The 72089-nt window shown below is 49.3% G+C and overlaps 1 protein-coding gene across 1 annotated transcript; it reads left to right on the top strand.

Annotated features, from left to right (window-relative positions):
* Positions 1–35254: 35254 nt before the first annotated feature.
* Positions 35255–53064, top strand: LOC106995683 (SH3 domain and tetratricopeptide repeat-containing protein 1-like). The gene is given in 11 exon segments (XM_077996071.1): positions 35255–35493; positions 36853–37411; positions 37413–37731; positions 37734–38529; positions 42193–42373; positions 43548–43678; positions 43681–43697; positions 47759–47878; positions 48579–48735; positions 49699–49895; positions 52668–53064. Coding segments are annotated over 11 exon segments (2880 nt in total). The 5' UTR covers positions 35255–35348; the 3' UTR covers positions 52926–53064.
* The last annotated feature ends 19025 nt before the right edge of the window (positions 53065–72089 follow it).

Genomic DNA, 72089 nt, shown 5'->3' with positions numbered 1-72089 from the left:
TACTAATTGCTAAGTTACTCTGTTCAATATGTGTTTACTGAACTCCCCCATGTGCCAAGCATTGTTCTGAATACCTTATATGCACTAATTCGCTTAATTTTTAGAGCAGCTCTATTATTGTGGCCCTTTTACAGTGAGGAACCTGAACCACAGAGAGGCTGGGGACGTTGTCTAACATCACACAGCCAGTGCTGTTGGAATTCAGGTTTGAACCCAGACAGCTGGCTTCAGATCTCTTAGCTGGTATCATAGATGGCACACCCAAACCTTAGGGCCGCCTCCCAAGCCTTGCCTCTGATATGAGCTTGCCTGAGCTCTGCGAGAGCCGTGTATGTGAGGTTTCTTTCCTCTTTAAGAACACAAGTCTTGAAATTGTCCCAGACCCTGGTAGGACCTCTTGAGGACCAAAAACAGGGATTCTTCAAGCCTGCCCCAAGGGCCAGATCTCTGATTTAGCTACTTGGAAGGTAGACGTGGAAGAGAGTAATTTTGCCAGAACAAAGTCAGGATGGCTGGGCTGACTCGGCCAGATGCAGTGGCTCATGCCTGTAATCCCAGCACTTTGAGAGGCCGAGGCAGGTGGATCACCTGAGGTCGGGAGGTCGAGAGCAGCCTGACCAACAAGTTGAAACTCCGTCTCTACTAAAAATATGAAAATTAGCTAGGCGTGGTGGTGCGTGCCTGTAATCCCAGGTACTTGGGAGGCTGAGGCAGGAGAATTGCTTGAACCCGGTTGGTAGAGGTGGCAGAGAGCTAATATTACGCCACTGCACTCCAGCTTGTGTGACAGAGTGAGACTCCATCTCAAAAAAAAAAAAAAAAAAAAAAAAGAAGAAGAAGAAGAATGGGGAAGGGGAATGGCTGGGCTGACTCATAGGGAAGAGGCCCTACAGCAGCCGTAGGACCTTGGCCACTTGGGTGGAAAAGAAGGAAGGAAGAGCTTCACCCATGGCGGTGACCTAGACTGCAGAAACCACACTAAACATCCACATCCTGGAGCCTGGCCACCCCATTTGCTTCTCTTCTCCTTGGGTAGAGGGTGTGGGGAGCTTTCTACCCTGGAGGCTGAGCAGCGCGGCTTCTAACCAGGGTAGGCGTTGGTCTGTCCCTGGGAATACAGACAGCATTCTCATAAGCAGCCCAAATACTCCTGAACAGCTTTTTGTAGGGTGAGGCTGGGCGGGGCAGAGGGTGATTTTGACTCATAGGTACCTTTTCCACTTTCACTGCTGATAACTGTGTTACAGATTAAAGTTTTGTTTTTGATACTGAAGAGGGCTTAAGAGAGTGAGCTATTATGGCACATCTAAGTCTGCTAAAATAGAACCACGGGGTAGAGTAGGAAAATCTCTTCTAAATTATGGATGATATATGGTGAACGTTAGAAGCCATGTGTACCTAAGTTGAAAAATCAAAACATGTCTTGTATTTGGGTGACCCCGGTAAGTCTGGATGCCACTGCGCCTTGTGTGAACACAGGATGCTGAGGTGTAGGGATCAACAGGCTTTTTCTGGACGTCTTGCGCTTCTCCCTTGGGGTAAAGTGGGGTGGCAGTAGGAGCGCACAGCTGTTGGGCCCCTGATATTTGTCAGCTGGTTTACATGTGTGATTCCGTTTAATGCAATCTTGGAGGGAAAACTATTTTATTGAAGAAGAAGATAGAGGCTTAGAGAAGTTAAGAAAATTGTTCAAGGTCACGTCATTTGTTTTGTTTTGTTTTGAGACAGAGTTTTGCTCTTATTGCGCAGGCTGGAGTGCAATGGCGTGATCTCGGCTCACCACAACCTCTGCTTCCCAGGTTCAAGTGATTCTCCTGCCTCAGCCTCCAGAGTATCTGGGATGTCAGGCATGTGCCACCACGCCAGGCTGATTTTGTATTTTTTTTTTTTTTTTTTGAGACGGAGTCTTGCTCTGTGGCCCAGGCTGGAGTGCAGTGGCCAGATCTCAGCTCACTGCAAGCTCTGCCTCCCGGATTCACGCCATTCTCCTGCCTCAGCCTCCCGAGTAGCTGGGACTACAGGCGCCCGCCACCTCGCCCAGCTAGTTTTTTGTATTTTTTAGTAGAGACGGGGTTTCACCGTGTTAGCCAGGATGGTCTCGATCTCCTGACCTCGTGATCCACCTGTTTCGGCCTCCCAAAGTGCTGGGATTACAGGCTTGAGCCACCGCGCCCTGCCTGATTTTGTATTTTTAGTAGGGATGGGGTTTTTCCATGTTGGTTAGGCTGGCCTTGAACTCCCATCCTTGGGTGATCCATCCAACTTGGCCTCCTCAAGTGTTGGGATTACAGGTGTGAGCCACCACGCCTGGCCAAGGCCATGTAATTTCTTAAGTGGAAAGATGAAGTATTTGATGAACTCAGAAGTTTGACTTCAAGGCCCTTGATCTTTCCATAACACGTGGTTCCTTCCCTGGTTTGTGGGGAGTGACTGAAGAACTCAAGGAAGCTGTGTTTTGTGGAAAGAGGACCTGAGGGGTGTATGGTCTTTCCAGGCTTGGAATCTGCCATGCTGGGCTTCTGAATTGTATAGCTTGGCCATATAGCGAGAAGCCCCTCATTTAAGACTTATTCTTTGGGGGAAATAAAGGAAGGCCACCCGCATGAGACAGGCAGAGGCGACTTTCTCAGAGCTGCTGTGGCAAGGGAGTGGGCACCGTCACTTGCGTGTGGCAGAGACTGACATGCAAGTGAGTGGCGGATGAGGAGTGGGGAAACTTCAGGATGGAAAAGAACGGCTCCCATTGGAGGCTGTTGTGGGGGCTGGAGGCAGCTGTGCAGAAGTGGGGTGTCCTATATGATTGGTTAGGGGCATATTTGGCTTTCTCTGGCTTATCCTAACTGGAAACAGGGGCCAAAATTAGGGTGGCTGTCAGTTTTGAGTCAAGTCCTGGCCACGTGGGACAGAGTTGTGGTTTAGTTTCTGGGTTGTGGAGAGAGAGCAGTCTGGCTTCCTGTCTGATGTGCTAGCCTGGCTGGCCTCCTGGCTGTTGACTGTAGATAGGGGATTGGTTTCCTGGGTGGGCAGCTACAGGTTGTGGTCTGAGTTCTGTCTTTATACATATGATCAGGCATGGTCTGTTTGTATATTCAGTCCCGCATTCTTCTTGTCAGTAAAAATATCAAATGACAAATTGGATACATTGGGAAGTTTTTAGATGTCTGTGTCCCCTGGAGGAAGTTTTCACGTTCACATTTAATCAGAATGAATATAAACAATTGGGCCATTGATCTTGAAGATTTTAAATAGGAAATCCTCAACAATACTACCTCGGCGCCATTGCCTCTCTGTCCACCGTTAGGGAATGTGTTTTCATCCACCGCCGGCTCATCGTCCACCAGTTTTGTGGTTGATCCAGTTCTCTATACGTCTTGTCTTGTGTGCATCTCATTGTTTGCTAGTGTTAGCTTTCCCCTTCGTCAGTGTAGTTTATTTGTGTAGCATCTGTTGGTAGGAAGTTATTTGTGGAATTTGTGAAGGGAAGGGACCTTGGAGGTCTGCTAGGTCAGCCCAGTGATTTTCAAGATAAACGGAAATACAGGGAAATGTTCCATCTTTTTTGGTGGCAAAACCAGGAATAGAAAGCAGTGTCCTTTGTGCCACAATGTCATTGGAAGACAGCTCAATGCGGGCCTAAAATGCAGAGTAACTAACTTTCATTTATCTCTGCTTCTGACTCTTGTTATCAGGTATTTTGAATTGACCTTAATGTATTAGCAGAAATATGAAAAGTCCTGACTTGCTTACGTATAAGGTACTTTGTCGCCTACTCATTTGGTTGTTTTTTTCAACAGGATTGAAAAGACATTGTTCTAAACTGAATGTTTATGTCTCCCCCAGATTCTTGTACTGGAGCCCTAACTGCCTGTGTGATGGTATTAGGGGTTAGGACCTTTGGGAAGTCATTAGGGTTAGATGAGATCATGAGCGTGGGCCCTGGTCTGACAGGATTAGTGCCCTTAGAAGAAGAGAAACCAGGCCGGGTGTGGTGGCTCACACCTGTAATCCCAGCACTTTGGGAGGCCAAGGTGGGCAGATCACGAGGTCAGGAGATTGAGACCATCCTGAAACCCTGTTTCTACTAAAAATACAAAAATTAGTTGGGTGTGGTGGCACGTGCCTGTAATCCCAGCTACTCGGGCGGCTGAGGCAGGAGAGTTGCTTGAACCAGAGAGTCAGGTTGCAGTGAGCTGAGATTGTGCCACTGCACTCCAGCCTGGTGACAGAGCGAGACTCTGTCTCAAAAAAAAAAAAAAAAAAAAAAAAGAGAAAGCAGAGAGCTCCCACTGCCCTGGTGTGAGGAAACAAGAAGAAAGGTGGCTGTCTGCAAGCCAGGAAGAGGTTTCTGTCCCGGAACTGAGTTGGCCAACACTTTGATCTTGGACTTCCAGCCTCCAGAGCTGTGAGAAATAAACTAATGTTTAAACCACACAGCCTATGGTGTTTTTTCTGGTATTTGCCTACGGTATTATGGCCATCTGATTTGACTGATACAGAGATGGTTCCAGAATACTGTAGCCTGTATCTAAGTTGGTGATACCATGAAAATAAATGTAGTAGTTCATTCCTTTATATAAAGATAGCGCTGTGATCCCAGGGCCTTTGCTCATGTCTTAGTTGAGCCTTGTTTTCTTATAATAGCTTCCTAATTTCTCTTTTCCCCCTCTAATTTATATTATATATCTTGATTAAATCATATATGGTATGAGTTTATACTTTATGTCTATACAAACTTTTAGTGATTTTATTTCATTTGATTTGATTTTTGAGACATGCCCTTGCTCTGTTGCTCAGGCTGGAATGTAGGCATGCCATGACAGCTCACTGTAACCCTAAATTCCTGGGCTCAAGTGATCCTCCCGCCTCAGCCTCCTGAGTAGCTGGGACTACAGGTGTGCTATCCTGCCTAGCTAATTTTTAAAGTTTTTGTAAGAACAGAGTCTTGCTGTGTTGTCCAGAGTGGTTTCAGACTCCTGGCCTCAAGCAGTCCTCTCGCCTCAGCCTCTGAAAGGACTGGATTACAGGCATGAGCCGCCACACCCGGCCCAGTGATTTTTCATTGTTAAGATCAAGGACGGGTTCCCTGGCTTGGCATTCAAGGCTCATGATCAGGGCGTGATATGCAAGTTTGGGTTTCAGTGTTTCCATTCCCGCCATCAGCCTTGCACTCCAGCTTGTTGCCTAAGCCCTGTTCTGAGGCCCAGCCTGAGAGCTGCACTTAGAATTTATACCTTCTCATCTCTTCATCGTCTTCGCCTATGTTCTTATCTCCATCTGGGACATCATCTCCACACTTCTGCCTCTTTAAATCTTCTCCATCCTTCAAGACTTGAAATACTCACTTCCTTTACATGATCCCCACTCTGACATCCAAGCTAGAATTAATCTTTCTTCCTTTGAACTCTGATAGTGCTTAATGTTTTTCATCCTTTAATTATACAGCAGTCCTATGTGTTAGATATTATTATTCTCCCAGTTTTTCATAGTTACTTTGAAAATATTTGCTGTAGTCATATATTTTGAATATGTAATATGACTGACATTCAAAAGGTCCTGGAGAGTGAAAGGCAGTCCTACTCCCATCACTGCCCTGTGACCACTGTTGCCAGTTTTTGTTTGTTTGTTTGTTTGTTTTTCCAAGGCAGTCTTGCTCTGTCACCAGGGTGGCGTGATGTCAGCTCACTGCAACCTTCGCCTCCCGGGTTCAAGCGGTTCTCCTGCCTCAACCTCCTGAGTAGCTGGGACTACAGGTGTGCGCCACCACGCCCAGATAAGTTTTGTATTTTTAGTAGAGACGGGGTTTCACCATGTTGGCCAGGATGGTCTGGATATCTTGGCCTCGTGATCCAGCTGTCTCAGCTTCTCAAAGTGCTAGGATTACACACGTGAGCCACTGCGCCCAGCCTATGTGTCTTGTTTTTAAAAACACAGATGTTGGCATAAGATAAACACGGTTGTCCACCGGTAAGTATTTAGGTTGTTCCCAACCGTTTCGATTAATCAATGCTGAGTTGTGCATAATTCTTGCATATTTGCGTAAATATGTTCATAGGATGCATTACTAGAAATGCAATTGTGGGATCCAGGGTTCTGCACATTTTAAATATTGATGGGTGTTGCCGGATTCCATTCCGTTAGGTCCATACCGTTATCTCACTGTCAATGTGTAAGGGTGCCTATTTCTATTTCCTTGCCAACAGTTTCTTCTCAGCTGTTTTCTTTGACATCACACACACACAAATAGCCTCCTTGTTCCAAAAACATGGACATTTTACGTTTCTACTTAAAGTGTGCGCACACTGACTGAAGCTCTGTGTTGCAGTGATGTGTGCTGCTAGGACTGTGGCTCTGTTTCGAATAAGCTACGCAGGCTATGGCTTTCCAGTCAGGTGTTTTTTGTTTTGTTCATGCTGTTGCTGCTGTTGGGCTGTGTGAATTTCCCTCCACTGACCAGCCAGATTTCCTTTCCGGTGGATGGGCTTAGTGTCTCATCTGACGGACCTGTTTCCTGGTGATCTGGGCCGAGTGTCTCCATGAGAAGTTGCACTCATCTTCTCCAGTAGTGCATCTTTTCACAGCAAGCAAAACATTTTCACCACGTTTCCAGTGGGACAGGCACTAGCTCTTTTCTGCGCATCAGGAGACCTGGCTTTGTTCTGGTTCAAACAACAGCTGGTGAGTTACCAAAGACAAGTCGCATCTGGCCCCTGGTCCTTTGCTTTATAAGTAGAATCACAGTCCGAGTGGGCATCACTGCCCTGGTCTCTATGCGGTGCTGAGTGTTGTGGGGATGATGGCTAAGTGTCAGGGTGCATTTCCACCACTAGGGGATTACAGGCCAGCCAAAGACACAGGAGGAAAGCTAACAGCCCCGGGCAAGTACACACAACCAGGTACATTTTACCTTCTGTTTCCACCTTTTTCATGCTCCTACTTGTTTCTCCAGAAAAAAATGCAATAAATTCCTTTCAAAAACTTTACAAAAGCCATAGATGCTTATTGAAAATAGTTCAAATGATATGGAAGGCAGAAAGATACTGAGTGATTTTCTGTTGTGTGTTTGGATGAATGTGTCTTTGGGGTAGTCACTATTAACACGGGGTGTATTTCCTTCTAGATCTTTTCCAGTGTACCTACAAATATATATGTACACATTGTAAAAAACAAAATAGTACCTGATCAACATTGAGTCCCCCTACTCCCACTGCGCAGTCTACATGGACATCCTTTCATGGTGATACGGTGAGGCCTGATCGACTCCTTTTGTTCGCTGGAGTGGCAGGTTATAATAGCTAGAGGTAACTCACCTTCAGTGGGCATTTACCACGTGACAGAGTCTGTGCTCCAGACAGGCTACATGAAGTGGGTCTTAAGGCTTTTTATAAGAATGCTATGGGTGAACACAATATTTGTTAATATTTTGCAAATGATAGAATTGCAGTAGAGAGAAGCAAAGCTGCTTGCTCAAACTCATGGCACGATTCCTGAGAGAGAGAGAGAACACTTTTAAAACAGTTGTTGTTATAATCAGGTGATTTACGATCATTCCAAGAAATAGTGCATTCAGTGAATACATTTCAGGGTCTGGTACAGTCTGGGAGCTGTTACTGAAAATGCTCTGCGCTAGAGGTAAGGGAGTGGTCCATTGTCCCTGGGCTCCTAGTGCAAGGAGGGAGGTCCCGGGGAGAGGGGGCATGGAGAGGAGGTCTCTGAACAAACCTTGCAACATCCATTTCTGCTGAGTCTGGTCCGAGGTCTGGTTCTTGACATGTACACTTTTCAGAGATACTTGGTTTTGGTTTTTATCATGGCTCAGCTGAGCAGCCATGGTTTCAAACTGCCTGGAGATGTGGTCTGACAGGCCAGTGCTATGCCCATCCCTCCCGCTCCTGCAGGAGGGGAGTCATCCTGGGACTAGAGGGCTTCGCCTGTAATCAGCTCTCTCATAATAAGTGGATTTGATGCTGGTTTCGCTAGGTCAGGAAATTTCCCACTTGGAAGGAAAACTGATACTTGCTTTTGGGTTTCGCTGAGCAGCCACAGGGTTTAGAGCAGGGACTGGAAGTTTGTTGAGACACACGTGAGTGCACTCAAATATCTTCCATGAAACGTGGAAATAAAGACAGTGTTCCAGAGAGGTCCCTGGCTTTGGGATATAAATATTTCTGTAACAGAATGGCACTGGCTGTCTGCTGTATTTTTTTCTCTGCTACTTTGGCAAGTTTTATTTGGGTGTGTGTCTCCTGTACAGAAGGTACGACATCAGTTTTTGCCACCAAGTATTTACAGCCGTTGGTGCCTCCATGTGGGTCACTTTTGTGCTGTGATTTCCTTCGGGAAAATTGTAGGTCTCCTACCCAAAGCACATTGCCCATTTCAAGGTGCTCCTGGTTTCTGAACACCTGTGGCAGTGCCTTCCATGTGGGTGAAGCCAGCCGAGAAAGTACCCCTCCCCAGGAGGTGGGGACTGGTGATTTCCTGAGTGAGGAGGCCAGGGATGAGCCCTGGACTAGAACTTGTGATCGACTGCTTTTCCTTCCTCTCCTCTCCCTCCTATTTTGCCACCACCCCCACTTTTTAAAAATTTCTTATTAAAAATTAAGCAAGTATTTTGGTTTCCTTTATTCGCTATTCTTTGCTAATCGTATGCAGAGTGAGCCTGGGACAGTGGAAAGGAAAGTTGTACTTAGCTTCAGATGATCCTACCAGCCCCGCATTGAGGGGCTCCTGCCAGGTGGCATTGTCAAGTGGCGTTGTGGAGGTTCTCATTTCAGTCCTCAGCGTTAACCAGCAGAGGCAGGTGGTACTTATTCCTGGTTAATGTTGAGGAGGTTGAGCTCAAAGTGGCTAAGGGAACTTCCCAAAGTCACATAGGAAGTAGCAGAGTAGAACCAAACACAGATTGTCTCTGAATCAGGCAGGTCGTCAGATTCCAAAATGGGCTCTTAATTTTTGGAGGTCAAAAAGCTGAACAGACACAGGTATTTCTCTTCTTCTTCTTCTTTCTTTCTTTCTTTCTTTCTTTCTTTTTCTTTCTTTCTTTCTTTCTTTCCTTCTTCTTTCCTTCTTCTTTCCTTCTTCTTTCCTTCTTCTTTCCTTCTTCTTTCCTTCTTCTTTCCTTCTTCCTTCTTTCCTTCTTCCTTCTTCCTTCTTCCTTCTTTCTTCTTTCTTTTCTTCCTCTTCTTTTCTTCCTCTTCTTTTCTTCCTCTTCTTTTCTTCCTCTTCTTTTCTTCCTGTTCTTTTCTTCCTCTTCTTCTTCTTCTCCTCCTCCTCCTCCTCCTCCTCCTTCTCCTCCTCCTCCTCCTCCTCCTCCTCCTCCTTCTCCTCCTCCTCCTCCTCCTCCTCCTCCTTCTCCTCCTCCTCCTCCTCCTCCTCCTCCTTCTCCTCCTCCTCCTCCTCCTCCTCCTCCTTCTCCTCCTCCTCCTCCTCTTCCTCCTTCTCCTCCTCCTCCTCCTCCTCCTTCTCCTCCTCCTCCTTCTCCTCCTCCTCCTTCTCCTCCTCCTCCTTCTCCTCCTCCTTCTCCTCCTCCTCCTTCTCCTCCTCCTCCTTCTCCTCCTCCTCCTTCTCCTCCTCCTTCTTTTCTTCTTCTTTTCTTCTTCTTCTTCCCCCTCCTCCTCTTCCCCCTCCTCCTCTTCCCCCTCCTCCTCTTCCCCCTCCTCCTCTTCCTCTTCCTTTTTTGAGCTAGGGTTTCGCTATGCTGCCTAGGCTGGTCTGGGCTCAAGCTGTCCTCCTGCCTTAGCGTTCTGAGTGCTGGGCTTACAGGTTTGTGTCACCACACCCAATAAAACAGACATTTCTTTAAAGAAGATGTACAAATGGCCAAAAAATATGTGAAAAAAAATGCTCAGTATCACTTATAATCAGAGAAATGCAAATCAAAACCACAGTGAGGTATCATCTCACCTGTTAGGACGGATATTATCAAAAAGACAAAAAATAACAAGTGCTGGTGAGGCTATGGAGACAAGGGAGCTCTTACACACTGTAGTGGGGTGTACACTAGAGCAGCTGGCTGGGCGCGGGGCGCACGCTGACATCGCAGCACTTTGGGAGGCCGAGGCGGGCAGATCACCTGAGGTCAGGAGTTTGAAACCAGCCTGGCCAACATGGTGAAACCCCGTCTCTACTAAAAACACAAAAATTGGCTGGGAGCGGTGGATCACACCTGTAATCCCAGCACCGTTGGGCGGCTGAGGTGGGCGGGTCACTTGAGCCCAGGATTTCAAGACCAGCCTGGCCAACGTGGTGAAACCCCATCTCTACTAAAAAATACAAAAATTTGCCGGGTGCTGTGGTGAGTGCCCGTAATCCCAGCTACTCTGGAAGCCGAGGCATGAGAACCCTGGAACCCGGGAGGCGGATGCTACAGTGAGCAAGCCGAGATTACACCATAGTACTCCAGCCTGGGCAACAGTGAGACTCTGTCTATAAGAGAAAAAAGAAAAAGAGTAAGAGTAAGCTAGGGCACCCACTATGGCAAACAGTATGGAGGGTCCCCAGAAAACTGCAAATGAAACTACAGACTGATCCAGCAGTCCCACTACAGTGTAGATACCGAAAGAAAAGGAAATCAGTGTCGGAGGGGCATCCGCACCTCTATGTTTCCTACAGCACTGTTCACCATAGTCAAGATATGGAATCAACCTCGGTGTCCAACAGCAGATGATGGATAGAGAAAATGTGGTCTTTATACACAGTGGAGTACTATTCAGCCATAACAAGGGAAGAAGTCCTGTTATTCTCAGCAACGTGGATGGAACTGGAAGATATTATGTGAAATAAGCCAGGGACAGAAAGTTACACACCACATGTTCTCTTATGTGGAAGGTAAAAAGGAGTGGATCTCATGGAAGTTGAAAGTAGACAGAGGATCCTAGAGCGTGAGAAGGGTGGGGGAAGAGGGAGATAGGGAGAAATTTGTTAAAGGATACAAAATTATACTTGGATAAGAATAAATTCTAGTGTTCTATAACATAGGATGACTATAGTTAACAAGAATATATAGTTTCAGGCTGGGAGCGGTGGCTCATGCCTGTAATCCTAGCACTTTGGGAGGCTGAGGTGGGTGGATCACCTGAGGTCAGGAGTTTGAGACCAGCCTGGCCAACGTGGTGAAACCCCGTCTCTACTAAAAATACAAAAATTAGCCGGGCATGGTGCTGGGTGCCTGTAACCCTAGCTATAAGGGAGGTCGAGGCAGGAGAATAGCTTCAACCTGGGAAGCAGATGTTGCAGTGAGCCGAGATGGCACCACTGCACTCCAGCCTGGGCAACAGAACATGACTTTGTCTCAAAAAAATATATATTTATAGAATATATAGTTCCAGATAATTAGAGGAAGGATATTGAACGTTACCAACACAAAGAAATGATAAATGTTTGAGATGGTGGATATGCTAATTATGCTGATCACATACATTACATGTATTATAACATCACTATGTGTACTCCATACATATGTACAATACACAATTATGTATCAATTAAAAAAGAAAAAGCTGAACTTAGATTGGAATGGTTATGAAGTAGCTAGCTTTTTCATATTTTTGATATAGATCCTAGGCATTTATTTTAAGTAAACTACCCTTGGCTTCAGGAAATGTGTAGTATTTGAATTTTAGCCTTGCATTTTATAATACAGAGAAGTAAAACAGTAGGGCTTGCTTTAGATACAGTCACAGGGGTTTGCAGTGATGACTTTTTTATGTAATAAGGGGGAAATATCCTTTTGTAGGCATACATGCTCATTTTTCTCCCTCTTACACATTTTTAGTTGTTGTCCAGGTATTATGATACTTATGTAAACAGTATGTGATATCTTAGGTAGGAATCAGAATTTTAAGGTAAGAGTACTTAGAGTTATGTATTTTTCAATCTTTCAAACTGGATATTTTACATGTCCATTATATAACTGAAATTAAATTTTCAAAAAGACAATGCCTGTCTTTAATATGGGTGATGCTCTAGCATTTTTTTTTTTTTTTGCCTTTTTTTTTTTTTTTTTTTGGAACAGCATCTCACTTTCTCCCAGGCTGGAGTGTGGTGGTGTGATCATGGCTCACTGCAGCCTCAGCCCCATAGGCTTGAGAGATCCTCCCACCTCAGCCTCCCAAGTAGCTGGGACCACAGGTGTGCAACACCATGCCCAGCTAATGTTTAAAATTTTTTGCAGTGATAGGGCCTCCCTCTGTTGCTCAGGCTGGTCTGGAATTCCTGGGTTCAAGTGTATCTCCTGTTTCATCCTCCCAAAGTGCTGTGATTACAGGCATGTGCCACTGCCTGGTCCCATATAAGTGGGATGATGACTTGAGCCTAGGAGTTCCACACCAGCCTGGGTAACATGGCACAAGACCCTGTCTCTATAAAAACTAACAAAATTAACTGGGCATGGTGGCACCTGTCTGTGGTCCCAGCTACTCTAGGAGGCAGAGGCAGGAGGATAACTTGAGCCCAGGAGTCGAGGCTGGAGGATAACTTGAGCCCAGGAGTCGAGGCTGCAGTGAGCTCTGATCTTGTCATTGCATTCCAGCCTGGGTGACAGAGTGAGACCTTGTCTCTTAAAAAAAGTTACTGGCTACCTGATTATTCCTAGGAAAAAAACCTGAACTCTGATCTAAACCTCATACCTCATACAAAAATTAACTCAAAATGGATCATGGACTAAAATGTAAAATGCAAAATGAAGATGAAAAGAGGAGCTAGAGACTGGGAGAAACTATTTGCAAACCACATGTCTGATATAGGACTCATGTCTATAATATATAAAGAACTATCCAAATTCAGCTGTGAAACCAAATCATCTACTTTGAAAATGAATAAAACACCTGAAGAGACATTTCAGATAACACATAAGCACATGAAAAGATGTTCAACATCATGAGCCATCAGAAAAATGCACACTAAAGCCACGTCACTACACACCTATCAGAATGCCTAAAATAAAAAGTAGTAACAAGAGCAATGCTGGTGAGGATGCGGGGAAACGGAATCACTCACACTTGGCTGGTGGGAATGGAAGATGGTACAGCCATTCTGGAAAACAGCTTGACAGTTTCTTAAAAAACTCAATGTGCAATTGCTGTAGGAGGCAGCACTCACATTCATGGGCAGTTATCCCAGAGAAATGAAGACTTATGTTCACACAAAAGCCTATATGTATCTGTTTATAGCAGCATTATTTATAGAGGCTAGAAACTGGAAACAGCCCAGAGACTGCTCAGCAGGTGAATGGTTAAACAAACTGGTGAACCTAGGCCCCAGATACCACTCTGCAGTAGTTAATGACATCCTTGTTCATCAGCCTTTCAAACTAGAAACCACCATCATGCTTAATCCCCTTTTATCCATCCTGGGTCTGAGTGGGTTTCATTTTGCATTTCTTTCCAGTGCATTTTGCCTCTGTCCTTTCTGGTTGCGCCTCAAGCCTCATTTGAACTGTTGTAAGAGCCACCGAATTGTTTCTCTGCCTCATCATGGAATCCTTTCTTCACTTCATGCCCCGCATTGCCATTGGAACAATCTTTCCAAAACATGAACAAACTAACTTAAAAGAAATATCCCAGGTAGCCTTCCAAATAAGTATAAGCTTTCTGTTAGAAGTTTGACTTCTTGTCTATAGGGAACCTCAGGACTGTAGAGAGATGGATTTGCTGTCTGCATTTTAAGATCAGGCAGAAATCCCTGGAGGCGCCCATGTGGAATAGTGGCACAAATACTGGTTCTAGAATCAGAAGCCCTCATCTCCTGGTTCTAACACTAGCTGGATGTTCTTGGGAAAGTTTTGGTTTCAAACCTCAGTATGAGGAAGCATCCTCAAGGGATCACACAAGGCTGCTGGGAGGAGCGGATGAGGGGCATGGTGAACATGCTGTGTAATCCGTTGAAGCACGTCGTATGTGTGAGAAGTGGAGCTGTGTGGATAGCTGTTCTGGAATCAGTGTATGAAAACGATGGAAAGTACATTCGTAGTTCTGCCTGATGATACCACTGGGCACCTGGGTTGTACACGCCTGCAACATGGGTGAGGCCCGGGTCAGTACAGCTCACAGTTTGGTTTTCATTCAGTTTGAAAGACCCGAGAGGACCCTTCCCCCTCCAGCTGTAGGAAGGAGGCGGCTGTCTCCTGCTTATATTTGTTGGGATTGTCTGTGGCTCCTTAGGGACAGGAATGCAGGAGTGGGGGAAGAAAGCCGGCCTGACTGCTCGCTAGTCAGCCTTCCCCCAGGGAGGAGTGGAGGGGTCATTTCGTGGTAACTTGCCAAGTCTTTCTTAACCCATCTGCTCTTAGAAATGACCAGCATGACAAGTAAAAGACCCATTAGAGACAGATGGGCTGTGTGTCCCGTGCGTTTATGGGTTTGTGGCCTCAGAGCTGCCCGAACTCGATAGCTTTCTGGGGAATGCTGGGTCAGCCAAGGGGCTGAAAATAGTGAGAGGAAGAAAATTCACCCTCGTTGCTCTGGTCTGGGAGTGATGACTGAGTAGAGCGGCATGGAGGGCCCAGCCGTGGGGTCCCTCTCAAGCACGCCCTCACCACAGTGGGAATGCGGGTCTCAACCTCCCTAGGCCTCCGTGATTTTCGTCTGTCACATACTCACCTCCAGCAGGGATGTCTATGGTGATGAGATGAGGGAGCATCATAGCACATGTGGCACTTGGTAGGCTTGTGGTGAGTGGACGCTGGCGTCAGTGGAACAGGAGACTGGGCACTGCGTGTGGATGCACTCACGTGCTCATGGCATGGGTGGACAGAGGAGAGAGGGACGCTCTGCAGTTCTTCTTTTGGTCTGTCACCCCGCTGTTGTGAGCAGAATCCGTGAGTGTATTCTGTTGCCCCAGTCAACTTGGTAGGCCGATTGCTCAATTTTCTGCTTCCACTTTTGATTTCTTAAGAATGGGAAAACGAATACTTCAGTACTGTTCTGGTTGATGCCATACATTCCTTGATATCACCTTAATGCTTTTTAATTTCTATGTATTTTGGATGTTGGAGTTTGCCTGACATCTGTGTTTTTATGCCTCATCCTCTCGCATAACTGTTGGCCACACCAGAACCAGAGAGAAGTGACCAGACTGATTGGTAGCAGGGCTAGGACTGGAATTCCCCAGGCTTTTGACGCCCAGCAGGCTCTGTTTTCTGTATTGCACTGCTCTTCTCTATTTCGACCCCTGTTAAGACAGTGGGTGTGAAATGTAGCTGGGCGCTTTTGGGGGTGTGTTAGTGAAAGGACACAAAGATAGATGTGTACCCGCCCCCCACCCGCTACACCCTTGTTCTGCTCTCTAATCTTTGCACATACCAGAGATTTCGTAAGTTCTGTGAGTACCTGGTTTTCTGCACGTACCAGAGATTTTGTTTTGCACATACCAGAGATTTTGTAAGTTCTGAGGCAAGGTCACAAGACGTGTTTAAGTAAGATAAACTCTTGCTGCCATAAACCTGCTCTCCCGCCTCAAAGTTTGAACCAAAATATCAGAAATGGCAGGAACCAATCATAGTTAGCCAAACCGCCTTGTTCAAACACTAGCCAATCATATATCTGATTTGTATAATAACTCTATGCCCACTTTTCTTAGACTATCTAACATTGTTCGGAGCTGAGTGGGGGAGCTCTCCTGCCCGTCTCGTTTCACGAGCGAGGGAGAGTTCCAGGTTCGAACCTGTAATAAAGATCCTTGCTGCTTAGCTTTGACTCTGGACTCTGGTGGTCTTCTTCGGGGAATAAACGGTCTGGGCATAACAAATGGGGGCTCGTCCGGGATTTCCCCCAAGCCCACCAGACCCCCAAGTCAACGGATCTTAATCTGTAGGTAAGCCGGCTTTGTCACTGTCTCTGTCTTTGTCTCTGTCTGTCTCCCTGAAATTTCGCGAAATCCGTAATCTGTAATCTGTATTGGTCTGTTCTGTAAGTGGCACGGTCTTGGCGGACGCGCTAGAAGACAGCCACTCGGGACTGGTGGGAGACGTTCCCCAGTGCCCATCTGGGGGCCTCCATCCTTGGTTGCCCCGTCTGACTCAGGTCGGAAGTCCGACACGCGCTCGCGAATGCTCATCGTTATTACTGTCTGTCCATTATTGTTAAGTGTTAAGTGTAAGCCCAAAACGAAACATAAAACCTTTTCTTCCCCTTCCAGGACCGGACCTGTCGGATACTCCCCTCTGCTTCACACTCATTTTCGTCCCCCCTTCTCTTTGTAGGAGCAGTCCAAAGATGGGCAACAACCAGAGCACGCCGCTCTCACTCCTTGTTACCAATTTTAAGGATGTGAAGGCTCGGGGGCGTAACTTAAGCGTAGAACTAAAGAAGGGAAAGCTAGTTACTTTCTGCCGTTCGGAGTGGCCCTCTTTCGGCGTAGGGTGGCCCTCCGAAGGAACTTTCTGTCTCTCTATTATTACTAAGGTAAAAACTAAGATTTTCCTGCCAGGGCAGTCAGGACATCCTGATGAAATTCCTTATATTCTAGTGTGGCAGGATCTTGTGGAAAACCCACCACCCTGGATAACTCCATTCATCCCTGAGCCCTGCAAAGTCCTAGTAACGCGACCTACAAGACAAAAGACTCCCTCTGCTCCCTCGGCCCCTGTGCTGCTGGACAGCCAGGACCCCCTAACGTTAGAACCCACATTTCCCCCACCATATCCGCACCTTATCCCGCAGGACCCAGTCCCCCAGGGTGGTGCTTCCGTAGAGGGAAACCGAGAAGCCGAAGGAGCTGAGAGCGAAAGTAACCTGGGGGGGCGAGCTGGCCGAACACGAGGCCGCGTACAGCGGGACCAAGCTTCCCGACTCCCTGACTCCACTGTAGCCCTGCCTCTCAGAGAAATAGGATCACTCGATGATACCGGGCTCTCCCGTCTCATGTATTGGCCTTTTTCCACCAGTGATTTATACAATTGGAAGTCCCAAAATGCTCGGTTCTCAGATAATCCCAAAGATCTAACCTCGTTGTTAGACAGTGTCATGTTTACTCACCAGCCGACCTGGGATGACTGTCAACAGCTCCTCCGAATCCTGTTCACAACGGAGGAGCGGGAAAGAATCCAAGTTGAGGCCAGAAAACTGGTTCCAGGAGATGACGGCCAGCCAACTGCAAATCCTGACCTCATTAATGCGGCTTTCCCTTTGACCCGGCCCAGATGGGACTACAACACGGCAGAAGGTAGGGGACGACTGCTCATTTATCGCCAGACTCTAATGGCGGGTCTCCGGGCTGCAGCTCGCAAGCCCACCAATTTGGCTAAAGTATATTCTGTATTACAAGGTAAGACAGAAAGCCCCGCTGTGTATTTAGAGAGATTAATGGAAGCCTTCAGACAGTTTACCCCTATGGACCCGGAAGCACCGGAAAATCAGGCAGCGGTAGTAATGTCCTTTGTAAACCAGGCAACACCAGATATTAAAAGAAAACTCCAGAAATTAGAAGGTTTAGAGGGAAAGCAGATTCAGGACCTCCTTCAGATGGCCCAGCGAGTTTATAATAATAGGGATACTCCAGAAGAAAAACAGTTCAAGACAACCAAAGAAATGACCAAAGTCTTAGTAGCAGCTTTCCCTCAGGCAGGAAATGGCCAAAACAGAAAGCAGAAAAAGCAAGGCCCTAGGCAAGGATTAGAAAAAGATCAGTGTGCTTATTGCAAGGAACGTGGCCACTGGATTAAGGACTGCCCAAAGAAACGGAGACCAGCTAACCCTACCTCCGTACTCGTTACCCAGGACTCTGACTAGGGAGGACGGGGTTCGGACCCCCTCCCCGAACCCAGGGTAACTTTGCAAGTGGAGGGGTCCCCGTTCGCTTCTTGGTCGATACTGGGGCGGAACGCTCAGTCCTAACCAAACCAATTGGAAAAATGTCTAAGAAAACATCCTGGGTGCACGGGGCCACAGGCATCAAAAAATACCCCTGGACAACCCAGAGGACTGTAGAATTAGGAACGGGAAAAGTCTCCCATTCCTTCCTAGTCATCCCAGAGAGCCCCTGCCCTCTACTAGGGAGGGACTTGCTGACAAAGATGGGGGCCCAAATCCACTTTGAGCCAGAAGGGCCCAAGATAACTGATTCCCAAAACAGGCCAATATCTATCCTGACTGTCACCTTAGAAGATGAGTACCGACTCCATCAAGAGCAAAAGCCCCCCGATCAGGGAATTGACTCTTGGCTCCAGCGTTTCCCTGAAGCGTGGGCAGAAACTGGGGGCTTGGGTCTAGCTAAACATCGACCTGCCATATTTGTGGAAGTTAAGCCAGGGACGGACCCGGTTCGGGTTCGGCAATATCCTATGCCCCTGGAGGCAAGAGAAGGAATTACGCCCCATATCCGCCGACTCCTAGACCAGGGAGTCCTACGGGCTTGCCACTCATCCTGGAATACTCCACTGTTACCTGTTCGTAAACCCAACAGTACGGACTACAGGCCAGTACAGGATTTAAGAGAAGTTAATAAAAGGGTCATGGACATACATCCCACTGTGCCCAATCCATACACCCTTCTGAGTGCCTTACATCCCAAAAAACAGTGGTATGCCGTTCTTGATCTAAAAGACGCTTTCTTCAGCCTTCCTCTGGCTCCCAAAAGTCAAGAACTCTTTGCATTTCAATGGACGGATCCTGAGAGGGGCATCAACGGTCAGCTAACATGGACCAGACTGCCACAAGGGTTCAAGAACTCGCCAACCCTGTTCGATGAAGCCCTTCATGAAGATCTGGGTGAGTACCGGCGGCAACACCCTGAAATAACTCTTTTGCAATATGTTGATGATCTCTTAATAGCGGCCAGGTCCCCGGAAACTTGTGTTCAAGGGACTGAGGACCTCCTGAAGACTCTGGGGGAGCTAGGCTACCGAGCCTCAGCAACAAAGGCTCAGATCTGCAAGTCGGAGGTAACTTATCTGGGGTACCTATTAAAAGGGGGGCAACGCTGGCTAACCAAAGCCCGAAAGGAAACAGTCCTACGCATCCCTAGACCCCAGTCAACACGGCAAGTGAGAGAATTCCTGGGGTCGGCAGGGTTCTGTAGGTTATGGATACCCGGATTTGCTGGGTTAGCCAAGCCCCTATACCAGGCAACAAAGGAACGGCAGCCCTTCAATTGGACGGAAGAGGCTGAGCTGGCCTTTCAGCAAATCAAAACTGCCTTGTTATCAGCCCCCGCGCTAGGGCTCCCTGATGTCTCCAAGCCCCTCCACTTATACGTGGATGAAAGTAAGGGTGTTGCAAAAGCCGTGTTAACACAGTACCTAGGCCCTTGGCAGAGGCCAGTTGCCTATTTGTCAAAAAAATTAGATTCAGTGGCTGCTGGCTGGCCACCCTGCCTCCGGATAATCGCGGCGACCGCCCTAATGGTCCGAGACGCTGATAAACTTATCATGGGGCAAGAGTTGCGCGTTATAACCCCGCATGCCATTGAAGGCGTCCTCCGGCAGCCGCCGGACCGATGGATGAGTAACGCCCGGCTCACCCACTATCAAGGACTGCTGTTAAACCCCCTCAGAATAACTTTTCTGCCCCCAACCTCTTTAAACCCTGCTTCACTGCTGCCAAATCCAGACTTGGACGCCCCATCCCATGAGTGCACTGAGATACTGGCTCAGGTGCATGGGGTGCGGGAGGACCTGCAAGATCGTCCGCTCCCCGACACAGAACTCACCTGGTTCACTGATGGCAGCAGCTACGTCCACCAAGGCCAGCGGTATGCAGGAGCGGCTGTAACGTCAGAGACTGAGGTAATCTGGGCGGAACCCTTGCCTCCAGGGACATCGGCCCAAAGAGCCGAACTGATAGCCCTTACACAGGCCGTCACCCTAGGGGCAGAGAAAAAACTAACAGTATACACGGATAGCCGCTATGCTTTCGCTACTGCGCACATACATGGGGCCATCTACAGAGAAAGGGGACTATTAACAGCCGAAGGCAAAGAAATAAAAAACAAGCAAGAGATCCTAGCTCTATTAACTGCTTTGTGGAAACCAAAGAAATTGGCTATCGTACATTGCCCTGGGCATCAGAAACCAACTACGCCAATTGCTCGAGGCAACTTCTTAGCCGACCAAACCGCAAGGAGTATAGCAAAAGCTCCCAGTCAGCTCCTCGCGCTCCAGCTCCCCGATCCTGGCCCGCGAAATTTGCCATGTTTTCCCGACTATACCGAACAGGATCGCGAATGGATGAACACGCTTCCCCTAAAACAGGTTAAAAATGGGTGGTGGACTGATATAAATGACCAAACCATCCTACCAGAAAAATTAGGATGGCAGGTGTTGGAACACATCCACCGGACAACCCACCTGGGTGCCCGGCGAATGATGGACTTAATCAGGCACGCCAAGTTTAGAATCAGGCGCATAGCTGAACTGGCCAGCGATGTCACAACAAATTGCAAAGCCTGCCAACTAAACAACGTTTGCCCCCAAACCCAGACCACCGCAGGAATTAGGTGTAGAGGAACTAGGCCTGGTATCTATTGGGAAATAGACTTTACTGAGATAAAGCCTGGAAAATATGGGTATCAGTACTTACTTGTCTTTGTAGATACTTTTTCAGGATGGACAGAAGCGTTCCCAACTAAGAGAGAAACTGCTCAGGTTGTAGCAAAGAAAATTTTGGAAGAAATCCTCCCCAGGTATGGCTTTCCCGTCCAAATAGGGTCAGACAATGGACCAGCCTTCGTTGCTAAGGTAAGTCAGGATTTGGCTTCCATTCTGGGGGCAAATTGGAAATTACATTGTGCTTATAGGCCCCAAAGCTCAGGACAGGTAGAAAGGATGAATCGGACTCTGAAGGAGACCTTAACTAAATTGACCATGGAGACTGGCGCTAATTGGGTAGTACTTCTCCCCTACGCTCTGTTCCGGGCCCGAAATACCCCTTACAGACTAGGCCTCACACCATATGAAATCATGTATGGCAGACCCCCACCCCTGGTCCCCAGTCTCAAAGATGACTTACTCAAACCTGAAACTGAAAATGTCTCTGAGCTCCTGTTCTCCTTACAAGCCTTACAGAAAATTCACCAGGAAATTTGGCCCAGACTACGAGAACTGTACGAGGCAGGACCTCCGCCGACACCTCATCCGTTCCAGCCGGGAGACTGGGTCCTAGTCAAGCGCCACCGGCAAGAAACTCTTCAACCCAGGTGGAAAGGACCACTGCAAGTACTCCTGACTACTCCCACCGCTCTCAAAGTAGAAGGCATCGCTTCGTGGATCCACTACACACACGTCAAACCAGTGGACCCAACATCCGACCTTCTCGAGCCGTCTGGAGCACCGGTTACATGGACTATAGACAAAGCTAAGAACAATCCCTTAAAGCTAACCCTGCGCCGTCATCCCCATAGCCGTAACCATGTCTAGCTTACCTATGCTTTTATGCCTTATGCATCTGACTCTCCTCACTGCTGCGCCGTCTAATCCCTATGTCTGGAGGTTCTGGCTCTATGAGAACAAAACTCACCCCGGGGAAACCCCCCAAGCGGGTAAACTGCTAGCTAGCGCAGACTGCCCCCCCTCAGGGTGTAATACTATAGTTTACCTCAATTTCACTAGGTTCCAGATTGCCCAACCAGCAATACCCATGATCTGTTTTGAATATGATCAAACTGAATATAATTGTAAAAATTATTGGTGGCACCAGAGTGCAGGTTGCCCATATAGCTACTGTAAGACGCACTCTGTCCGATACTGGAGAGAACGACAAGGGTGGTATTTTTACAAAACTGAGTCTCCCGTCACTTACACTTGGATAATTAGAGACCCATGGGACTCTCGGTGGACAACCCCACAACATGGGGGAGTATATTACTCATCAACTAGTACCTGGCCCAGTAGCCATTTATATCTGTGGAGAAGTCTAGTCCAGATTCAACCCTTAATCCACACACAAATCCACAGGCAGGAAACCAAGCTATCACAAGACTTGCAGCCCTTCTCCTGGCTAACTCTATTACGGGAAGGGCTAGCATTCGCCAACCTCACTGGTTTAGGCGACCTGTCCTCTTGCTTTATGTGTGCAACCCTAGGAAGACCACCATTAACGGCTGTTCCTCTATCCTCCCCTCCCACAAACTATACAGGTTTTAACTCATCGATAGTCACGATACCCGATGTGGCCCTGTACCGTGACCCATACCAAGAGAAATACCCCTATTGTTATTCGGCATTTAGCAACAGCCTCTGTAACCAATCGGCTACATACCCTAATAGTCCCATATATGCTCCCCCTGGTGTGTTCTTCTGGTGTAATATGACTCTGTTAAAAACTCTGTCCAAAAGCATCTCTGACGGACAGTTGTGTATCCCTGTTACCCTAGTTCCCCGACTGACACTGCTAACCCTGGCAGAGTTCATAGGCTGGGCAGGGACCGCCCCAACTAAAACTGCGCGACATAGACGAGCAGTTTTTCTACCACTAATTGCCGGAATATCCTTAACCACCTCTGTCGTCGCAGCGGGGTTAGCAGGAGGGGCCCTACAACACTCCATGATAGAAAACGACAAGCTGTTACAACAATTCTCTGTTGCTATGGAAGACTCCGCCTATTCCCTAGCCTCCCTTCAGCGGCAGCTCACCTCCCTAGCACAGGTCACCCTTCAAAACCGCAGAGCCTTAGACTTACTCACGGCTGAGAAAGGAGGTACCTGTATGTTCCTCAAAGAAGAATGCTGTTTCTATATAAATGAGTCAGGGTTAGTTGAGGAAAGAGTCCAACGCCTACACGAACTAAGCTTAGAAATGAAAAAGCAACAATTCACTACAGCCGCTAACAATTGGTGGAGCTCTTCAATGTTTTCCCTTCTGGCACCCCCTTTTAGGCCCCCTAATGTCTTTACTACTTCTATTCACTATAGGCCCCTGTGTGGTAAATAAAATTTTACAATTTGTCAGAGAAAGGTTTGATACCATCCAACTAATGGTCCTCCGTAGCCATCACCAGCCTCTCCTGCACCCAGAAAGTGAGGCTATATTATAAGACTCTGGAAATCCAAGATTGGACATCCAGTTGCTTATGAGAAGGGGGAAATGAAAGGACACAAAGATAGATGTGTACCCGCCCCCCACCCGCTACACCCTTGTTCTGCTCTCTAATCTTTGCACATACCAGAGATTTCGTAAGTTCTGTGAGTACCTGGTTTTCTGCACGTACCAGAGATTTTGTTTTGCACATACCAGAGATTTTGTAAGTTCTGAGGCAAGGTCACAAGACGTGTTTAAGTAAGATAAACTCTTGCTGCCATAAACCTGCTCTCCCGCCTCAAAGTTTGAACCAAAATATCAGAAATGGCAGGAACCAATCATAGTTAGCCAAATCGCCTTGTTCAAACACTAGCCAATCATATATCTGATTTGTATAATAACTCTATGCCCACTTTTCTTAGACTATCTAACATTGTTCGGAGCTGAGTGGGAGAGCTCTCCTGCCCGTCTCGTTTCACGAGCGAGGGAGAGTTCCAGGTTCGAACCTGTAATAAAGATCCTTGCTGCTTAGCTTTGACTCTGGACTCTGGTGGTCTTCTTCGGGGAATAAACGGTCTGGGCATAACATTAGGAGTGTGGCAGATGCCTCAGACTGGCATTTTCCCCTGATTCTGAATTCTCATGGCTCAGAGTCAGTCTCTAGGCTACTGACCGGGAAGATACAGGAAGCTGTTCTGTATGGCAAACTATGCCAGGGCATTTTTTTCACCTGGCAATTTATTTGGTTTGGACTGGAATAAATCTCTGATATTGGTTTCTTTGCCAACAGTATTAGGGAGTGGAGCCTGACTTGTTAACTTAGCCCGATTCATAGTGCTTAGAATCTCAGTGAGTGTGTGTTGAACTGAGCGGAAGTGTGAGAGCATCTTGGACAGTGGTTTGGAAACCTAGCTGCATCTGGGGGGCTGTGAAAAAAGCATGCGTGCTTACTCCCGACCAGTTGAAATAGAATCCGCAGGAATGGAGCCTACGCAGCTATAGTGCTGTTAAAAACCCCCAGGTGGTTCTGATATACCATAAAGGTTGAGATGCTCTGATCCACAGTGAATTGGAGTCCTGGCTCATAGACATGCCTTATGCTTTCACCAGCTTAGAATGGCTCTTGTGCTTTAGAACTGTGAAAAAAAAAAAAGTGTTATGCAAACAAATGTGGAAATAGCCTAAATGCCACATCCTGTTACTACCTGTCATCAAGTATATTTCCCAGTTATTCACTCTATTCTGATCTCTACCCATTCCACCTTTTCTTCATGGAACAATAATTTGACAGTTGGTTATGCAGAACCAGAGTAAGTCTAGTTTGATTGGCGGGAAACGATTTTGGGTATGAAGTACTCTTTAGGCATTTATTGAACTCTTGTTTGTACCACCGCTGTGCTGAACAGTTTATAAATATTACTTCTTTAAGCAAGGCCTATGGAGTCAGGCTGCCTGGGTTTTGCTAACTAGCTGTGTCATTTGGGGCAAATTTTTAAGCTTATAAAAACCTGACTTTCATCTATGAGATGGGATGACAAGGGGTCATTATCATCCCACAGGATCATGCAAATGTGTGTGTAAAGTGCTTAGTTTTGTGCCTAACACATAGTAACTACTTAATAAAGTTATTATTACACCATCATCATATTTAAATGTAAATATTAGGAGCCAATAAATTTGTAAAAGATACTATACCTTTACCCCTTGAACCAAAGACTACTTTAGTTTTAAGTGGTTGGGTTAATTTATCACTTAAATATTGGCCTCTTGAATACCTTGAATTTCAATTGAATGTAGCCAGAGAATTTCATAATTGGACCATTTCCTCTGGAATTTGGAGCTTTGTTTGTTTGTTTGGTTTCATTTCCTACACTAAGCATGGGGCTCTGCACACCTTTGTGGTGACTTCTGCTACTGGGGAATCAAAGCTTCGTTAGCTTCTTTGGAGGAGATGATCTTGCGCTATATGAAGCACTCAGACTTCGTTAACTATGTACCATCCAGACAAGACCAGGTGCTTCCCATGGCAGCCTGTCCTTTTCTTAGCTCTCTCATCAATCTAGCCTGTTCCTTCTATTCCTCTTTATACTAGAAATTCTCTTTGAACAAGGAATGTTGTTTTGTCACTGCTAGGTCCCCAGCAATTAGTAATGCCTAGCACATACTAGGTGCCTCCTGAATGTTAATAGGTGATAATCTAGCAGAACACAAGATAAACCCGCTGGTTGAGATTTAAGCTGTGTGGTATGAACGCTGCATTGGCAAACTTATTAAATCAATTTTGTTAATACAAGTTTAACATATCTTAGTAACTAACTTAGTTCAGGAATCATTTACTGAGTGTCTTCTAGGCCAGACATTGGGGACAGAAAGGTAATAATATATGATCCCTGCCTCATGTGCAGGAAGTCTAGTGCGATGGAGACACTCGTACCAATGGCTGCCATGGAATCTGGTGAGTATTAAGATAAAGGGGCACCCTGTGTGCCCTTGGAGCACAGAGCAGGGCTTGTGTTCTGAGAACATGGGCTCCATTTGAAAACACAGTTTAAATTAGTCATTATTATTATTTTTTTGGAGACAGAGTCTTGCTTTGTCATCTGGGCTGGAGTACAGTGGTGTGATCTCGGCTCACTGCAACTTGCTCCCCCCAAGGTTCAAGCAATTCTCATGCCTCAGCCTCCCAAGTAGCTGGGATTACAGGTGTGCGCCACCACGCCTGGCTAATTTTGCATTTTTAGTAGAGATGGAGTTTCACCATGCTGGCTGGGCTAGTCTTGGACTCCTGACATCAGGTGATCCTCCCGCCTCAGCCTGCCAAAGATCTGGGATTATAGGCATGTATGTATTCATCCTTTTAAATATCTGCGGGTAGCACTTAACTTTAAATGGGTACTAATTAAACTATTGAATGGCTTTAGTATGGATTGAATGGCTTTGCTGAGGCCTCATTTTTAATTTTCCTTCATTAGAGGAAAAAAAAAAATGCAGGTTGAATGTCCCTCATCCAAATTGCTTGGAACCAGAAGTGTCTCAGATTTTTTTACATTTTTGGATTTTTGTATATTTGTATTGTACATGCTGTTTGAGCATCCTGAATTCAAAAATCCAGAGTCTGAGCTGTTCCAATGAACATTTCATTGAGCATCACATCGACACTCAAAAAGTTGTGGATTTCAGAGTTTCTGGTTAGGGAGACTCATCCTGTATGGGTGCTGGATTATCGCAGGAGTTCTGGACCAGAGGTTAGGTGACTAGACTTTGGTTTTCACTTTGTTACTAAACAGGCTGTTTTCTTCCATAATCTCAGCTTTAGATCCCCCGGTTGTCAAAGAAGGGGATGGGCCATCTGATGTTTAAGGCCTCTGTTAGTTCTGACTTTGAGACACCTGGCTTCAGTTCATCTTCCTTAGGAGTGGACAAAGAACATGGGAATTTTGAAATTGTTAGTCAACATTTACGGGGTCTTTGCAGCCTGGTTTTGGGTAAAGGTCGTCTTTAGTGAGCCCAGGGAGAAGCACTGGTTTAGCTGTCAGCTGAGAGGGGTAAGTGGTCCTATTAATTTTCCTCTCTGTTAGTGGAAGCATTGTTAAGGGTCAGAACGTTAGTGGAGCTGGCTGGAAAGAGGAGAGGAACTCACTGTTACAGGTTATATTGAAAGTCTTTACAGTCAGTAAATGATTTTTATGATATGTTTTTCAGGATTTCAGTGTTGTATGATTTCTCTGTGTTAAGCACAGGATTATGAACATCAGCAAAAACGAATGCTCTTTTTTTTTTTTTTTTTTTTTGAGATGGAGTTTCGTTCTTGTCGCCCAGGCTGAAGTGCAGTGGCAAGATCTCAGTTCACTGCAACTTCGGCCTCCTGAGTTCAAGCGATTCTCCTTCCTCAGCGTCCCGAGTAGCTGGGATTACAGGTGCCCGCCAGCTTGCCCAGATAATTTTTGTGTTTTTTTTTTTTTTTTTTTTTTGAGACGGAGTCTCGCTCTGTCTCCCAGGCTGGAGTGCAGTGGGTGGATCTCAGCTCACTGCAAGCTCCGCCTTCCGGGTTTATGCCATTCTCCTGCCTCAGCCTCCCAAGTAGCTGGGATTACAGGCACCGCCACCTCGCCTGGCTAGTTTTTTGTACTTTTTAGTAGAGACGGGGTTTCGCCCTGTTGGCCAGGATGGTCTCAATCTCGTGACCTCGTTATTCACCCGTCTCGACCTTCCAAAGTGCTGGGATTACAGGCTTGAGCCACCGCGCTCTGCCTAATTTTTGCATTTTTAGTAGGGACGGGGCTTCGCCATATTGGCCAGGCTGTTCTTGAACTTCTGACCTCAGGTGATCCTCCTGCCTTGGCTTCCCAAAGTGCTGGGATTACAGGCGTGAGCCGCCACGCCTGGCCTTGAATGTTCTTTCTATGGGAATCTACAAAAGCCAGCTTTTGAGTCTAGTGGCAGAAAACCTCTTCATTGTTTAGCTGTGCTGTGAGCGTGGAGGGCTTCAAGCCCAGCTGAAAAAGCTGTAGTATTTTAGGTCAGTTGGCTGTCTTGGAGAACTTAATGAGCACTGGACTGGAGTGATACTGTCAGAGTTCATGAGCGGTTTGAGGCTCTCAAAGCCTAGATACTGGGGTTGCCCAAATATATCGGCTGGACTCACTATTTCTCTCGGGAGTCGGGAGGTGGAAAATGCTGTGATCTTACCTCTGCTCTTAATTTTACAGTGCTGTTACTAATGGTAAGAATGATTTCCTATGTTTGTATTTTACTTCGTAACTCACAGAGAATTTTAAAATCCATGATCTGATTTTATTCCCTCAGCAGTTCTGTGAAAAAGGCAGAGCAGTTTTCATATCTTCTGTTTTCCCGTGATTCTCTTGTGGCTCACAGAAGCTAAGAGCCTTCACCAAGGTCATAGGGTGAATGAGTCGCAGAGCTGGGAGTAGAGGCTCAGGCTTCTAAGGACCCTGTTTCTTCCTTGATACCTCGCTCTGGTGGCGCTATGCTCAGGTAACTGCGCATGCTGGGTTTGGTCTTTTGTAAATCCCTGCCCCATTTTGGGGGAGGTTCTTCGGAGGCTTCTATTCCTTTTGGAGCATTTAAGTATCTTGTCCTCTCTCCCGCCTCCTAGATGCATGGGCATTTCTGCAGGCCCCCAGGCTGGCCCTTGTGCGTGGGGGCGTCTCCTGCCTCCACGTTGTTTGCACGCCCCCTTCTGAAGGTGCTCTTCCTCGCATGGAGCCCCCTCGTGCCTGCCTCCACACTGCAGGCTGTTCGGTAAATGTTACTGACTCAGCATCGTTGTTTTCTAGAAATGGGACAGGGTATGGATGCCACGTTCTTTTCTGTGTGAAGTCTGCGATTGTATCCTCTTGCCTTCCCCGTGTGTGCTCCTTCCCCGTTGTCGCTGTGCTGAGGTCATCTGTGTTCCCTAGGGCGCCTCCCTTGCAGTCCGGGCCGTAGCAGACATGCAGCCAGTGCTCATGGCCTAAATGAGAGGAAGACCAACAGAGCCATTAAATCTGGAAAATGACAAGCGAGGGAAAGGAATTTTTATTTAAGGCATGTGAAAAAGAAATCTTTTTAGAAAAATTGACCTGCTTCTCAACTGGAGTTGAATTTCAGCTCAGAAAAGCAGCTGTGTGCCCAGAGGGCTTTGGGATTTCAGTTTGTGACAGATGAATTGAATTTGTTGTTGTATGAATGTATTACCCTTTTGTGGTTTTATTAGGCCTTTCTCCCAAATGGAATCGATTTTTCTATAAAAGTCACACTTTCTTTTTGAGAAGTGTAACACTAATTGTATGGGATGGTTTCCCAAAAGATTACCTGCCAGGAACCAAACACACTGCCTCTGACTCACGGCCCCTGGTTTCTTTTTTTGTTTGTTTGTTTGTCTCTTTTTCTTTTTTTTTTTTTTAATTTATTTATTATTATTATACTTTAAGTTGTAGGGTACATGTGCATAACGTGCAGGTTTGTTACATATGTATACTTGTGCCATGTTGGTGTGTTGCACCCATCAACTCGTCATTTACATCAGGTATAACTCCCAATGCAATCCCTCCCCCCTCCCCCCTCCCCATGATAGGCCCCGGTGTGTGATGTTCCCCTTCCTGAGTCCAAGTGATCTCATTGTTCAGTTCCCACCTGGTTTCTGCTTGTGCAGCTGCAGGGCAGAGAGATACGCTCGAGGTGAAATCAAGACGCGTGTCTGCATCTTCTCTTTCTTGACTGCTGTTTCGTCTCTGAGCTGGCCTGCCTTCAACATCTAGGAGCTTGATGGGTGTAGACACATTATGGTATGGAGGAGGGATATGGTGTTGCCACAGCCAGGAGACTCGCTGAAGTCTCTGTTCTCTTCCTGCTCACTGCTCTGACTTTGTATGAGTCACATTTGTAGGGCTGTGCACAGCGGCTTACACCTGTAATCCCAGCACTTTGGGAGGCTGACCTGGGAGGATCTCTTGAGCCCAGAGTTTGGAACCAGTCTGGGCAACATGGTGAAACCCCATCCCTAGAAAAAATAAAAAATTAGCCAGGTGTGGTGGCTCATGCCTGTAATCCCAGCTACTGGAGAGGCTGAGGTGTGAGAATCACTTGAGCCTGGGAAGTCAAGGCTGCAGTGAACCATCATCACGCCACTGCACTCCAGCCTGGTCAGAGCAAGACCTTGTCTCAAAACAAAAACAAAAACGAAAACAAACAAACAAAAACCCATTTGTAATAGTGGCAGTGGTTAACTTTTGAAAGTTTGGAGAAAAGTTCCTAAATAACCTGTGACCATGGACAACTTACTTAGCCTTTCTATGCCTCAGTTTCCTCATCTATGAAAAATGAGAGAATATGGTACTGATCTTACAGGATTTCAACAAGAACCAAACGAGATCAAACTCAGAGCCTGAGTTTGTGAGTGCACACTCAATGTTATTATTTCAACATTTTAGAGGAAAAAGAATGCTAATGGGTCATTATGACTAAACATAGTCTATCACTGGCGTTACTCATAGTATTGGAAGGAACTTGAATTCCATATAGATAGTGTGATGGAGAAAGTATTTTGGGCATTGGCAGTATTGATTCAAAGAACAAAGGACGTGTCTGTCCTGTGTGGAGAGCCGTTTCCGCTTGTTTCTTTAAATGCTATGGGAAAAGCAGTCGACCTTGTGCTCTCTGCCAGACAGCTTCAGTCTCTGGGTATTGATTTGGCCAATTGTCACTCGCTGTCATCATGGCAACAGCAGTGGAAGGGACAGCTTGTCTTGCTTTGCATTTTCGTGTGTTTGTGCTATTTATAGACAATTAAGACATGGAAGCCTGTTTATGGCAAGCTGGCAAATTCAGCAAAACATGGAAAAACCTGTTAGCACAGTTTGCACGTGTGCGGGCACAGAGCAGCCAAATAAACACATACATTTTCCTGTATTTTAAAAACTCTCTGGGGAAAAAAAAAAGAAAAAGACATTAAACCATTGCCCAGATGGCTTATAGAGCTAGAGCTTTTTCCTTGAAGTACATGAGTATGGCTGTCAGACATCTGAAACCCCAAGCCATCTTAAAACATCATTTTGATGCTACCCCCTACCCACCCTTTTTTTCCATTTGTAAGGGACAAGGATCCAGGAAGGAAAGTATCAGCTTACAAAGGCTTTTGTTACAATTAATCGTTCATGTTCTTTCATTTGGTATCATATTCTCTGTTTACATTTTATTTTTATTTTTATTTATTTATTTTTTTTTGAGACAGAGTCTTGCTCTGTCACCCAGGCTGGAGTGCAGTTACATGATCTCGGCTGACTCCAACCTCTGCCTCCCAGGTTCAAGTGATTCTTGTGCCTCAGCTTCCTGAGTAACTGGGATTACAGGTGTGTGCCACCACGTCCAGCTAATTTTTATGTTTTTAGTAGAGACAGAGTTTTGCCATATTGGTCAGGCTGATCTTGAACTCCTGAACTCTGGTGATCTGCCTGCCTCAGTCTCCCAAAGAGCTGAGAATACAGGTGTGAGCCACCGCACCCTGCCGCTGTTTCCATTTTGTAAACACTAGCGTCACCACAGTGTAGGGTGGCTAGGGGTATTCTTCTTTCCTGTTTCCTGGTGTATTTTCCTCTATAGCATGGATCACTCTTTAACATACTTTTTGGTTGTCTGTCTCTACCTACAAAAATATATGTTCCCTGTTATATCACCAGTGCCTGGCACGTAGATAGTCAGTCAATATTTGTTGAATGAATGAATGAATGAATGGGCTGAAAGAACCTTATTCTTCTTTCTTCTGTCACTTCACACCAAATGCTTTTGGAAAATGCTATGTGAACAGGGATCGTAAGCAGCAGAGGTTACACACATGGCTGTGGGATAGCCCATCATCCTCAGATACTTGTCTGGAAGGAGGTGGAGTACATGAGTAGAAATGATACAAGATAACTTCTTCAGGAAATCAGCCAAGTGTCACAGCTTTTCACATAGGCATGTGATGTTTGTGTGTGTATGTATGAAGAGCTGTCATGGCCTAGAATCACGGGCCTTTAGATCCCTTGTACAGATAGAAAAGTAAAGGCCGAGGCTCAGGAGTGCTGCAGGCCACCGAGGTAGAGTCCCTGTCTGCCCTTCTCAATGTCCGGTCACTTCTCAGTGCACTCCCCTCTTTACTGCTAAAGCCACTTTCCCTGACTCTGAATGTGTAACCACGAGGGGGAAAATGTCCTCCAGGCTCACAGTTTGTGGAGAAAAAGCCCAGCAGCTGAAAATAATGTTCACAGAGTTTGTACCTAGAAAAAGTGGCCATTTCTATCATGTCTTTAAATTTCCCTGTTTCTCATACATTTTATAAACAAGACAGTAGAAGGAGATTCGGGAAGAGCAACTTTAGAACAAGGGGGAGAAAATCAAATCTAGAACATTCCAGTTTCTGTTTTCTTCTCAGTTTAGGGCTGATGCACTTTAGCTTCCTATCTAAGGGACTACTCAAATCTGATTAGAAGCTATTGTGGGCTGGTAATTATCCATAATTTTAGGAAGACAGATGCAGTACCAACTCTGTTCTCTAATAGCAGGCTTATTAATTTTAAATTTACATGGCAGGAGAAGCAGATGTCGAGGTGGGATAAGAGTTCAGATGCTTGGTCATTGATAGCTTTTTACTTCCACGTATCACATGGGGATTTGGGACCCAGGAAGCCCGCTGAGAACTGATGACTATCTGTCCCCTGAACAGCTGGGTTCTTTTTCATCCTGAGCTCAGAAAGATTGCTCCTACTGCAGCCAGGGAAGACAGGTTGTTGACTGGTTAGAAATCATGGCAGGTTATTTTCTCGACCCGCAGTTCGCAGTTGGAAAGCAGAGCTATCAAAAAGTTGTTTTCTCTATTGTATTTCAAATCTGGGTGTTTAAAAAATTATGTTAGCAAATTAAGCATTTCTTGAATGGTAGTTGTGTGTGTTCTTGATGCGAATGAGAGGTGCATTCCCTTGTAAAATCCCTGGGACTTAATAGGAAGATGTGAGCCTTAGAACAGAAGTTGGTTTTCTAGATGATCATGTAGACATGATGCTGAGCACCAAAGATGTTGATTGAAACGATTTAAAAAGAAATTTGTCTGAGTTCAGATTTTACACCAATATTTAGAAAATCAGCAAAAGAACTTGGAGGCATGTTCTCAGGCATCCTGTTCAGCCCCATGCCCACATTGTCATAAAATCCGAGTGTGCGTACAGGCAGGCGCATTCCTTTCTGTTCTCATCACAGGTCCTTCCCTGGCTCTGCACCTGCCTGTCATGCGCCTCCATGTGAAGAGACCACCAAACAGGCTTTGTGTGAGCAATAAAGCTTTTTAATCACCTGGGTGCAGGCGGGCTGAGTCCCAAAAGAGAGTCAGGGAAGGGAGATAAGGGTGGGGCCATTTTATAGGGTTTGGGTAGGTAAAGGAAAATTACAGTCAAAGGGGGGTTGTTCTCTGGCTCTGGCGGGCAGGACTGGGGGTCACAAAGTGCTCAGTGGGGGAGCTTTTTGAGCCAGGATGAGCCAGGAAAAGGAATTTCACAAGATAATACCATCCCTTAAGGCAAGGACCGGCCATTTTCACTTCTTTTGTGGTAGAATGTCATCAGTTAAGGTGGGACAGGGCATTTGCACTTCTTTTGTGATTCTTCAGTTACTTCAGGCCATCTGGGTGTATACGTGCAAGTCACAGGGGATGCGGTGGCTTGGATTGGGCTCAGAGGCCTGACATTGCCCTCTTCCCTACCTCCCCTACCTTTTCCCTCCTGTGTGGTTCTCTCACAAAGTGAATGGCCTCAGCCACAGCTTCTCTGCAGCTGCATCAGACTGTGGCGACAGGAGTGGCTGTCCCCACGGAGCCCAGTCTTGCTTGCAGCTGCAGCCTGGTGATCATTTTGTACCTCAAGTACGTAATTCTACAGAACGAGAGCCAACATGCTGGGGATGGAGGCGTCTTTATCACGGTGCTCTGCATATTTTAATCTTGGGTAGAAAGTATGGAAAAGTATGGGATACATGTGGTTTGATGTCAGAAGGACATTGTGAACTTGACGTGGACTGAGGATGTTCAGGTGCAACAGGCACCGCGGCTTCATTAAGTGAGACTTCTCCATCTCCCTGCCAGGCACGCACAGGTGTATGGCCACATCTTATGTGTTATTCTTATCTAGAGTGCGCCTTGTCGTCATGCTTAAAGTTCCATGGTGATATTCTGCCTCATAGAGTAGTGTTATGCCCAGACCGTTTGTTCCCCAAAGAAGACCACCAGAGTCCAGAGTCAAAGCGAAGCGGCAAGGATCTTTACTACAAGTTCGAACTTGGTCCCTCCATTCCACAGCATACAAGAGGGCCTCGAACAATGCGAGTGCTTGCTTTTTATAGCCCGATGTAAACAGGATATGTAAAGTTACAGGGAACAATGTAATTCTCTTGGTTACAGCATTACAATTGGTTAACATTATACATTTAGCATTCCTTATCGGAGATCTCCCAGGTGATGTTTTTCTGAAGTTTGAAAGAAATATGGAGGAATGTGTGCTGGGCTCAGGAAGTTGGGAGATATATGGGGGATGTGCCTCATTCCTTTCAGTAGGTCCCAAACCGCATTCAACACAGAAATGTACTCTTGCTATTATACTAGAAAGTGCTTTCATATACCAAGTGGGAGAGCAGTCCTAAAATCTGGGCTGGAATCACAGAAGGAAGGCTTTGGGAAGCAACAGATTCCCTAGTCCAAAGCTGGTTTTTGATGAACCTAGAAACAGGACCAAGAGAAGTGAATTTGCCTAAGGCCCTGACAGTGTCTCACGGTAGCATTTGAACCTAGCAGTTTCTTTACCTATTTCTTTAAATGTTTAGTAATGCTTCCTCTGATTCCTATATAAAAGTATTCCTCATTCATTCTTTTGTTTCAGTGAATTATTGCGGTGCCACCCCGTAACAGTATTTGAGTCAAAATGTGGCAGTGTTTATCCCTTTCCAAGGTTTTTAGTTGCACAGGTTTTCAAAGTTCTGCTAACAGTTTCTTGTTGGTTGCAAGGTGTCCTTTCAGAAGCCAATTGTGTGGTGTATTGATGTTGATTGTTGGAGGTAGTTTGGTTAGAACGTACTTCGAGTGGCTGGTGTGGGCCTGGGGGACAGTGACAGCTGCCTGCCTCATGGGCAGAGATGAAGTAATTGCTTCCTGGGAAGTACCATCCTCCTGGCCACACTCTCCAGCCCATTTCATTTGTGTTGGTTTCCTCGCATCTGCACGTTTCTGGTTTCATGTGAGTCTCATTTATTGTAGCATATGACTTCAGGCTGTGGGGAAGAATGGCCATTTTAGCACAGAGATGCACACAAAGGAACAACTGGCTAAATGTGAGAGAAGACATTCTTAGGGGGGGGGTTCATTTCTTTTATTCTGTAACAGGCAGTCTGGGAAGCATTCTGGACATGTGGCCTGCGCTGTCACAGTTCCTCCTTGCAGGATCGCAGATGTTTGGAGATTGTAGTGATAACTGTTATCATTGAGAAGGTCATTCTCGCAGGCTCTAATAAGTCAGGATTTATTCAGTGTTAATTTGTTAAAGACAACTGTATTTCTAGCCAAATCCATGGGAGACGTTTCTCCTGGCAGTGTTGCTGGGGGTATTCCGTGGCTTAGTCTTAGGGAAGCACACGCCTTTGAATACTGCTGAAAAGAACCCAAAGCGCACCAGAGCACTTTTGCCTTACGGGGTGTTAGTCACTGATACGCATCTCAGTCAGACCTGATGGATTCTTGACCCCTTCCTTTCTTAATTTTTTAGTTTTATGTTTAATTTTTGTTTTTTAAGAGCACAACCCCTCAGGTGGCCACCATGAATCTCTGGTGTCTTCAGCTGGTTGAAGCCTATTTGCCGTCTCTGGTTCAAACATATTCGAAACCTGATGATGCTTCCCTCGGTTGTTCTGCTGTGTGACCTCCGCGCCTGCAGGGTTCAAGAGTGTCAGAGCTGGGAGCTGCCTTCACAACTACCAGGGTTTCCGGAACCTCCTTTATCTAGCCCTGGGGATGGAAGAGATGTCATCACAGGTGAAGGCTTATTGGTTTACATGCCATTGATAATGAACGAGGAGGTTTTCTTTTATATAAGGGGAGCTTCTTATAATGTGCTTTAGTAGGGTAAAGAAGCTTTTGAGGTTTGCTTTCTCTGGAAAGATAATTTGTGATCCTGCCCTTGTTTTCAACAAAAATATAATTTGCATACCAGTGCATGTTGTGTTACTGAGCGCTGGCTGACAAATGGTTCTTAACTCGTCATTCACTCCGCCACTGTTTCTTGAATGGCATATGTGTTCCAGCTGTAGTAGGAACTTGCTAGGCTCTAGGACTAACCCTTATGAATCGGGGGCCCTGGGGGAAGCAAATGCATATAACTATAAACATTTGTGGGGATATCAGAGGGGGTGACTACAGGTGCAAAACTTCGTTCATTCATTGCCCCATCTAGGAGGTTTTGTGTCTTAGCAGCGTGTTCCATAGCAACACATCCCTGTATCAAAACATTTATCATATTATTTTGAAATTCTCTGCTTACGTATGTATTTTTCCAACTAAGTTTAGAACTGGTTAAGGACAGGCTATGGGGTATGTAATATATGTACACACACACACACAGATATACATATTACCATAGTAAATATACAATATAGATTTATATATATACACACGTATATATTTCTCCCTCTCTATATATACACAACACACACACATACATATATACACACACACATATATATGAAATACACACACACACACACACTTCTGCCAAGCACAGAAAGTCAAAACTAGGCAAGGGTTCTTTTAGTGTTTATGAAAAAACAGATGTGTTAGTTGAGAGCGTCCTTAAGTTGCCAGGGGAAAGACAGGATGGATTCACAAAGGGAGATAGTGTTTTTTTTTTTCTTTGTTTAACTCTTGAATTCTAAATAATCCAGACTTATAGAACAGTTGCAAAAATAGTACAGAGAATTCCCGTATGGTCTTCCCTCAGATTCCCCAAACATTTCACCCCATTTTTACTTTCTTTTTCTCTCTCTGTGGATATAATTTTTTTTTTTTTCTGAAATGTTTGAGTGGAAGGTAGAATGCTCTGAGGGATCACTGAGCTGACATAGTCTCCTAAATCCATGCTGTCAGGTGGGTGACAAAGCAGGACAGGAGGGTGGTTTTGTAGGAGAGTCGGGCCACGGGCCCGAGTGTTCTCTCTGTCCCCATAGTGCCGGAGTTTCTACGTGCTCCAGGCCCGGGTTTGCATTGCACATAATTCTCAAGGGCTCATGGCAAGCTGCGCCAGAGACACAGAGGGTGGGGATGTGGGGACCCTGCCCCCAGTGGACAAAGGACTCACTGCTGGGCTCTAATTTGTCTAGGTGTTTTTGTGACTTGCAGAAATACCTCCACCTTGCCTGGGCCTGGAGCCACAGGACACCTTGCCGAAGGTGAAGAATGTTCTGGAACAATGCAAGACCTGGCCAGGCTGTCCCCAGGAGCCAGCGTCCTGGGATCTCTGTGCAGCATCCAGCAACGTGAGCTTGCAGGACCCCGAGGAGCCCTCCTTCTTCTTGGAATCTGAGGATGACTGGGAGGACTCAGAGGCCCTGAGCTCACTGCTGCTGTTCCTGAACGCCCTCAGGTACAAGGCCAGCTTCCGTGGCCTGTACAACTTGGCACTGCTATGGCTGAGCAGCATGTTCTGCAGCTTTAGCGACAAGGAGGAGCTGACTGGGTGCCTGGCACAGGCCCGAGGGGCAGCCAAGAAAGCTGGCCTCTTGATGGCCCTGGCCAGACTCTGCTTCCTCCTGGGGCGGCTGTGCAGCAGGAGGCTCAAGCTGTCCCAGGCCCGGGTGTACTTGGAGGAAGCACTGGGGGCCCTGGAGGGCAGCTTTGGGGACCTGCTCCTGGTGGTGGCTGTGTACGCCAACCTGGCCAGCATTTACCGGAAGCAGAACGGAGAAGTGTACACAGGTGGTTCCCAAAGCCATGACTCTGCTTCTGGGGACGCCCGGCCACATCTGCAGCACCGAGGTGGAGGGAGAGCTCCTGCAGCTGGCGCCGCAGCAGGCGGTGGGTGGCCAGAGCCTGCAGGCCGAGGCCCGGGCCTGCTTCCAGTTGGCCAGGCAGCATGTGCACCTCAAGCAGCCCGAGGAGGCCCTGCCCTTCCTGGAGCGGCTGCTGCTTTTGCACAGGGACTCGGGAGCCCCAGAGGCTGCGTGGCTCTCAGACTGCTCCCTACTCCTGGCTGACATCTACTCCTGGCTCCTACTCCTGGCCGCAAGTGCCTGCCCCACCTGGTGCTGAGCTGTGTCAAGGTGGCCTCATTGAGGACACAGGACTCACTGGCCGGCTCGCTGAGAAGCGTGAACCTGGTGCTCCAGAACGCCCTCCAGCCCCACAGCCTCCCCACCCAGACTTCCCACTACCTCAGGCGAGCGCTGGCCTCCCTAACCCCGGACACAGGCCAGGCGCTGCGCGGCCTTCTTCACGCCAGCCTGGCCCAGCCGTACAGCCACCGTGGCTACCACGGCCCAGCCGTCACCTTCATGACGCAGGCTGTGGAAGCCAGTGCTGTTGCCGGAGTCTGTGCCATCATGGACTGCCTGGTGGCCCTGGCCTGGCTGCACGTGCTTCATGGACAGAGCCCGGTGGCCCTGAACTTCCTGCAGTCTGTCCAGGATGCAGTGGTGGCCAGCGAGGACCAGGAGGGTGTGATTGCCAACATGGTGGCCGTGGCTCTGAAGAGGACGGGCCTGACGAGGCAGGCAGCCGAGGGCTACTACTACGCCTTACAGGCGGCTTGGGACCTGGGCCAGCGGAGGAACCAGGCAGTGGTGCTGGCCAACTTCGGGACCCTGTGCCTGCATGTGAGTGCCAGCAGGCTGGCCCAGCACTACCTCCTGGGGGCTGTGCGGCTGTTCTCGAGGCTTCCCTGCAAGGAGTGTGGCCGGGACTTCACCCACGTACACCTGTAGCTGGGCCACCTCTGCACCCGCCAGGGCCCAGCCCAGCAGGGCAAGTGCTACTACGAGTGGGCTCTTCTGGTCACCGTGGAGATGGACCACGTGGAGAGTGAGTGCCCCAGTTCCTCTTGTGAGCCTTCTGGGGCCACATGGGTCAGGGCACACCTGGGGTTTGTGATTCGGAAACAAGTGGTGGTTTTTCCACCATCGAAAGTGCTGAGTCATGGTCAGTAGGAGATGTTGGCAAGCGCCCTGGAGACAGGCGGTTCCCATGCAGGGCCAGGACCTCTGTGCCCTACTGAGGCAGCCAGCTCTTCCTGGTTTGCCCAGGGACCATCCTGCCTTGAGCATTGAAAGTCCTGCGTGCTGGGAATCCCTAGACATAACCCTGGGATCAAGGCAGGCTCTGCTACGCTGGGACTTGGGGCCCCTCCATGAGCCAGGCCCTGAACACCAGTTCTTGTGCCTGTGTTATCTGCTTGGTATCTCGGCAGCCTGCGCACCTGTCATCCCACTTCACAGAGGACACGGGGCGGGTGATTGCCCAAAGCCACAGAGCATTTCATGCAAAAGCAGCTTGTTGTGCAGAGTGTGCCAGGCCCCACCCACAAATGGGGCTTGTGGGGTCCTCAGGTGGCAGAGACTGAGCGTGGGAATGTGAGCTTCAGGCCACAGAAGCGACAAAAGGGTGAGTGGCGTGATGGCGGGGCAGCACTTGGCCCCGGGTTAGGGAAGCCTCTTTAGTCTGGGACCAGAGGGTTGAGAGGATTTAGTCAAGTAATAGGTGGTGGATGAGGGGCTGGTGGTGGTGGAGGGGCTAGAGGTGTAGCCTGTGTGAAGGCCCAGGGGTGAGCGAGTGGGGGTGAGTGAGCGGGGATGAGTGGGGTGTGAGTGGTGGTGAGTGAGTGGAGGTGTGATGGGCGTGAGTGAGTGGGAGTGTGAGCGGGGATGAGTGGGGTGTGAGCGAGGGTGAGTGAGCAGGAGTGTGAGCGGGGATGAGTGGGGTGTGAGCGGGGTGTGATGGGTGTGAGTGAACGGGAGTGTGAGCGAGGATGACTGGGGTGTGAGCAGGAGTGAGTGAGGGGGTGAGTGAGCGGGAGTGTGAGCAGGGATGAGTGGGGTGTGAGCAGGGGTGAGTGAGCAGGGCTTATGCAGGGAGGTGCAGAGTTGGGAGTGGGTGGGTTAGGTGCTGGATGGTGAGAAGCTCTTCTGGAGAGCTAAGCAGGGCCTGGGGCCTCAGGCTGTGGCTTGGCCTTTTCCCCAAGAGCACTGGGGAGCCATGGGGTGCTATCGAACAGTCACTGCAGACTGAGCAGTGAACGGACAGCAGGTGGGCAGGGCTGTCCGAAATCTAGGCCGCAGAGGATAGATGAGGAAGTTGAGTCCAGGGAAATGGCTGAGACAAGGGATACTGTTGAGTCCCCTCTGCCTTGCAGCGCTTTGTCATGGCATAGTGAGACCACTCAGAGGTGCCTCCTGTGGCCTGGACCAGAGCCCCAGGGGCTGTGACCAAACCTGCCCATTTCCCAGCAGAGGCCTGGCACCCACTCCTGGCCCTAGGAGGGATGAGATTTTGGAAAGGACCGTGTGAAGGGGCCCCGGTCCCACACATCTGCCTAAGGAGGGTTGGGGGTTTCAGACCCAGGCTTCTTCCCCAGGGGCATTCTCTGACTGGAAGGAGACCCTCCAGGAACCCAGCGCCCCAGCCCCCACTGCAGCCTCCTGTTGCTCCTGGCACAACAGCCTGTGGCACCTCCTCCTACGAGGCCCTCCCCGGCGTGCTGGGGGATTCAGACTTGGAAATGCAGGCCAGGGAACGGGAATCATGCTTCCCTGTCTCCCCACCCTGAGCTGAACGGTCGAGGAGACCGAGGGTGGGGTTGATACCCCACATGCTTACTTGGGGTCATTTTTGAGTCATTTTCGGTAGTTTGTGTCCTTCTAGGAGTTTGGCTGTTGTGTCTAGATGGTCTGATTTCTTGGTGTACAATTGTTTGTAGTGTTTTCATGGAATCTTTTTATTTCTGTCAGGTTGGCAATAATGTTTCCTCTTTCATTTCTGATTTTAGAAACTTGGGTTTTTAATTTTTTATTTATTCATTTTTATTAGAGATGGGGTCTCATCATGTTTCCCCAGGCTGGTTTTGAATGCTGACCTCAGCGAACCTTCCAACTCGGCCTCACAAAGTGCTGGGATGACAGGCCTGAGCCATGGTGCTCAGTCTCTGATTTTAGTCATTTGTGTCCCATCTTTCTTTTCTTGGTCAGTCTCGTGAAAGATTTGTCAGTTTTGTTATTATTTTCAAAAAATCCACTTTTGGTTCTGTTGATTATCTCTTTTGTTTTTCCATTCTCTGTATTTTCACTTCCCATTTCCACTCTCACGTTTATTATTTTCTTCCTTTTATTCACTTTGTGTTTAGTTCTTTTTCTAGTTTCTCAAGGTGGAAGGTTAGGTTTTTGATTTGAGATTTTTCTTCTTTCTTTGAATGTAGACATTTACAGTTATAAATTTCCCTTTCAGCGCTGCCTTAGCTGCATCTTGGAATTTTTGATACACTGCTATATATATATATTTTTAAGGCAGAGTTTTGCTCTATTGACCAGGCTGGGGTGCAGTGGTGCAATCTTGGCCCACTGCAACTTCTACCCAGGTTCAAGCCATTCTCATGCCTCAGCCTCCCGAGTAGCTGGAATTACAGATGTGCACCAACCCACCTGGCTAATTTTTGAATTTTTTTTTTTTTTTTTTTTTATAGAGACAGGATTTCACCATGTTTCCCAGGCTGATCTCAAACTCCTGGACTCAAGCGATCCTCCCACCTCGGCCTCCCACTGTGCTGGGATGAGAGGCGTGAGCCACCGCGCTGGCCCGGGCTGTGCATTTGTTTACATTCTTCTCAAATTAGTTTTCGGTTTCCCGGATGGTCTCTTTGACTCACTGGTTGTTTAGGAGTGTGTAATTTTCACATATTTTTGAATTTCCCACATTTCCTTCACTGTCGATTTCGAGTGTTCATGCCAGTACAGCTGAAGAACACCTCTGCTTTGGTCTCAGTCCTTCTCCATTCACTGAGGCTCATTTTGTGACCTGGCACATGGTCTGTCATGGGGAATGTCCCATGGGTGCTCGAGAGGACTGTGTATTCAGCAGTTGTTGGGGGGTGTGTGTGACAGATGTCCATTCGGCGTACCTGGTTTCCGGTGTTAATCTCCGGAATGTTTCTGACGCTAGAGAATCAGAAGCTTTCCACCGTTCCCAGTGCCCTGGCTTTGGGAGGAGCCTGGTTGCATGAGAGAAGCATGTGTGGGAAGACCAGGGGCCGACTTTGAACCCCATTCCCCCAACATGATGCCATGTGTGGCAGACATGACGCTTGGCTTTGCTCTCAGGGTTCCATCTGCGATAGGGGCTACTTGTGCCCCTGGCCTCATCAGCTCAGGCTGAAGGCGGCCCTGGTCCTGGCCAGAGGGGCTTTGTGAAGCAGAAATAGATGGCCTGGTGCAGGGGCCGAGCCTGGCCAGGACCTCGGCCCTGGGAATTGTAAAGAAGGCCGGCCTGTACCATGAGCATCTGCACCAAGGTGTGCCCATGTCACGGTGTGCTCGGCATCTGCCCTGGCACGGGTGCATGGCCTGTCTGCGCTCAGGCTCCCCGCCTATGGGGCCCAGGCTCACAGAGGTGTGAAAGAGGCAAGCAGGGGCCTCCAAGCACAGCCAGCCTCGCTTCGATGCTGGGAGACTAACGTCTTCCATTTTGTCTTCTGCCCAGGCCAGCTGCCGGCCATCCAGTGGCTGTGCTATTTATACAGCGCCGTCATGCCCAGCGAGGCCCAGTGTGTCATCTACCACGAGCTCCAGCTCTCCCTGGCCCACAAGGTGTCTGACAAGGTGCTGGAGGGGCAGCTCCTGGAGACCATCAGTCAGCTCTACCTGTCCCTGGGCACGGAGTGGTAAGGGCTGGCTTTGCAGTGGTGGAGGTGGGGGCGGGCAGGGCAGGGAGAGGGGCACAGGGAAGCTGGCCCAGGGCGCCAGCAGCCCCTCTCCTTTTGATCATTTGGTTCCTTGGCATCAGATGCTCTGAGCTGGTGGGCCTGGGGTCGTCCCAGGGCTGCTGCTGGCCCGTGAGTCCCAGCTTGAGCCTCCCTTGTTGGGTCAAAGGTCATCTCAACCCCAGCAGAGGCAGTAGGTGCACTCTGGGCTGTTCTTCCTACTATAGTGACTTTTGTCATCTGACCTCTGCCTGCCCCGAATCTTCATTCCTGGTCTTCATCTGTCCCCTTAAGTGTGACCACAGCAGCCACCTGTGGCTTCTCTTCCACAGAAGACAGAGCCAGTTATGTCACCTGCTTCCCTGGGGCAGGGTTTCAAGGTCTCACATCCCATATGTGGCCTACTCAGCTTCCCTCAAGCATCCTGACCTGGTGGGGTAACCATGGCCCTGGCCACCCCACCCACAGGGCCCAGTGACATTGCTGCAGTCACACCCCCTCGAGTGTTGGACTTACTGAGAGAGCAGGGAAGGATCAAGATTCCATGGGGACCCGGGAGACTGGCTCCAGTCTTGGCCTCAGGTTCACAGAAGGAAAATGGGCCAGTGGGCTAGAGCCATGCTTCTCAAAGTGTAGTCCCTCGACCAGTAGAGCAGCATCCATGTCACCTAGGAGCTTGTGGCAAGTGGGAGTTCTAGGGCCTGCCCCAGGCCTGTGGAGCCGGGAGCTCTGGGGGCAGGGCCAGCAAGCTCTACAGTCAGGCCTCCGAGTGACTGTGATGCCTGCACACCTTGAGAACCATCGGCCTAGATAGCCTCTGAACACTAACGGCTCCTGGTGCATCTGGAGAAGACACAGGCCATGTCTGGGAGGCAGGGGAGATGGACTAGCACACTCCTCCTGCCACAGGGCAGCATGATGCTTGATTCCCTCAGATGATGTCCTTCATTTTTCCATGCCGTGTGAGTTCACCCTGGCCCTCCCAGCAGCCTGGGAAGAGCAGAACACTGCACACACGAGAGGGCCTTTCCCAGTCCCCACATGCCAGATTCATCTGTCACCAGACCCACGGGAGGAGGCAGACTGGTTCCAGGAGGATGAGAGCCCTTGTTCTGACACCTGCGTCTGATTCCAGGGCCTACAAGTCCGCTCTGGACTACAGCAAACGAAGTCTGGGGATTTTCATTGACCTCCAGAGGAAAGAGAAGGAGGCACATGCCTGGCTACAGGCAGGGAAGATCTATTACATCCTGCGGCAGAGCGAGCTGGTGACCTGTACATCCAGGTGAGTGACAAGGGATGCAGGAGGACCCCTGTGCTGTTCACTCTCTGTCCATCCACCCATCCATTCATCCTTCCATCATCTGTTTACCTGTTCATCCTTCCATCCATCCATCCATCCATCATCCATCCATCCATCATCCATCCATCCATCCATCATTCATCCATCCTTTTATCATCCATCTATTCACCCGTCTATCCATCCATTCACCTGTCCATCCACCCATCCATTCATCCTTCCATCTATCTTTCCATAATCCATCCAACTATCTTCCATCCATCCATGATCCATCCATTCACCTGTTCATCCATCCATCCATTCATTCATCATCCATCCTTTTATCATCCATCCATCCATTCACCTGTTCATCCATCCCTCCATCCATTCTTCCATCCTTCCATCATCCATTCACCTGTTCATTCTTCCATCCATCCATCCATCATCCATCCATCCATCATCCATCCATCCATCCATTCTTCCATCATCTTCCCATACACCTGTGTGTCCTTCCATCCATCCATCCATCCATCATCCATCCATCCATCCTTTCATCCTCCCATCATCCATCCATTCACCTGTTCATCTTTCCACGCATCCATCCATCCATCTATCATCCATCCATCCTTTTGTCATCCATTCATTCGCCTGTCCATCCATCCATTCACCTGTTCGTCCATCCATTCACCTGTTCGTCCGTCCATCCATCCTTCCGTCTAACTTTCCATCTTCCATCCAACTGTTCATCCTTCTGTCCATCCATCCATCCATCATTCTTCTGTTCACCTCTTCGTCCATCCATTCACCTCCTTGTCCGTCCATCCATCCATCCTTCCATCCATCCATCCGTCCTTCCATCCGTCCTTCCATCCATCCTTCCATCCATCTTTACATTATCCATCCAACCATCTTCCATCCATCCATGATCCATCCATTCACCTGTTCATCCATCCATCCATTCATTCATCATCCATCCTTTTATCATCCATCCGTCCATTCACCTGTTCATCCATCCCTCCATCCATTCTTCCATCCTTCCATCATCCATTCACCTGTTCATTCTTCCATCCATCCATCATCCATCCATCCATCATCCATCCATCCTTCCATCCATCCTTCCATCTATCTTTCCATAATCCATCCAACTATCTTCCATCCATCCATGATCCATCCATTCACCTGTTCATCCATCCATCCATTCATTCATCATCCATCCTTTTATCATCCATCCATCCATTCACCTGTTCATCCATCCCTCCATCCATTCTTCCATCCTTCCATCATCCATTCACCTGTTCATTCTTCCATCCATCCATCCATCATCCATCCATCCATCATCCATCCATCCTTCCATCCATCTTTCCATAATCCATCCAACCATCCTCCATCCATCCATGATCCATCCATTCACCTGTTCATCCATCCATCCATTCATTCATCATCCATCCTTTTATCATCCATCCGTCCATTCACCTGTTCATCCATCCCTCCATCCATTCTTCCATCCTTCCATCATCCATTCACCTGTTCATTCTTCCATCCATCCATCATCCATCCATCCATCATCCATCCATCCATCATCCATCCATCCTTCATCCATCTTTCCATAATCCATCCAACCATCTTCCATCCATCCATGATCCATCCATTCACCTGTTCATCCATCCATCCATTCATTCATCATCCATCCTTTTATCATCCATCCGTCCATTCACCTGTTCATCCATCCCTCCATCCATTCTTCCATCCTTCCATCATCCATTCACCTGTTCATTCTTCCATCCATCCATCATCCATCCATCCATCATCCATCCATCCTTCCATCATTCATCCACTCGCCTGCTCATCCTTCCATCCATCCATCCATCCATCCATCCTTCTATCATGCATCCATTCACCTGTTCATCCTTCCATTCACCTGTCCATCCATCCATCCATCCATCCATCCATTCGTCCATTCATCATTCATTCATTCCTTTATCATCCATTCATTCAGCCACCATCCATCCACCTGTTCGTCCATTCATCCATCCATCCTTCCATCATCCATCCATCTTTCCATCATCCATCCTTCCATCATCCATCCATTCATCCGTTCTTCCTTCCATCCATCCATCATCCATCCAGCCATCATCCATCCATTTGTCCATTCATCCATCCATCCTTTTATCATCCATCCTTCATCCATTTATCATCCATCCATTCACCTGTTCATCCATCCATCCGTCCATTCATCCTTCCATCAACCATCCATTCACCTGTTCATCCTTCCATCCATCCACGATTCATCCATCCACCATTCATCCATCCATCATTCATCCATCCATCCATTTATCCATTCATCCACTTATCCATTCGTCCATATATCCATCCATCATCCATCCATCCTTCCATCAACCATCTACTCACCTCCTGTTCATCCTTCCATGCATCCATCATTCATCCATCTATCTATTTATCCATTCATCCATCCATCCTTCCATCCTTCCATCATCCATCCATTCATCTGTTCATCCTTCCATCCATCCATAATCCATCCATCCATAATCCATCCATCCATCCATCCATCCATCATCCATCCATCCATCTATCATCCATCCATCTGTCCATTCATCCATCCGTCCATTCATCCATCCATCATTCATCCATCCTTTTATCCATCCATTCACCCGTCTATCCATCCATTCACCTGTTGTTTCATCCATCTGTCCATTCATCCTTCCAACATCCATCCATTCACCTGTTCATCCTTCCATGCATCCATCATACATCCACATATCTATTTATCCATTCATCCATCCATCCATCCATCATCTCTCCATGCTTCCATCATCCATCCATGCTTCCATCATCCATCCATCCACCTGTTCATCCTTCCATCCATCCATCATCCATCCACCCATCCATTCATTCATCCTTCCATCATCCATCCATCCTTCCATCATCCATCCTTTCTCCCATCCATCCACCGTTCGTCCATCCATCCATCATTCATCCATCCACCCATCAATCTATTAATCCATCCCTCCATTCATCTATCTCTCCATTTGTTTACCCATACATTCGTCTATCCACCATCTATCCATCCACATGTACATACATCATCTACCCTCCACCCATCCATACATTATCTACCCACCCATACATACGTACAGACATACACACATCATTCCATCCATCCATCCATCCATCCATCCATCCATCCATCCATCCATCGATCCATCCAAGCATTAATCTAGCCACACGCCCATCCATCCATCCATGTGTCTACATCTCCTCATCCATTCATCCATCCATCCATCCATCCACTCATTCCTAAGCCACTGCTGAGCACCTGTTGTGTGCCTTTTCCCTCCCTCCAACTGGTTCCCTCACATCCTCCCCCAGTGGCCAGCATCTTCTCCCTGAGGGCAGAGGCGCGGCCCCTCACAGTGCCCAGCACCTGCTGGTATACAGCACATGCTCAAATAATGTGACCACTCAGTTAACACACAGAAGAGCTTGCTCCAAGCGACACGTGGCAAATCTCCTTACAAAATGAATCTATCATAGCGGCTGTTTTCAGAGGCTTTCCCAAACACAGTGTGATCTGGAACAAATTGTGAAGCCCACGAGCCTGGTGAAGTTTTCATTATTGAGTACCTGCTGTATACCTCCTTGAGCTGAGGAGAGGGATCAAGAGCTCATGGCCAAGAGGGGACCAGGCCCACCCACAAACACTGCTGATGTGGCAGGGATGTGGCAACGCAGAAAGGAGCCAGGGGCTGGGCTCCCAGCAATCTGGGGGCCACGGAGACTGTTTTGAGTGCAGGGGGAGTGGGCTAGGGCTAGCCCTGGTGGTAGGATTCACAGGTGTCGGGCTCCTGGGCTGCAGCTGCTCAGTCACCTCCTGGCACTCAGGTGCATCAGTTCATTGTCCTCATGCCAGTGGTGGGGGCAGCCCTCATGCGCAGGGTCTGAAAAATACTCAAGTGTACCTGTAGTGTGTGAGAGGAAGGAGGCTGGCAAAGGTGCGCGTGGCCACCTCGCTAGGTGTGGGTCTTGAGGGAACTTCTGTCTCCTTTCAGGTGGCACAGAATGTGGACCTGTACACAGGCGACCCCAACCTGGGGCTGGAGCTGTTTGAGGCAGCTGGAGACATCTTCAATGGGGCCTGGGAGCGGGAGGAAGGCATGTCCTTCTACCGGGTGAGCTGGCCTGTGGGCTGATGTGGGTGGGCCTCAGTGGGGCACCTGGAGGCTGAGGTACAGGTGTGGCAGGGTAGAGGCCTCCCACCTGGAGGCAGGGCCACCCATATACATGATTAGTTTCCAAGTGGTCTCACCAGGAATATTGACCATGCCCCTGCCCGGGACAAACGCTCGGGGCCTGGACGTGACAATGGCTCTACCCATCTACCTGATGACCTCAAGCAACCATGAGTGGGAAGTCCTGTCCCCATCTTCCAGATGAGGAAACTGAGGCTCAGAGAGGCACAGGGACATGTCAAAGGACACACAGCATCGGTGGGAGGCCCAGGTCTGCATGCACCCCGAAGTGGGACGGCTTCTCCCTTCCTCTGAGCTCACGGTGTGGCTCAGCCCTGGACACAGATAAATGTGGTGTTTTTAGAGCAGAGAGGAGTGCTGGCTCCCCCCAGTCAGACCCCCGGTGCCCAGGTGGGAGAGGCTGGTCTGAGGCTGTTGGGTGTAGCTGGATGGGCCTCAGGTGACTCTTCAGCCCCCAACTTGGGTGTCTGAACTGTGTGTTATCCCAGAGCACAGAGCTGTGTTGAGGTGCAGAGGTAGCTGGGGCGTGGGAAGCTCCAAGTACATGTTTGAGCTCTGAGGAGGGCTGTGGGCAAGGCGGGTGCTGCGGGAAGCCTGACCCCACCTGCCTGTGTGGTAGGACCAGGCCCTGCCCCTGGCAGTGACTACGGACAACCACAAGGCGGAGCTGCAGCTACAGCTGTGCAACAAGCTGGTGGCACTCCTGGCCACGCTGGAGGCGTCCCAGGAGGGCTTGGAGTTTACCTACATGGCCCTAGCACTCAGCATCACTCTGGGTAAGTCCCCTGAGCCCCACCCTGCCAGGACCCACACTTTGCCAGAGCCCAGCCTCCAGGTCTGCAGGCCAGGAGCTGAAACAGCTGCTGGATTTTCCTGGTCTCCTGTCCAGGCAGGCAGATCTGCCCAGCTGGCTTCCCCGTCCGGCTGTGGGGCACAGCCCGAGGTCTCTCACGCAGTGCAGAGCTCCCTGCCTGACTGAGCTCTGCTTCCTCTGCCTGTTCCCGCTGCTGACCACAAGGGCCGCCCAGTGTGCCCTCTGCCTTCCAGACATGCCAGGCATCTCGTTGGTCCCTGTATGTGCCAGGCTGAGTGACACATTCCCTTTCTCTTGTGCCCTTCCCACCCTCATCAACCACACGGCTCTCTGGCTGATAAAATCCCAGTTCCCCTTCCAGCAGTCTGCCCCTTAAGGCCAGGCATCCCCTGGTGCTGTGCCAGGGTCGTCTGTCCCCCTCCAGAGACAGGGAACCCTAGGCAGGCCACATGCCCCAGTGCCTTGTGCCCCGTAGCCCAGTACACAGTAGGTGTGCAGCTGACTCCCCAAGGTAGGGGGCTGTGATCGTGCCACACCCAGGAGGAGTCGGATGTCACATCTGTGGGTTGCCGGGAGCCGGGGTGTCCGGGAGCACCTGGACAGCATGGCTTTTGGGCTCCCCTGGTTAAACCCAGTGAGCAAAGGCAGGTGGCTATGTGTAGGTACAGAGCTGGGCCATCCAAGTCCGACTTTGCCATAAGCCTCACAGTAGACAGGGGCAGGCCTTATTAGTTCTGCTTTGCAGATGGGAAAGTGAGTCTGGGAACCTGGAAGGGACTGGCCAGAGCTGCCCAGGTGACCACAGGTGCCTGGAGGCAAGCCAGGTGTGCTGCCTGGGATCTACATACCTGCTCCTGAGGGGCATGTGTCCTCCCTGCCCCAGGGAGCCACATCCTCACACCTGCCCCTTTGGCCTGCACCCCAGGGGACCGGCTGAACGAGCACATGGCCTACCACCGGCTAGCTGCCCTGCACCACCGGCTGGGCCATGGCAAGCTGGCGGAGCACTTCTACCTCAAGGCCCTGTAGCTCTGCCACTCGCCGCTGGAGTTCAACGAGGAGACCCTCTACTACGTGAAGGTGTACCTGGTGCTCGGTGACATCATCTTCTACGACCTGAAGGTGGGTGGGAGGGGCAGGGCTCGGGGTGTTCCCGGCCTCCTTGGAGTTGGATTTCCACCCACACCCCAGAGGCCTGGGTTCCAGCCTTCCTTAGGAATGACCCAGTGGCCTCCCTGGAGCCCTGCACCCAGCTGGAGGAGCCGGCAAGGTTAGCAGATACAACCTAGCTCCCAAGCTGGCCAGGCCCCACCCTCAACAACTCAGTCTCAGCCAGGGAGGCTGACACATGAGTGGGCAACGGTGGCCTCTGGGTAAAGAAGGGGGATTGTAGTCAGGGGGGCCCTCCTGGAGGAGGTGACAGCAAAACTGAGACTTGACAGTCAAGTGTCAAGTTGCATTTAACAAAGAAAACAGGTCGGGAGAAGGACATTTCGGAGGACGGCATCATCCTCACATTGAATCCACGTTGCAAGATCCAACCCAAATCCTGACACCTCCTCTAGGAAGCCTGCCCAGGGTGCCAGCCTGCACTGAGCAACTCCTTCCTGGAGTCCCGAGACACCTTGAATCTTCACACCACCCAGGAAGGGTCGGGTGGGACCAGTGTCTTACCATTGGGTTCACAGACAGGGAAACCCCAGCTCAGGGCAGGGGCAGTGGGGTGGGGCTCCTGCCAGCCAGGCTGAGGCCTTGCTGGGTCGGGTGTGTCTCGAGGGGAGGTGCTGTGCTCCCTCTGCCCCCAGCCCTGCAGGGGTGGAGAGCTGGGACTGGCAGACTCAGACCTGGGGTGTCTCCACCCGTCTGCCCAGCAGGCACGACCCCTCCTCAGCATCGCACCGGCGTCGCGTCAGTGCTCCTTATGGGCTGAGGGGCCAGGGCGCTCCAGTCCAGGGGCCAAGATCTTGTGGGCCTTAGAACAACATGAGGAGGTGGGGCAGCCCTAAGACCCTGCCCCGTATTCCCCACCGCAGGCCTGGGGCTGTCCGGGAGGCCTCAGCCCAGTGCTGGTGACACCTGGTGGTGAGAAGTGGTCCCCGTGGCCTCCCAAGTCCCAGCCAGACAGGGAGGTGCCAAGTGTCAGGCCCAGAGGGACGCTGCTCACTGCCCAGGGGCTTGCCTGGGACCCAGGGGAACGGGCCTCCCAGAAGAGGCCTTTATCTCTCTTGGTCAAGCCTGCCGCCCACTCCGCCTGTCCAGGAGAAAGGAAAGGGCCAAGTAGTACCTGAGAGGCCAAAGTCCACGGTTGGGGTCGAGGGGCAGAGGCCTCCTTCACCTCCTTCCCATGCACAGCCCTCTGGGCCTCATCGTGACTATGCTGTCAGCGCGGGCCAGCTTCCCACAGGGAGGCCCCCTTGGAATTCCCCAAGGGCGGCTGTCTTTCCAAGGCTACACCCTCCTCCTTGTATAGGAGACTCTGGACCCAGGGCCCAGAGGAGTGGGAGAAAAAGCCGGGCTGGATGGAGCCTGGAAGGCTGAGAAGGCAGAGAAGCAGAGGTAAATGGGCATCTTTGCCAATTGCCTCTAAAATGGGGTCCCCTTTAGTCTACACGTGAGAGTGAGCCCTGGAATAGGGTGGATTAGATGTTTACTGGCTCAGCCTGCCACTCACTAGCTGCTGCACACACTATAGGCACATGGAAATGCACAGGGAAATTCACACAAGCACAGGCACACGCACACACAGGCACAGGCATGCACACAGGGAAATGCACACACAGACACAGGCACACGCACACACAGGCATGCACACAGGCACACAAACACGCACAGGCACATGCACAGGCACACGCAGAGACATATGCTTTGGCTGGCTCCTTCCTGTTTAGTTGGGAAGCCCCCACCCCTTCAGGAAGCCCTTGCAGCCCACCCCGGCTGAGTCTGGGGCCTCCTGGGCTTCCCTCTGCCACAGCCCGGGCCACCCTGTGTGGTCAGTGTTCGCTCCCAGGTCCCTCAGACTGGGAGCGAGGACATTAGGCTCCGCCATGCACCCAGCACAGAGTCCAGTGTTCGGCTGGGCTGGGGGGCATTGGATGAGCAGTGGCGGTGACTCGGGACCTTCTCACGCCCCTGTTCCGTGTGTGGGGTGGGGCAGTGAGGGAATGGACTGCTGCATCTTGGACTTTCTCATTGGCCCTGGGAGCCATCTTGAGATGGTAAAGAGGAACAGGCCAGGCATGGGTCTTAGAGAGGTCCCTTGGGTGACCCCCATGTGGAGGAGGTGCCTGGGGAGAAGCCAGGTGGGGGATGGGAGGGTCAAGGAGGAGATCTGGGCGATAGCATCCCAACCCAGGGATGGTGAGTTTGAGCCAAAGATGCATTGAAAATGGGAGTGGATGTCTGGGGAGTCACACTCCGTCAGTATTTCAGGGAACATTGCCAGAGAGGACACCTGTGAGATGGTTTTGTACCTGGCCTGGCCCGTGGAGGGCCTGGAAATGGTCAGCATGGACAGGGGCCAGAGGGGAGCCTGGGTCACTCAACGCTGTGCCCCTGCTGTGGCTTGGAGCCAAGGGTCCTGCATGGAACTCTCAGAGCAGGCAGGATCTGCCCTGACCTCAGCCCATGGGGAAAGCAGCCACTGCCTGCAGAGAGGGTGGCACTGGGGCAGGAGGCTTGGGGTGAGTGGGGCGTAGGGACACTCAGGAAGGCTTCCAGGGGTGTCAGGGTCATCCCCACCTCCTGCAGCTGAGACCACAGCAGTGTCACAGGCTTCGGGGCTCATGGGGTGAGCCAGCATTGGCTGGACATGTGGAATGACCTGGAGACAGGAACGGCCTCTGGGAAGACGGGCTCCGAGTCCCCCTTTTGCTGACCATGACCTGTCCCCTTCAGGACCCGTTTGATGCAGCCAGGTACTACCAGCTGGCACTGGCAGCTGCCGTGGACCTGGGCAACAAGAAGGCACAGCTGAAGATCTACACGCGGCCGGCCACCATCTCCCACAACTTCCTCCTGGACCGCAAGAAGTCGCTCTTCTTCTACCAGAATGCCAGGACCTTCGCCACAGAACTCAACGTCCGCAGGGTCAACCCACCTCCTCTGCCACTCTGCCGGTGGGCCCCCTGGTTGGCCCCCAGCCACCCTCGCTGAGGACAGCATCCGAGGGAGCGGGTTTTGTGCAAGGAGGATGATCTCCTGCCTCTCCTGGTGTCTCCCGTGGCTCATTTTCTGGGAAATGGAGGCATGAAAGCAGAGTTCAAATAGCAATAAATTTTTTTTTGCAATAACATACCGAAGTCCCCAGGGCATCCTTCTCTGTGTGCTTCCTGGGCTGTGTCTAGGGGCCAGCTCCTTCCCTGGTGGCAGCCCTCTGATCTTGGGGATGAGAAGGACCCTGAGTCTAACAGACCTGGGCCAGGTCACCATGAGCCTCGGTTTCCTCGGCGGCCAGACGGGAGATGGTGGTGGAACTCCCTGGGCAGCTCCCTGCTCTCCCTGCTCAGAGCTTTTGCTCTAGGTCTCGTGCCGCTGTTGCCTTTAACCTTCAGGCCACTGTGATCAGGTGTGGGGGCTGCTAGTGTCCCTGTTCGCCATTGAAGAAATAGAGGCACAGAGAGGTTAGGTGTCTGGCCCACCGTCACACAGCAGGTAGGGGCGGAGACACAGAGCCCAGTACACTGACCACCACACCACCCTGCCAGCCTGCAGCCAGGAAGGTGTCCCCCATTAGGACCCCAGGTCCTGGACCTCTCTTGTGGTGTCAGGAGAGCCACAGGCCAGTGAGGGTGGCCCCTGGGATCCCTCACTCAGTGTCCTCTGCTCCCAGACTTGGTTGGGCCGAGCCTGGCCAGTCCCACCTCTGGCCGCTGGTCAGCCCTGCGGGAAGTGAGACGCTGGGATCTCTGCCTGTGTAGACGCTGCTACCCTGTATTGAAAGCCTTATCTGGGCTGCCCCCCAGCCCTCCCTACATGCCCCTCCCCTTCCGGCCCCCCGGCCCTCATCCCAGTCCCAGGAATCCCAGGTTTTCCTTCTTGGAATCTCATGGCCCCAGGGAACACAGCTCACACGGTCTCTTTGCCAGTTTACGGCAAGGAAACCGAGGTTCAGAGACTGTGGGTGTCCCACGTGATTCTCACGTACACTGCACTCTCCCAGGCCCCTCTTAAACACTTTAAATGAGGTGACTTTCACATCGCATGCAATTAACTATTTCAACGCGATTAATGTGGTGGCATTTGTGCATTCAGATTCCTGTGCAACCACTCACACCATCTAGTTTCAAAATGTGTTCATCTCCCCAGAAGAAACCTCCCATCCTCACTAAGCAGTTACCCCTCCTTGGTATCCCCCAAGCCCCTCGTTTAATGGAAGGGGAAACTGAGGTCCGGAGAGAGACTTGCCAGTGGGCGGAGCTCTGATAATAAGGAATCAGGCACCCATCTGCTGGTTCAATCCTGGGTTGGTTTTCCACCCAGCAGAGGTGACAGAGCCAGGAGGTTCTGCGAGCGCCACAGGTGTCACTGGTTCAGTCCTGGGTTGGTTTTCCACCCAGCAGAGGTGACAGAGCCAGGAGGTTCTGGGACCCCATGCTTGCAGCCAGAGCCCTGCCCCAAGCCTCCCCACCAGGGGGTATCAGCTTTACAGAACCAGCTGCGGGGCTGGCGGGAAGCAGCGGGTCAGAGCTGCTGACAAACCTCATGTAGACCCCAGATCGCTGTCTGTGGGTTGGGCTTGGGAATTGGAGAGGAGGCCGCATGATTGGAAACGTGAAGACAGCACGGCCTGGATGGAGGAGTGGGAAGCGCTGTCACGTTGACTGAGGACACAGACCTCCTGCCCGCTGGGCCAGGTCTGCAGCCATTCTTCTCGGGGTGGGGTCCGCGGGTCTGGCTTGCTCTCGGCCCCCGACCTGCCTCAGAGTCCGGGGGGCTTTGGAACTGTGCCTCCCCATCTCCACCCACCCTGGCTGGTGCCATGAGGGGCCGGGATCCTGGGATCCTGTTCCTCTTGGGCAGCAGAGACTGGGGGACCAGAGGAGATGATGGGTCTTCAAGCCCCACATTCAAAGCCCAGCCCACCACTGACAGTCTGGGGGTTCGGGATGAGGGAGTTGATGTCTCTGAGCCCCAGTTTTGCCACCACTAAAATGAGGCCGACATACTGGGGCAGAGTGCCAGTCCCCGGGCTAACAGAGGCCTGTTTCCTACTGACAATCCATCTTACTGCTAGGAACAGCTCCAACAACCACACACTAGAGAACACTCTACCCAGGCCAACTTGTCAGAGGCACGAGAACAAGAGCGACTCCATCTTGAATGGGGGCTGGGTAAAGGGAGGCTGAGACCTGCTGGGCCGCATTCCCAGGAGGCTAGGCATTCTTAGTCACAGGATGAGATAGGAGGTCGGCACAACATACAGGTCATAAAGACCTTGCTGATAAAGCAAGTAGCAGTAAAGAAGCCGGGCAAATCCTACCAAACAGAAGATGGCCACTAGAGTGACCTCTGATTGTCCCCATGGCTCATTATGTGATAATTATAATGCATTTGCTGCTACAAGACACTCCCACCAGCGCCATGACAGTTTACAGATGCCATGGCAACATCTGGAGGTTACCCTACATGGTCTCAGAAGGGAGGGCAGAAACTCTCAGTTCTGGGAATGGCCCACCCCTTTCCTGGAACACTCATGAAGAGTCCAACCCTTGTTTAGCGTATGATCAAGAAATAATCATGAAAATGGGCGACCAGCAGCCTTTGGGGCCACTCTGCCTATGGAGCAGCCATTCTTTCTTTTCTTTTCTTTTTTTTTTTTTTTTTTGAGATGGAGTCTCGCTCTGTTGGCCGAACTAGAATGCAGTGGCGTGATCTTGGCTCACTACATCCTCTAACTCCTCGGTTCAAGCGATTCTCCTGCCTCAGCCTTCCTAGTAGGTGCGATTACAGGCACCTGCCACCACGCCCAGTTAATGTTTTGTATTTTAGTGGCGACAGGGTTTTGCCATGTTGGACCAGGCTGGTCTCGAACTTCTCACCTCAGGTGATCCACCTTCCTCGGCATCCCAAAGTTATAGGATTACAGGAGTGAGCCACTGCGCCTGGCCAGAGTAGCCATTCTTTTATTCCTTTTCTTTCCTAATAAACTTGCTTTCACTTTATGGACTCGTCCCGAATTCTTTCTTCTGTGAGATCCAAGAAACCTCTCTTGGGGTCTGGATCGGAACCGCTTTCCAGTAACAAACTTGCTTAAGCTCTCAGACCCTTCGTCTCTTCATCTGTAAGCAAAGACAAAGCCTCCTCCGAGGTTCCAAAAGTGTGGAGAGAACGCCTGGGAAACGAGGGGCACAGAGTTGGTGTGTAGAACCAATATCACAGACTGGGTGTCAAGCCACTGTCATACTGGAAGTAATATCATGCTCTGCCTCACAAGTTATGAGGAACAATATCACAGGGGGGTGTGTACCTTCTCTGGTAGTGGGAGTAGTATCATCATCTCTTCCTTTAGATAACAGGAACGATGTCACAGGGTGGGTGTACACCCCGTGTGTTTTTGGAAGCAACGTCATTCTCTCTTCTTCTAGGATTTACGATTCACATCACAGGCGGTGTGTACACCCCTTGTTATACTGGATGGAGTCTCATCCTCTTTCAACTTGTAACTTTAGAACAATATCCCATGGGGGTTGTATATCTCTTCAATATTGGTACTAATACCATCTTCTCCTTTCCTGGATATGAGAAGCAATATCACAGGAGGTGTGTACACCCCTTGCGATGTTGGTAGTAATATCACCTCTCCCCTGTGGTTATTAAGGACAAAATCCCAGGGCGGCTGTACGGTTCCTACTTTATTGGGAGTAATATCATCCATTCACCCCCTGGATATCAGGAACCATATCACAGAAGAGTTGTCCATCCCCTTCGATATAGTCAGCCATGTCATCTTCTTCCCGCCTGGATATTAGGAACGATACCCGAGGTTTGGGGGCGGTGTACACCCACTGCGATATCGAAAGTAAAATCAGCCTCTTTCCCGCTGGATATTAGGAACGATATCACAGGTGTGTGTGCAACTTCTGGGATATTGAGAGTACTATCAGCCTCCAACCCGCTGCATATCAGAAACAACATAAAGGGGGCAGGGTGGTTACATCCCCTGTGATATTGAGAGCAATACTCTTTCCCCTGTACATTAGGAACTACATCACAGGGGTCTGTACACTTTCAGCGATATTGGGATTCATGTTATCCTCTCCCCCATTGAATGTCAAAAAGGATATCACAGAAGGGTGTACACCCCCTGCAATATGGCCAGTAACATCATCGTGTCTACCTTTGGATACTAGGAACAACATCACAGAGGGTATGTACACTCCCCTGCAATATTGGGCATAATGTTATCCTCCCTTCCCCTGGATATTAGAAACGATATCCCTGGTGGAGGGAGGTGGAGTACATTAAGAACAACATCACTGGGTGGGTGTAGTCCCCCTGTGATACTGTGTGTAGTATCTTCCTCTCTTGCCTAGGATATTAAGAACAATATCACAGGAGGGGTGTACAGCCACAGTCCCTGCGTTATTGGGAGTAGTAGCGTCTTCTCCCACTCTAGATATAAGGAACAATATCCCTGGGTTTGTGTACATCCCTTGCGATATTGGGCATATAGTCATTGTCACCCAACGTGGATATTGGGTGAAGTGTCTCAGCGGGGTGTACACCTTCTTCGATATTCGGAGTAATATCATCCTCTCTCCTCAGAATCATAGGCTAAATGTCGAAGGGGTTTTACAACTCGTGCGATATGGGCAGTAATATCATCCTATCCCCACCTGGATGTCAGAAACTATATCACAGGGGGCTGTACACTTCTTGGCATATTGGGAGTCTTATCATCCTCTCCCATCTTGGATATTATGAAAAATATTAGAAACGAGGTATACACCCGCTGAGCTATGGAGAGTAATATTACGCTCTTCTCTTCGGGATATTAGGAACAATATCGCAGGAGGTGTGTACAACCCCTGTGATATTGGGAGTAATATCATTCTCTCCCCTTGAATATAAGAAACCATATCACAGGAGGATGTACCCACCCCCGGTGATACTGGGAGTCATATGATGTTATTCGGAACAATAGCACAGTGGGTGTGTACAATCCCTGCGATATTGCCACTAGTATTATCTTCTCCATCCCAGGGTATAAGGAAAAATATCACAAGGGGATGTACACCCCTGTGATATTGGGGATAATATCTTCCTCTCCCCGGCTGGATGTGAGGGAAAATATCACAGTGGAGGTCGACGTCCTTTGTGATATTGGGAGTAATATTAACCTCTCGCACCTTGGATAGAGGGAACAAGATGACCGAAAGGATGAATACACGCTGCGGTAGTTTCATTAATGTCAGCCACTACCCCCTGCTTATTAGGAATAACATCATAGAGGAGTGAACACTTTCTTCGTTATTGGGAGGAATATCATCTTCTCAAGGCCGGATATCAGGAACAAGCCTATTAATTGTTAATATTAATAAATACAATAAAAATTGATACTAATCATCAACATTAATAATGACAATAAAGATACTAAATATTAATATTGATTCAAAATGTTAACGATTAGTATTAATAAATAATCATAAAACTATTAATAATAATATAATGATATCAATAACTAATGATACTTAAAAGAATCCAAAGTGATACTGGCAAAAACACAATAATTAATATTAAGAATTAATATTAATAAATGACATAATTATTAAAAATTAATTTTTGGCATCCATCATCATCTATTTAAAATAATTATCAATATTAATGAGAAAATATTAATTGATAATAATATTGATAATTATTATAATTGATTCTACATATTTAATAAATAATTCTATCATTGTTCCCTGAGCAATATTCTGAAGATACACACCCGTCTGTGAAAGAGTTAATCATTTCCAGAGAGAGAACCGATACTACTCACAATATCGACAACAGGATGTGAGTCCACAATGGCTCCCAATAGCCAAGGGGGGGAGAGGGGGTGGCTATTGGTCCCCACCTCGCGGGGGGTGGCTCACCCCCCTGCGAGGTGGCTCCCAATAGCCAAGGGGGGGAGAGGGGGTGGCTATTGGTCCCCACCTCGCGGGGGGTGGCTCACCCCCCTGCGAGGTGGCTCCCAATAGCCAAGGGGGGGAGAGGGGGTGGCTATTGGTCCCCACCTCGCGGGGGGTGGCTCACCCCCCTGCGAGGTGGCTCCCAATAGCCAAGGGGGGGAGAGGGGGTGGCTATTGGTCCCCACCTCGCGGGGGGTGGCTCACCCCCCTGCGAGGTGGCTCCCAATAGCCAAGGGGGGGAGAGGGGGTGGCTATTGGTCCCCACCTCGCGGGGGGTGGCTCACCCCCCTGCGAGGTGGCTCCCAATAGCCAAGGGGGGGAGAGGGGGTGGCTATTGGTCCCCACCTCGCGGGGGGTGGCTCACCCCCCTGCGAGGTGGCTCCCAATAGCCAAGGGGGGGAGAGGGGGTGGCTATTGGTCCCCACCTCGCGGGGGGTGGCTCACCCCCCTGCGAGGTGGCTCCCAATAGCCAAGGGGGGGAGAGGGGGTGGCTATTGGTCCCCACCTCGCGGGGGGTGGCTCACCCCCCTGCGAGGTGGCTCCCAATAGCCAAGGGGGGGAGAGGGGGTGGCTATTGGTCCCCACCTCGCGGGGGGTGGCTCACCCCCCTGCGAGGTGGCTCCCAATAGCCAAGGGGGGGAGAGGGGGTGGCTATTGGTCCCCACCTCGCGGGGGGTGGCTCACCCCCCTGCGAGGTGGCTCCCAATAGCCAAGGGGGGGAGAGGGGGTGGCTATTGGTCCCCACCTCGCGGGGGGTGGCTCACCCCCCTGCGAGGTGGCTCCCAATAGCCAAGGGGGGGAGAGGGGGTGGCTATTGGTCCCCACCTCGCGGGGGGTGGCTCACCCCCCTGCGAGGTGGCTCCCAATAGCCAAGGGGGGGAGAGGGGGTGGCTATTGGTCCCCACCTCGCGGGGGGTGGCTCACCCCCCTGCGAGGTGGCTCCCAATAGCCAAGGGGGGGAGAGGGGGTGGCTATTGGTCCCCACCTCGCGGGGGGTGGCTCACCCCCCTGCGAGGTGGCTCCCAATAGCCAAGGGGGGGAGAGGGGGTGGCTATTGGTCCCCACCTCGCGGGGGGTGGCTCACCCCCCTGCGAGGTGGCTCCCAATAGCCAAGGGGGGGAGAGGGGGTGGCTATTGGTCCCCACCTCGCGGGGGGTGGCTCACCCCCCTGCGAGGTGGCTCCCAATAGCCAAGGGGGGGAGAGGGGGTGGCTATTGGTCCCCACCTCGCGGGGGGTGGCTCACCCCCCTGCGAGGTGGCTCCCAATAGCCAAGGGGGGGAGAGGGGGTGGCTATTGGTCCCCACCTCGCGGGGGGTGGCTCACCCCCCTGCGAGGTGGCTCCCAATAGCCAAGGGGGGGAGAGGGGGTGGCTATTGGTCCCCACCTCGCGGGGGGTGGCTCACCCCCCTGCGAGGTGGCTCCCAATAGCCAAGGGGGGGAGAGGGGGTGGCTATTGGTCCCCACCTCGCGGGGGGTGGCTCACCCCCCTGCCATATTGGGAGTAATGTCAGCCTCTCCTCTCCGTGGATATTAGGAACTCTATCCCACGCTAGGTGTTCGCCTCCTGCTCTGTGAGGAGTCATATCATTCTCTTCCTTCCAGGATATTAATAACAATATCACAGGCCTGGTGAACACAGCTTGCCCTACTGTGATTATTATCATACTCTCCCCCTCTGCATAATGGTAACCATATCACAGAAGACCTGTACTCTCCCTGGGATATTGGGAGTAATATCATAAGCTTCTCCCGTGAATATTAGGAGCAATTTCACCAGGTGGCTGTCCATTCGTTGTTATGTGGGGTGTCATGTCCTACTCTTTCACCGTACATATTAGGATTAATGTCTCCAAGTGAGTGTACACCTACTGCGTTTTTAAAACTAATATCATGATCTCCGTCCCTGGATATTAGGAACGACATCACAGGTAGGTGTACACTCCTTGTGGTATTAGGAGTAATAATATGATTAATTATTAAACATAAATGATTGATTTTAATAATTATCAATGACACTGTTAATTAGTAAGATACCTTTATTAATTTTGGATAACTCTTTTACATATGTGATTATGCACCCTTAAAATTAATTATAATATTAATGTCATTTAACAATATTATTAGTTCTTAATATGAATCATTATTTTATTACCAACATCTCTTAGTAATGATTAAAGCAACATTAATTGTTGAAATCATTATTTCATTATTAATAATGATATTATTATTATTAATATTAATCGTTAACATTTTTAACCAGTATTTTTACTATCTTTATTATGATTATTAATATCGATGATTATTATTAATTTTTATATTTATTAATATTAATAATTAATAGACTTGTTCCTGATATCCGGCGGGGAGAAGATGATATTACTCCCAACATCGAGGAAAGTGTACACCCCTCTATGATGTTATTCCTAATAGCCAGGGGGTATAAGATAACATTATTGAAACTATCGTAGTGGGTTTCTGTCCCTTAGGTGGTCTTGTTTCTTATTTCCTGGGTGGGAGAGGATGATATGACTCCCTATATGGCAATGGGTGTAGACCTCCCCTGTTATATTGTCCCTAACATCCAAAGGTAGAGAGGATGATACTTCTTCCGATTTCACAGTGGGTGTACACCACCCCTGTGATATGATTCCTAATATCCAGTGGGCGAGAGGAGAGGAATAGTCTCAATATTGCGGGAGGTGTACACTGCCGAGTGATATTGTTCCTAATATTCAGGGATGGAGAAGATATCACCCCCTATAGAGCAGGGTGTGTTCACTCCTTCTGTGACATTGTTCCTAATAGCCAGCTGGGGAGAGGAAGACATTACTCCCAATATTTTAGGGGGTATACACTGCCTTGTGATGTTGTTTCCTATATCCTGGGAGGGAGACGATGATGCCAGTGGCAATATCGCAGGGGGTGTACACACCCACTGTGATATTGTTCTGAATATCCAGAGGGAAAGAAAATGATATGACTCCCCGTATCACAGGGGGTGTACATCCTCCTGTGATATTGTTTCTTATATTCAGGGGGAGAGGATGATATGACTCCCAATATCGCAGGGGTTGTACACACCTCCTGTGATATTGTTCCTAATGTCCCAAAGGGGAGAGCATAATATTTCTCTCAATATCGTAGGGGGTGTACACCTACTTTGTAATATTGTTCTTAATATCCACGATGGGAGAGGATGATATGACTCCCAATATCACAAGAAGTGTACAGCCACCTGTGATATAGTTCCTAACATCTGGGTGGGGAGAGGATGATATTACTGCCCATACCGCTCGAGTTATAAAACCACTTCGATATTTTGCCTATAATCCTGAGGGGAGAGGATAATATTGCTCCCAATATCGAAGAAGGCATACACCCCCCTGTGACACTATGCCTAATATCCACTTTGGGAGACGATGATACTATGCCAAATATCGCAGGGGATGTACACCCACAGTGGGATATTGTTCCTTATATAGAGAATGGGAGAAAATGCTATTGCTCCCAATAGCACAGGGACTGTGGCTGTACACCCCTCCTGTGATACTGTTCTTAATATGCTAGAGAAGAGAGGATGATACTACACCCAATATTGCAGGGGAAGTACACCCACCCAGTGATATTGTTCTTAATGTACTCCACCTCCCACCACCAGGGATATCGTTCCTAATATCCAGGGGAAGAGAGGATAACATTATGCCCAATATCGTGGGGCAGTGTCACACCCTCTGTGATGTTGTTCCTAGTATCCAAAGGTAGAGACGATGATATTACTGGCCATGTTGCAGGGGGTGTACACCTTTCTGTGATATCGTTTTGGACATTCAGTGGGGGAGAGGATAACATGAATCCCAATATCGCTGAAGGTGTACAGACCCCTGTGATGTAGTCCCTAATATACAGGGGAAAGAGAGGAATATTGCTCTCAATATCGCAGGGGGTGTAACCACCATGCCCCCTGTATATTGTTCCTGATATGCAGCGGAGTGGAGGCTGACAGTACTCTCAATATCCCAGAAGGTGCACACGCACCTGTGATATAGTTCCTAATATCCAGCGGGAAAGAGGCTGATTTTACTTTCGATATCGCAGTGGGTGTACACCGCCCCCAACCCCGGGGTATCGTTCCTAATATCCAGGCGGGAAGAAGATGACATGGCTGATAATATCGAAGGGGGTGGACACCTCTTCCGTGATATGGTTCCTCTTATCCAGGGGGTGAATGGATGATATTACTCCCAATAAAGTGGGAACCGTACAGCCACCCTGGGATTTTGTCCTTAATAACCACAGGGGAGAGGTGATATTACTACCAACATTGCAAGGGGTGTACACACCTCCTGTGATATTCTTTCTTACATCCAGGAAAGGAGAAGATGGTATTACTACCAATATTGAAGGGATGGACAGCCCCCAAGGGATATTGTTCTAAAGATACAAGTTGAAGGACGATGAGATTCCATCCAATATAACAAGGGGTGTACACCCCGCCTGTGATATGAATTGTAAAACCTAGAAGAAGATAGAATGACATTGCTTCCAAAAACACACAGGGTTAACACCCACCCTGTGATATTGTTCCTGTCATCCAAAGGAAGAGATGATGATACTACTCCCACTACCGGAAAGGTACACACCCCCTTGTGATATTGTTCCTCATAACTTGTGGGGGAGAGCATGATATTACTTCCAGTATGACAGTGGCTTGACACCCAGTCTGTGATATTGCTCCTAATTTCCAGTAGGTAAAGTACGATGTTCCTGCCAAGAGAGTAGTGGATGTACAGCTGCCCTGTGATATGTCTCTGAATATTCAGGGAAACAAAGGAGGACATTACCCCAAATCTCCCAAAAAGTGTGCACCCGTTGTGTGGTATGGTTGCTAATATCCAGAGATGCAGAGGATGGTATTTGTTCTCCTGTCGCAGGCTGTGTACACGCAACCTGTGAAATTGTTCCTAATATCCTGAACAAAAGAGATGCTAATAATGGACACACATTGCAGGGGGGAGTAATTGGCTATTACGATCCACATCGCAGGGGGTGAGGCACTCCCCACGGTATGGGGAGTAATAACAACCCCCTCTCCCCACTGGCTATTACGATCCACGTCGCAGGGCACTTCAGGACACCTGCCCTGCCCCAACCTTAACCGAGACAGTGGGTGTCATGGGACCACCTCAGGGTGGGTGGCAGCTCAGCTCAAAGGTATCCCTGCTGCCAAAGACCAACTGCTCCTGCTAGTTTGAATCTGGCCGCAGGGTCTCTGTTGGTGAGACAGGTGACCATGAGGCAGACACCCTGAAATCTAGCATGACAGAGCTCAACGCCCCCATAAGAGGCACCATAGCACGAAGACTTTGCAGACATACTAGCGAAGGCCACAGCAGGCCCTGAGTGAGGAACAAGCTGACCAAGATCCTGGGGTTCCGCCACACAGCCCTTAAACCAGGGACTGGAAACTGTTTCCCTAAAGAGCCAGGAGTCAGTATTTTCAGCTTTGCCAACTGATCTTTGCCTCAAGGATGCAACTCTGCCATGGCTGCATGACAGCAGCCTTCTGCAGGTGGCCTGTGAAGAGATGGGCATGACTGCACCCCCATCAAACTTTACTTATGGACATGGACACTTCTCAGTGTCATGAATTGTTATTTTTTTATTTGTTCAACCATTTGGAAATGTAAAATCCATTCTTGATTCACGGGCCACAAGAGCAGGCAGGTACGGGCTGCCGCTTGCCGTCCTCTGGAATGAGCTTAGAAAAGGAAATGACACGTTGGGCCAGCGCAGCCTCCTCACAGCAGATTCGCTGCAAGAGGGTCCTTCGTAGCAACCACTTCCCATCCTTCGTCTTGGCTTCAAGTGCAGCTCAGGTGGAGAAAGAGAGACAGAACCAGCCTCAGCAAGAAGAAGGAAGGAGATGCAGGGTGAAGCAGCCGTGTGGATCGATCACACTCAACATTCACACCAAGCGGAGCACAGGCAGGACCAGCCCGGGGGGCCTAAGTGGAGGCTCTCTGGGGTAGGGGACCTCTGGGTGGGCAAGATTCTCTACCTAAAACTCAAATAGAAGATCTACACAGCAGTAGTTACAGAAAACACACACTAAGAAAAAGGCCAATATAAAAATAGGACACCAAGTTTGGCCAACGGGGTCTCATAAGCCAGTGGGTAAGAAAGCCAAGGAGGGCCCACCAGAGGAGCTGGGGTTGGGTTCCTGCCTGCAGGGTGCCTGGGATACCCCATTCCCATAGACGAGGACCCAAGCTTTGGGGAGGAAGCTGTCAGAGTCACCCAGTGAGCTGCTCAGAGCTGGAGCCACAGAGCAGGTGAGGAGCCTTGGCCACGTCCCCGTATGGGCTGAGAAGCTGGGGTGGGGCACACCCCCAGGGACCGATGGAAACAGTGGACAGTGGGCTCTCCTTCTGCCCAGTGGGACCACCAAAGTCTGGAACCCAGGGGCACACCACCTGACCCTCATGCCCAGGCCTCCTGGACCAGGCAATGTCCAGTACAGGCAGGCAGTCTGGGCTTGGGGCCAGGACAGGGGTGGATGGTCTTGCTAGGCAGGCCTCCTTCTCCCTACCAGCTGTGCTGGTTGCACTGTAGTTTTGGTTCTGGCAACATATTGCTGCCCACTTTGGCCACACCAGTCCCTGGCTCCCTGGTTAGACCCAGTGCTGTCCAACCCACCTACACAGGCCCCACACACCCAGTGCCCACCAGGCTCCTGTCAGCCAGGAGGACCCGCGCTCATCCCCTGAAGTATCCGTGGGAGCCTGCATCCCACAGGGACCCTCATCTCGGGGCCAACCTCCATGGGGTCCTCTTGGTTGTGGTGGCAGGGGTGGGGGGCAGTTGACCTCCAGCCCTTCCATCCTGGTCACTGTGTTTTGTGGGGATCATTCAGTCCTGGGAGCTTCCTGGCGACCTCAGAAGGAAGAGAACAGGGTAGCCGTGGCAGCCTCAGCCCCTGGCTCTGGGCCCAAGTGCAACAATCTTTCGGTTCTGGTTTGATCTGCTTGGTAACAACATGTCTTGTCATTCACACAAGCATTGGCTTCAATATAATGCATCAAGGGACTGTGGAGGACACAGATCAGCCTCCAGGCCAGTTACACCTGGTGACTTAGCCAGTGCAGGCTGGGGAGTGGAAAAGCTGACCCCTGACCTACCCACCTACCCTGCCCACCAGATGCCAGTAGCGGCCAGGGATCCCTGACTTCAGGCAGAGGCAGACAGCTCAGTTGCTGCCTCCTTTGATCCCATCCCAGGGCCCACAGGGCCTGGAGAAACCTGGCAGGGGCTGAGTTGGGAGAATCAGGCAGGGAGATGCCAAGTGAAGAATGTGAGGGACTGGGTATGAGGGGCACTAGGGTACAGGGTCTGCTTCCCCTGGGGAGGTGGTAGTGAGACATATAGTAGCCAAGCCTCCACAGGCACCACCCTGCTGCCAGGCACACGTGGTGCCCATACCCACCCCAACGGCTGCAGGAAGGTTCTTCATCAACAAAATGGGAGGACGCACCCACAGCCACATAGGCATTGGTGCCCACACACACCAGAGAAGATAATTGCTGCTGTGCCCAAGGTGTGGGCAAAAGGGCAATGTCCCCTTCCTTCCCATGGTGGGTCCAAAATTACCCGCTCCTGCCAGCACCCCCTCCCCCAACTCCACAAGCTGCTGACCTCCACCACAGTGCCATGCCACGTGCCAAGAACAGCTCAGCGGTACATCCCAAAGGGTGCTATCCTGGAGTGTCTGTGCTGGGCAAGGGACACGTTTCCTAGTCACAGAGGTTTTCTTTCTTTACCGCTCACCGGCCCTGTGCCTCGGTTTCCCCCACTGTGGCACAGTGTAAAAATCCCATCTTGAAGGTTAGGAACCCAGAAAGGTCACCACACCTGGTGAAATGGGGGGTGAAACTCCCTGCCTTGGACCTCTTGCTCCAGGACTGATGTCCACTGGGACATGGCCAGGCCAGCATCCTGGGGAGGGCTGCATTCCCTGCCTGGGGAACCTTGCTCCCAGTTAGGGGTCACTGGAGTTGAGGCCCCTAATGGATTGGGGAGGCACAGGGGTAGAATGGAGGTAGCCCCATCATACAGGCCTGTGTAGACCCCAGAAAACAAGCATTGAGTTCAGACTCTTGTGTGAAGTTGGCCACCTGAAAGTATTTGGGCTTTGGGGTATGATGAGGGCCTGGGGTCAGGGAACAAAGTGTTCTGGTTTGGACACGCAGGAGGTTCTCTGCAGCTCTCTCAGGTACAGGGTATGTTGCTAAGTATATGCTTTTAAAAACCCAGGAGGAGGGGGCACCCAGAAGGGGCCCTGAAGTCAAGGGCAAGGTCCAGCCTTTCCACCTCCCCAGCTGAAGACAGGCTGGAGGACAGTTCTCCAGAGTTTCATAACAAAGAAGAGAAAAAAGAAATCAAAAAGACCTGGAGGATAGACAAGCTAATGAGGGCTGACTAGGATTACACTGCCTAATCTTCAAAACAAGCCTTCCCTATCTGTCCTCTGGGCGAGGTGAGGAAACAGGTCACAGTAGGACATTCAGACCCTGGGCAGGCAGCTGGCAGCCTGGAGCCCAGTAGGTGTAAACACATTTTGACTAAGGCACGTCCTGCACAGCCCTAAATCCATTCAACCTTGAGTCAATACAGCACCTGCTTCTGTGATCACAGGGTTGGGTGTAGGGTGACAGATTAACAGCATCTCAAGGCAGAATACTTTTTCCTAGTACAGATCAAAATGGACTTTCTTGTGTCTTCGTCTTTCTCCATAGACACAGTAACAGTCTGATCTCTCTTTCTTTCCCCCACACAGAGAGTGTCACCACTGTATGTCAGCTACTGGGGGACAGGCTTCAGCTTACACCCACCTTCCAAATTCCATCCTCTCACCTTGGCAGAAGCTGGCCAGGAATTGGGGCCAATGGATGGGTGGGGTCTGCACATGACACCGTGTTCAGGTCCCCATGATGGCTTCACACATGGGTGGTGGCCCTGCTGTTCCAGGTGCCACACACATGTCAGCCCCTGCTCAGGCCCTGATCTTTGAGGAGAGGGAGAAGCAGAACCCGGGCACTGACCCCACAGTGCCACTCACACCCACAGACGATTCTCCAGACAGGCATCAGGTCTCGGTCCTGGCCACCTCCCCCTGCAGGGCCTCAGCTCTTTCCTGGGACTCACATGGTCCTTCCTCACATGCAGTTCTGGTAGGATGCATTGATCTGTACCCACGGGCTCTGAAGTGACAATGGTCACGCTCGTGCAGAGTGCAAGGGCACAGGCTGGGTGCCCATTGTGGGGACCCTGACTGCAGCACTCCCAGACTATCATCAGACATGCTGGCCCCCAGGCTTAGCTAGGGCACCAGCGGTAGGAGTGCACTGCTCTGGACTCTGCAGGAGGAGGACAACTGTCAGCGCATCTTTATGTTCTCCTGCTGGTGTCACTCTGTGCTTCTCATCTCCTGGTTGCACGATTCAGGGCAGAACCTCTGAACACCTTGTGGGAAACAGCACAGTCCAGCAGAGAAAAGGAGAAAAGCCCAGCTGCAAAGATGAAAAAATGGCAGGTGTGACATGGACCCCCATTCAGATTCTGTATTTAAATGAGGTCTTCCGGAACACTTGCTCTCATTGGATAATACTTCAAATATATATATATATACATATATATATTTTTTTCATTTATTTAATTTTTTTATTGAGACAGAGTCTCACTCTGTAGCCCAAGCTGGAGTGCAGTGGTATGATCTCGGCTCACTGCAACCTCCACCTGCCGGGTCCTGGTTCAAGCAATTCTCCTGCCTCAGCCTCCGGAATACCGGAGATTACAGGCATGCACCCCCATGCGGGGCTAACTTTTTGTACTTTTAGTAGAGACGGAGTTTCACCATGTTTTCAAGGTTGGTCTTGAACCCCTGGCCTCGGGTGATTCACCCACCTTGCCCTCCTAAAGTGCTAAGATTACAGGCATGAGCCACTGTACCCGGCCCATTGTAGCAGCTTAATCACAGAGGAAAAGAAGGCCTGGACCCAGCAGGAAGATGATGAAAACGGGTAAGAGCAGCTCTCTCACCTATGGTGTTGCCAGGCACTTCCAACTTTCAACATAAGGGATACTAAATAGCTTCCCCAGCAAAAACTGAGATGTTGGGTAAAACCTACAAAAATGCATCTTTGTAAGTGCATTACTGAGCTGGCATTGAAGGATGGAATCCACAGCAGTCAATAAAGAATTGGCAGGAACCAAAGTGGAATTTTTTTTTTCTGTTTAGACAGTTGCACAGAGGATGGGGCATCAGAAACAAAACTGGATGTCTCTCCAAAATGAGGTCAGAAATCTGACATCTTAGGCTTAAAATAAAAGCCCACCTCAGAGCAGGAGGAGCAAGGAGAGCAGCTGTCCTTGCATTGGTGCTGGGTGGAGGGAAAACCACTGACCCTGAGAACCGATGAGAAACAGTCCTCCAGGAGTTCATGCTGGAAGACCTGGAGAGCATGGGTCAAATCGACGTGGCACCAGGCGGCTGCTCACTTCACCTCTACCCCATGAGAGTGAACATCTTTGCTGAAACAATACAACCCTGTCCTCAAAATAGCTCCCCACATAAAATTCCAAGGAAGATAAGTCCGCGTGCAAAAAGTTACAAAACAAGTCAACAACGTACTGTGGATACATCCAATAATTCAAGAAACACATTCAGCAAAGCCATAAAAATCCAAAAGGTGGAAAAGATCAACTGCTGGCAAAGTATCCACTGCTGTTGCTCCTGTTAAGAGATTGTATTTCATAAAAAGCTAGACACGCCCCTCTGTGGCCTCACACTTGCCTTCTCAGGCATGTCTGCCCCAGAAATGCCCTTGGACTGTCTTCTCCAAGAGAAACGTACGGGACAAGAATATTTAGGTAGTGATTGCAGAAATAGAAAACACCTGAAAGCCATCCAAACAGACCTCTATCAAGGAAAAAAGCTGGCATAGTCACATTGTGGAATATGATACAGCTGTGAAAATGAACTGCAGTTAGAAGCATCAACAATGAAAAATTACAGTGAACAAAGGAAATTACTGAAAAATACACTGCTATTCCACATACAGTTCACAAACCATAACATATGGCATTGCTTAATAATATACACAGAAATGATAAACCTTATGAAAAGCAAGACAAACATTAACACATTAGTCCTATGTCTGGGTGAAGAAGGGAGAGCCAGGTGATCAAGGAAGAGCATATTGTAGCCTTTCAAGACAGTTGATGCTAATGGATGATGACATCAGTGCAATTATTAATCTATCGGATTATGCATTCAGTTTTGTTTGTTTGTTGGTTTTTGAGGCAGAGTTTTGCTTATGTAGCCCAGGCTAGAGTGTAATGGCATGATCTCAGCTCACTGCAACTTCTCTCTCCTGGGTTCAAACAACTCTCCCACCTCAGCCTCCCGAGTAGCTGGGATCACAGGTACCTGCCATGATGCTCAGCCAATGTTTTGTATTTTTTTAGTGGAGACGGGTTTCACCATGTTGGCCAGGCTGGTCTTGAACACCTGACCTCAAATGATCCACCCGCCTCAGTCTCCGAAAGTGCTGGGATTACAGGCATGAGGCACCATGCCCACCCAAATTTTATAGACTCTTATATGTCACATATTTCATAATTAAACATAAAAAATAAAATATTTACTGTAGTTTGTAAATGAAAGAGCAATAAAAAGTGTTGCAAACTTTTAAACATCAAACCTGTTGTATAGCTCATAGTGACCCTCGTATTAAGCTGTGGTAAGTTCCAAGTTGTATTTCATTGTCATTTTCTAAAACTAGGTGAACAGATGAAAAACAGAATTCAGTTTTAAAACATGATATTAAGATAATGTTACTGGTTAAAGGTGTCCCGGTTCTTGGTGCCTTGAACCAAGAATTGGACACAACGCAAAAATGGAGCAAGGAAAGAATGAAGCAGCAAAGCAGAGATTGACGGAAAATGAAAGCACACTCCACAGGGTGGGAGCGCCTGAGCACAGGGAGCCCGTTACTGAAGCTTCTGGGCTTCAAATCCCCTCTAGAGGTTTCCATTGGTTACTTGGTGTGCACCCTATGTAAATGAAGAGGAGGAAGTACAATTACAAAGTCATATACTCGGTGTATGCCCTGTGTAAATGGAGAGGATATTTCCTGTCATAGCCCAAGAGTTTCCATTTGATTTCGTTCTCCGAAGTCAGGGTGAATCGGCCTTATGTTCCTGCCTCCAGACCCCTTTCTCCTGCCTCCGTGGAACGGATGGCAGGACATGGAAAAGTGTTCTGTCCAAATGACATGCCCCAGGGCACTGGCAGCTGAGGACAAGAGGGAACCAGTTGGTGCTACTGAGGAACGCTCACCCGTGTCTCCACACCGCACAGAACAAAGTGAGTGTCCTTGTTCTGAACCCTCTGAAGTGAGTATCTTGCCTCAGGGCTTTCATGAAACCCTTTTTTGGAGAGGCTCCTTCTCTCCTTCTGCAGCCACAAGGCAGCTGAAATTCTTCTAAAAAACACAAAGAGAATAAAATAATAGAATTAATGTAATGAATAATAAAATAATGAAAATGAAATTTTTTTTACAGAAGCAGCTCTGGAATTTCATGTATTGGTGGCATTAAAAGCAGAAAATGGGCCTATAGGCCTAGTGGAGTGGCTCACGCCTGTAATCCCAGCACTTTGGGAGGCCGAGGCGGGAGGATCACGGGGTCAGGAGATCGAGACCATCCTGGCTAACACGGTGAAACCCCGTCTCTACTAAAAATACAAAAAATTAGCTAGGCATGGTGGCGGACGCCTGTAGTTCCAGCTACTCAGGAGGCTGAGGCAGAGAATGACGTGAACCCAGGAGATGGAGCTTGCAGTGAGTTGAGATCGCCTCACTGCACTCCAGCCTGGGCAACAGAGCAAGACTGTGTCTAAAAAAAAAGAAAAGAAAAGAAAAGAAAAGAAAAGAAAAGAAAAGAAAAGAAAAGAAAATGGGCCTATTATAGAGCTCAATTTAATGGCAAAATTTAAGGAAAGAATAAAAAGACTCTGCTAATAATGATGACATGAGGTGCTCATATTGTCATTTTCTCTGGGACCTAATATTGGGGAGGAGGTGGGACCATCTGCCACCAGGCTCCAGGTGATTTTCAGGCCGTTCCTCCAAATCGCTGCAA

This window comes from Macaca mulatta, chromosome 3 (genome assembly GCF_049350105.2).
Source record: "Macaca mulatta isolate MMU2019108-1 chromosome 3, T2T-MMU8v2.0, whole genome shotgun sequence".
NCBI lineage: Eukaryota > Metazoa > Chordata > Mammalia > Primates > Cercopithecidae > Macaca > Macaca mulatta.
Note: the sequence above shows the minus strand (reverse complement) of the source record. Positions and strands in the feature narration are given on the sequence as shown.